At 31.1% G+C, this 72,089-nt stretch overlaps 3 protein-coding genes and 1 pseudogene across 6 annotated transcripts; 3 read left to right on the forward strand and 1 right to left on the reverse strand.

Moving 5' to 3' along the window:
* Nucleotides 1-40,582: 40,582 nt before the first annotated feature.
* Nucleotides 40,583-43,449, forward strand: LOC112802476 (replication protein A 70 kDa DNA-binding subunit C-like). 4 transcript variants are annotated; one of them, XM_072237729.1, is made up of 12 exons: nucleotides 40,806-40,885; nucleotides 41,009-41,040; nucleotides 41,108-41,275; nucleotides 41,347-41,446; nucleotides 41,538-41,662; nucleotides 41,760-41,844; nucleotides 41,939-42,074; nucleotides 42,145-42,308; nucleotides 42,387-42,501; nucleotides 42,597-42,782; nucleotides 42,860-42,963; nucleotides 43,048-43,449. In XM_072237729.1, exons 3-12 carry the CDS (start codon nucleotides 41,134-41,136, stop codon nucleotides 43,115-43,117), a joined length of 1,227 nt encoding a protein of 408 aa, XP_072093830.1. In that variant the 5' UTR covers nucleotides 40,806-40,885; nucleotides 41,009-41,040; nucleotides 41,108-41,133; the 3' UTR covers nucleotides 43,118-43,449. The 4 variants fall into 4 exon arrangements, with proteins under 4 accessions (XP_072093829.1, XP_072093828.1, XP_072093830.1 ...); XM_072237728.1 differs by having other exon boundaries at nucleotides 40,583-40,885; nucleotides 41,009-41,275; XM_072237727.1 differs by having other exon boundaries at nucleotides 40,583-40,885; nucleotides 41,009-41,275; nucleotides 42,883-42,963.
* A 4,930-nt stretch (nucleotides 43,450-48,379) lies between these two features.
* LOC140173266 (uncharacterized) lies at nucleotides 48,380-49,522 on the forward strand. Its single transcript, XM_072196091.1, has one exon. It carries the CDS (start codon nucleotides 48,380-48,382, stop codon nucleotides 49,520-49,522), a length of 1,143 nt encoding a protein of 380 aa, XP_072052192.1.
* Nucleotides 49,523-51,301: 1,779 nt separating this feature from the next.
* LOC140173267 (uncharacterized) lies at nucleotides 51,302-59,133 on the forward strand. The gene is made up of 10 exons (XM_072196092.1): nucleotides 51,302-51,509; nucleotides 51,594-51,674; nucleotides 51,940-52,125; nucleotides 52,212-52,292; nucleotides 52,454-52,561; nucleotides 55,291-55,350; nucleotides 55,457-55,514; nucleotides 56,013-56,935; nucleotides 57,055-58,134; nucleotides 58,664-59,133. The coding sequence occupies exons 1-10, from the start codon at nucleotides 51,302-51,304 to the stop codon at nucleotides 59,131-59,133; spliced, it is 3,255 nt and encodes a 1,084-aa protein (XP_072052193.1).
* Nucleotides 59,134-69,979: 10,846 nt separating this feature from the next.
* The window catches only part of LOC112802480 (branched-chain-amino-acid aminotransferase-like protein 2), a 2,213-nt pseudogene continuing 103 nt past the window's right edge, over nucleotides 69,980-72,089 (reverse strand).

Consider the following 72,089-nt stretch of genomic DNA (forward strand, 5'->3'; position numbering starts at 1 on the left):
GATAAGAAAGAGTGAAGAATTCTAATAAGTCAACTATAAATGACATGATAAGTTAATAATGTCTCAACCAGTTAACCATCAATAATGTGTAAAATTGATTATTTGTCTCTAATATTTGAATGGTTATTTTAGATATTATAGGGAGATATTCATGTTGTATAAATAGTCTATTGTATATATTGTACAAATAGTCCATTATTTTCCTAACGAGATATTTGGAGTAATGCTAGCCTAGTTAATTCAATTCAAACTCAATCATATCAATCATAAACAATGAAAGGATATAAATGCAATTAGAGTGAAGTTATTGTAATAAGTTAACCAACAATAATATGAAAAGTCTATTAGAGTTTCTTAATCAAATTAACAAAGTCATAACCAGTCGACCATCAATAACATAAAAAAATTAGTTAGAGTCATGTTAATTAATTTAATTCAACCACTTTAATTATTATTAATTAATATAATGGTAATTATATAACTTAAGATTATCCTAAGTCTTACTCCTAAGGTAAGCGAAAAATCTACTTCAAACTAACTAAAGGCATTTCATCAAATATTTTATGTCCACAATTAAAAATTACATTGCGATGATTAAAATCAAATCCTAAATTGATGAAAATGGCAAGAGTAAAAGCTACTCAAATAAACATAAATTCTGAATAATCAAAAGGAACCCAGAATGCAAACTCATGTGCCTCATTAATATGACATGTGAATTCTATGTTGCGTATCTGCATACCCGGCTAAACTTTGAACTGTCAAACTTGTTTTGTGCTTTGAATCTTTTTTCCTTGAAACATTTTTTTTTCCATTCTTTAGTTTACTCATGACTTAGTATAAGTTTCTGAAATACTAAAAAAAAATTTTCAAGGCATCACGTGGAATAAAAGTAGTCTCATACTTGAAAAAAATTAAACTAAAAAACATAGTTTACAATACAAATTAATTCAACTAAAAGAAGAATCTACAAAAGAACTCAACTACATGTAAAATTGTGTTGTATTATTGACAAAATCCTTGACTTTTAATCCAATTTTTACAAGATAATTTAGGTTATATCAAGAAAAAAAAGTATTTTAAAAGTTTTGGATAATATTTTAATAGAATTAATGAAATTTTAGTATTTATGTAGTTTGATCAACTAAAACTCATATTTATAAGTATAACATTAATTATATCTTTTTTGTAAGGTTTATCGGTATTTAGAATATTTATGTGTAAAAATAGTAGTTTATTTTTTAAATTTAATGGATAATTGATAAATCAAAGGATTCTACTGGTAGAAGTATCCTTTTAAAAAAAATAAAGAAAAGAATTGCAAGTCAAAAAAATAAATAAATAAAATAGAAGCTAAGTATGACTTAAGACTTAAAATAAACTTAAAAGTCGGTTGGTAATTGTACGGCATAGCTGCCTTTGTGGAAAACAAATATCATGAATGCACAAAGACATGTTCATCGTCCTAGTAGTCCAGTTTTGATATTTATTTCTTTTATTTGTTGACTTGTTCAGGTTCACTTATCTATTTTGGGCCGTGGCATTCATTTTATTACTCATATAAAGTGGAAAGTTTTTGAAGCTCTCTCTCTCTCTCTCTCTCTATTCCATTATGGAGTCAATAGAATATTTGTACAATGTATACAATAAACTATTTATTTGGTTCAATATGAGTTAGAAAAAATGAACATCCAGAATAAAAATACTATTAATTTTTCAAAAACAATACGCTCATACTATCCAAAATAACCATCCAGATACTAGGAGAAATAAACATCTGAGTATCCTAATGAATCGAACATCCCTATAACCCAATTGTACACATTGTATATATACTCCATTGACTCTCTATATTCTATATATATATATATATATATATATATATATATATATAATGTTTTTAAATACCTAAATGTCATTTTTTGGATAAAATTATTCTCCACTTTTATCGTTAAAGAGTATTACTCTTGTTTAAAAGTTATTTTCTATATTAGTTTGTACTAATACACAAAATTAATACATGTCTCAAGTGTCCATGAAAGTCAGATCCTTTAAATAGCAAGGAAGTAGGATTTTATTGAATGCCATGGTCCTCGAAGGAAAAGTCCACGACCCCTTTATTATAATATAATTTTCAAACAAATTGTTCGTATTTTGGAAGAGTTTGAGGGGCAAAATGGTAAAACGTTGCATACATTGGCTACAGATTATTTAGTCCCTTGAATTTTATATTCTAAACGTTGAATTTTTGGCAACGAAAACGATGCATTCTTTCATGTCTTTCATGACAGAGTTTTTCAGGTTGAAGACCCAGAATTTTGTTTTGATATTAGACAATCGCCAATCATGATTCATGCGCATAGTTTTTCATTTCTGTTAGCTATTTACGTGTAACACTTATAATATTTTTTCTGTCTTAATAACACACATAATTTTCGAGGCCGATTTTCTTGAATGTTTTAGTTGGGCTGATTGTGACACCGTTGTTTGATTCTTAGGAACGAAAGAAGCCAAAAAAAATCAATAATTTAATAATTTAACTTAATGCACGAATTATATAAAACATTTTACGCAATTATATAATTATATTTATTTTTTAATAATTATTTACACGATTAATATAAAAATTAATTATTTTTTGTAACATGACATTATATAATTATATGTATATTAAAAAATTATTTTATACTAATAATTTATTAAAATTAAATTCATAAAAAAACCTTAAAAAAATAATTTATAGATAACTTTATGTGATGAAATTTATGAGTGAATATTGTTACTTCACTTGTTAGTGAAGAGTATTTTTTTTTTTTTGTTAGATAGATTAAATAGTTTATAATTTTAGACATTACAATATCATAAACCCACTTCTATTACACACTCATATACATAACACTTAAAAATTTTCATTCCTTACTTGATTTTGCTAAGTTTCAAACCCAACAGTTGGGAATTTTAGAAGTAACTTTTTTTATTAATTTTTGACTTATAAAAAGTAATAGTATTAATGTTTGGTACAATTTTTAAAATTAAATTGTAACTTTTTAATAAGCTATTTAGGAGCTTATAGAAAAGTTAAAAAAATGACTTCTCTCATAATACTTCTACTTTTCATCACATTTCTATCAAATAAACACTTTTAGAGTTAAAAATTCAAATACAAAATAACTTATTTATAAGTTACTTTTAATAGAGTCATTTATTGTTTAAGTTATTTTATTAGGAGCTTAATTTATTGTTTAAGTTATTCATAAGTTACTTTTATCAGTGTGTTTGGCATCATTTTAAAAAAAAAATTTAACTTCTCGAAAAGTTAATTTGCAGCTTTTTGAAGAAGTAGAAATATATGACTTCTCTACTTCTCGATAAGTCATTCTACCACTTACTTAAAAAAAAATTAATTTCAAAACAAAAGAAATCTACTTTCCTTCTTGACTCTGTAAAAAATACTGATCCTTCACCACCATTTTCATGCAAGGTTTGCTAGAAGTACTGGCCTTCCACCGTCATTCTCACGCAATGTTCCAAACCTCACCATTTTCACGTAATGATTCATCTGATGGAAGTATTGATCATTCACCACCATTTTCAGGCATCTGAACAACCTACTGCATATTTTTCTTCTAAATATTTTTTTATCATTTTATCACTTTATTTTTTACTATTAAATTTATATTTAACTGTGGTATGAAATTTTAGTTTTAATTTTATTTTTTTATATGTGATTTTATAGCTTGTTATTATTTTCATAGTTAATTATGGCAAGTTATTGACCTCAATAAAGGAGAAGAGAGTTCTAATAGAAATAAAAAAATAAAAAATAACAATAAAATATACATTGACACATATTTTATATTTATTTTTTATTTTCACCTACCATATAATATACAATATTAGTGATTAGGTTATATAAAATCAACATTTAATATTGGAAAGTATTTGTTATCATTGTTATTTTAATATTCATTCTCTACTGTAAAAAAAAAATTATTTTTTGAGTTATTTATCCAAATGCTACAACTTTAAAATAAGTACTTTTATAACTAAAAATTCAAATACAAAATAATTTATTTACAAGCTCTATTAATAAAAGTCCTTATATTTTAAACTTTTTTTTTCAAAAAAACTTATTTAAATTATTTACACACTGCACCTAAATCCAATCCAACGTTGCTTATTTGTTAGTGGAGTGTATTGATTTGGGGGGAGCATGTAGATTTAGTAATCTAAGTTTTTATTTATATATGTTTGAGAGTTGAGTCCAAAATAAAAAAAATATATATCCAAAGGGGTTAGATGTACAAGGAAGCGGGGAGGGTACTGGGTAGGGCAGAGTTTCTCGGATCTGGGCCGTTTTTGGTATCGGGGCTTGGCAAAAAAAAAAATCAAACCTCACAAAGTTTGTATTCTAGCTACAATCTATCGTTGTTTATATTGATTCTATATGCATTTATGGCTCCGTGCTGGATCGCTCTTCTCTTCTTTTGACTTCCGAAGCAGGGTATTACGAAATTCTATAGATTAAGGGATAGAATGTTATTGTAAAAAATATTCTCTCTGCGTATTATTTAGCCAATAAATATGATAGTTATTAGTTTTTTTTTTTTTTTAGCAACGTAGTTGTTAGTTTTAAAAGTATGTAGAGTTGTTTTCTTTTGGTCACATGGATGTAGAGAAGTGTTTTTTTTTTTTCGGGTTAATGGATGTAGAATTGTTGAATTAATTGTTCTGTACCTTAAATGTGATGGACTAATAATAAATAGTAATAGACAAAAGCTTGAGGCCCATAATTTAATGGGGTATAGGCTAATAGTTGGTCAGTTATGAATTTTTTAACAAGTCTGTGTTCGATTCAGTGGAATTAATGTTTTTATGTTGGGCCTGTTGCCCATCATATACCAAAAAAAGTTTTTATGTTAACTTTAATACATTTTTTTTAAATTACATTGATAAACTAAAAGTAATGCTGGAATATTTATAAACTTTCATTTATATTTATATAATAAGAATATAAATTAATTATTTATCTTTGTATTTTATGTATTTATTTATAATTTTATATATTATTTTATAAAAGGATGAACCGGTAATTTGAAGGATTTGATGTTTCATTCAGTTTTTTCAGAATATTGATTATGGCATAGCAGGTAAGGTATATTATACGACATATGCACAAAAGATATAAATATATAAAAGAAAGGTATACATGTAACAACACTCCTATTCTAATAATATTGCTTACATCTTTTAGGAACCAAAATTGTGTAATATAATATGAATATATATATACTTTAATTCGTGGAGTTGTATCCATGGCATATTTTGAATATAATACTCATTTGATATTTATATATTTTTTTTTTATCTAATTGTGATCTAATAAATAATAATATTTTTTTTAAAACACATTTAAACACATTTAAATACGATAATGTATTAATATATCTAACATTATTTGTAGTCAATACACTTAAATTAAATTTAGAAATAATGCGTATTTTTATTTACTACTATAAAAATTATCTAAAATGCTTTCTTACAAGACATAAAAATCTTTAAAAATATTAGTTTTCATTTTTTTCAATAAAATATAAAGATATTATTATAATTTATATACAAAATATTTTATATTTTATAATTGGATCCCGCTGGGGAGACAATGGACTATTTGTACAATGGCTATTGAGTTATGAAATGAACATCCCCTATACTATTTAGAATAATCATTCGAGTACAAGGGATAATAAACATCTTCTCAAAAAAGAAATTTAATTTTTGGGTTCACTAAGAATCAAACTCTTGACTTTTGGAAGCTAGCGTTTTAATACCATATCATGATACCACTCATCTCAAAAGCTTCAGCTGATGAGAAAATGTAACACTAATGATTATATCTCTAATACTCCCTAAACCTCCATTGTATAAATATTTCATTGGCTCCTCATACTTTTCCTTTATAATTTATATAAATGTTGTATGCCCATACAAAAATAAGATTACTATATTCATGAGTCCTGTTGCGCTTCATGTCTGTTTCGTCTATTCATAAAAAACCTTATATGTATTTGCCTTTTGGAGCCGGAAAATATTGAATTAATGTTAAAAATCTTTTAAGAAATGGGATATTTATGTTTTTAAGGACTAAAACAAGATTTTTTTTTTTTGGAGTAAGAGCGTCGTCTTAAATTATTTCTTTTTCATCTATCATACATATTTCATAATAAAAAATTCTTAACATCCATCTATTACGAAAAGGAATTGGGAGAAATTTAATGTACAAAATTTTCTCTTTTAAAATATCCTTAATCGTCATATAAATTCATAAAAAATAACATTGTTGCTATTTTTAACACTTAAATTCAAAATCTCTTAATAGAGGAGTGTAAAATACTTATATATCATCTATAATAGTATCATATTTGTTATTATTATACACCTTTAAAAAATGAAAAGTATATTAATAGATAAGTTAGTGCATTTTAAGACACTTATAAAGTGAATCTACTATTCATTAATATCTATAAGGAAAATGCCCACTTTTGGTTTATAAAAAAAAATAATTGAAAGCAAACGGCCTTTTTTCTCTTTTTCCCCCTTAACATATGTTGTGATAATATGCTTTTTAAGTTAACATAAAACTCAATGCTTATTCCTTTATAAGTTAACATCAAACTACTGAAATAGTGAATGGAAATTCAAAGCGCATAAAGAATAATTATACTAAATTACCACTAACGATATTCTTAGTCTGATAATTTTGGTTACCACAAATAACTCGAAGTGGATGGTCCTCAACCATTTAATAGTGAGTGGTGATGGTGAAGAGTTCTTATAGCTAGTAGTACTACAAAGTGGAATAATAAGGTTGTCTTTCCTTTCATGAAAATTACGTATATTCTAATTTATTAGAAATGATCTTTTTCAAACATTGAACATTTTCAAAAAAACAAAATAGGGAGTCAGTTATTTTTTTGCCAACACTTAATCGATCATGTATTTTTATATGATTATACCTACATTTATTGTGTACTGAGATTTTAATAAGTATAAAAATCCCTCCCCCCAAAAAAATTTTTGACTAATATTTTATAATCAATATGTAACCAACAAATTTATTTTAACTAATTAATATTCTACTTTCCTTTTTTTTGTCATATCTTTCATTTTTTAAATATATATATATAAATATTAGTTATACGCTAAAAAAATGTATATGCCTAACAAAACTCTTCTAATTAATCATATATTACTAAAGAGTAAGTACTAAAGTCTAAATTTTAAAATTTGAAAATATAAAAAAAAATATTAATTAAATATTCATTAATGTTGACAAAAAATATTAGTCCCTTAATATTTCTCTTCCTAGAATAATAGTTTTTATTTTTGGGTGAGTACTAGAATAATAGTTATTTTAAACCATCTATCTGATAGTTGCGGACATTGCATGCGTCTCATTCCCTAAAACACACAAAGGTGGCGCCACCAACCCACAAACTTTTGTTTTTGTTTTTCCATCATGGTCTTAATTTTAGACCATATACTGAATAACAGTTGCCCACACTTCAAAAACATATCCAAAAAAAGGCAAAGTTTCTTGTTATGCGCAACTCTTGTACCCCATTAATCTCCCTATTTTATTTTATTTTATTTTAATCATTTTGATAAAATTGTGAAAGAATAGGAAAAGAATAGATGAAGAAATTTTATTAATTGTTGATTGATTAAATTGAATTGAATTGAATTATATTGTAAACTATGAGGGTAAAACTAAATATATATAAAACATTGTCTTATGAAAGATAAAAGCAAATAAAGATAAGATAAAAACAACTAACGATAAGATAAAGATAAAGATAATAAAGACTAAAATTGTAATGGAATTTATATATTCTGTTGGGTTAAATTTGTGGACCACAAGACTTCTTTATTGTTGTCATAGATTGATATAAAAAAATAGTTTAATACACCTCACAAAATCATCACTCTTCCATCTTTCTAAATGATGAACCTACCGTTAATCTCAAGTTATTGAAATGGATATTATTATCTCATTTTAGTAATGTCATTTTAATATATTCCATTGTAATTTTATCTGAATATGTACGCTCAGTGACTATGTATATAAATACCCACAATGTTTTGTCAACGTTTTAGTTTTTCCTTCAAACTTTAAAATATTTTAATTTTGTCGTAATATTTTTAAAGTGTTTGTATATTTAAATTATTAACAGTTAATTATTAGCCAAAAAGCATAATATATGGTTAGTATGGTTATATATATATATATATATATATATATATATATATTGCCTTGACAAACGAAAAGCCGACACGTGGAGAGAGAGTAGATTGTGTTGAAGTTGTTGACTGGCTTAGAGTTACGGGAACTAGGTTAATGAAGCATAGTAAATTTCATTGCATGAAGTGTTGCAATTACAATTTTGACTATGGGCCATCCAATAGTAAGAGATAAAAGGGTATTCTCCGGAAAAGAAAAGATAAATCAATAGATAATTCTTGCAACAAATCATAATAAGCAGCACCTTCGACATTAATTAGTAGTAGTATTAGAGCACTAATATATTTTATGATTTATAATTATTAATTAATTATTATTAATATATTTAATGATATAAAATTATATTTAATAATATATAATTACACCATTTTTTTAATAATTAAATTTTAATAAAAATACTGATGTTGAAATTTGTTGAATCTCCTCCAACATTATTCACCACCTCTACAGGACTCTTAGACGAAGATAAAATTACTCTTTTCACTCCTTTTGAGACATATAATACCAAAATAGAAAATACGACGGTTAAAAAGGCGATTTATCACCAAAAGATAATTAATCCATTATCGTTCAACTAAACAACAAACAACACTAACGTCACGTGTTGAGTCTCCATTTGACGATCAAAATATAATTATCTATAGACGGACCTAACATAAAATTTGGAGAGGGATCAAAATTTATTTTTTTAATATAAAGAAAAAGCTAAACCAAAATTTATATATAGTTTATAAAAAAAATGAAAGTTTAGGGGAGTCATTGCCCTTCTTACCACATGAGAGGTTCCGTCGTCCCTGCCTAAATTGTAGTTACTATAGAACTGACCTCTCTCTCTATATATACTTTTTCTATATTCCTAAATTATCATTTGTAAAGAGTGATATTAGGAAGATGAGAGTTAGAATATCTACTCTCGATTGTAGTCATCTATCAAAAGAAATTTTTTTTATTTTATTTTAGATTTTGGCAAGTTGAGAGTTAGAAAATTTGTGTATTGATGAGAGGATTAATAATAAGAAAAGTATAAGTAGATAATGAGAATATTAAATAATGTGAATAATAAATATGTGGGATGTTTAATTTATTAGGTGTGTGGATGGTTATTCTAATTTTAGAGTTTAGAAGATAATTTGGGAATTTAGTATTTTTTTAATTTTATTGGGTAATTTTAGAATCTATTATTTACATTGTTTACAAAAAATTATTGTCTACTTAGCAAAATTCTAATTTCTAGAAGAAAAATGAGATCTGAAAATTTCAATAAAAAAAATGATCACTTTTAAACTTTGATAAGTACTTTTAGTTAGAACGGATGAATTTGGGAATTTATTTTATCGCTTTAAGTGGAAACATTCCTCCCTAACTTCCATTCAACTTTTTCAAAAGCTAAAATACTAGTTGGGAAAAAAGATAATTCATAAAGCTCTAATCTCCAATACCATGCATCATTTGCTCTGCTAGCTTAGGAATGAAGGAATTAAATATTGAGAAAAAAAATGGGGGAATTTGATTTGTTCTTTTACACTATATTTGGATGTTGGATGGAAAATGAGAGGAAAGAAAATGAATGGAAAGAAAATAAAAGGAAAGAAAATAAGAGGAAAAGTAAATTTTTTGTATGTTGTTTGGATGAAGAGAAAATAAAAGGAAAGAAAATAAGAAGAAAATATGGATGAAGAAAAAATTACTTTATTACCCTTATATATATTAATTCCACATAATGAGTTAAGAATCTTGCTTTTTGTTGTCAGAAGGGTAAATATGAAATTAACATTCATTGGCCTTCTCTCTTCAGTTTTCTTCGCAATATTGAGAGGAAAACAATTATATGGGTCCCATGCCAACTTTTTGGTTTTCCACCCATTTTCCCTTTTGTTTCAAACAATGGAAAATGGACTTTTCCACCCATTTTCTTTTCTTTTATTTTCCTTCCTTTCAAAATCATTTAAACCAAACGATGTGTTAATATTATACTATTTGGTGAAAAGTATCATAGGGTTGGCCTTTATTACCAACTACGTCCCCTTTAATTTTTCGAATGAGCACAATTACAAATTAAAGATGTAATCCCATGCAGACTCCCAGGAAAGAAAAAAAAGAAGATAAAACGAGAGTCATTTACTCATTTCTGTTATGGCATATGTTCTAGGATATATAGAATCATAAAACGGATTTTCTTAAATAAATAAATAATTATATATTATTATTTTATACAAAAATATAATTATTTTATGTTTTAACTCTTATACTATTTTATTTTGGAGGCTATATTTTACATTAACTATTTTACATTAAAAGTCTCCATAAAATACTTTAAATGCTAATAAATTGAAAGATGATTTTTAATAAATTTAAAAAGTTATTAAGTATTTGTTTTACATTCATAATTTTGTAAAATCACAAATTTTTCAAAATTTAAACAAAACACAGTTTAAATTTAATTTGAATTTAAATAGAGATATTTTTAATTGAAATTTATTTTTAAAATGAATAGAGAGTAAAGAAATGAGATTTATATCAATTATTAGATGTTGAATTTGTGTTAAATATACGTGCATTAAAACGTTGGTTTAGGACAAAATATTTATGAGCAGTATGGATGTGCGTTAAAATTCAATTACATTATAAATAAGGTGTCGCCTGTGGTACGGTGGTTGATATATATTGATGGTTAAGGTGGTCATAATATGTGAATTAATGTGAAAAAAATATCTGTCATTTAAATATAAAGAGTGGATATTAGTGAAAGAAATAATTAATAGTCTGATATTTTAATTTTTTTTCTTCGTAATTATTTACGTATTTTAACTTACTAAATTTGAAGAAAACAAAAAAATATTTGTTGGAATCATAGATAGGGATAATTTCACTAACTCCCTTCCTTTCATCTCACTCGATCGTTTCTAATCCTAATCAAGATAACCAAGAACACTTGGCGCTCCCTCTACCAATAATGATGGCTACTGTTGAATGACGGAATAGAAGAGTAGAATGTTGGTGAGCTATTGAACACTGCTGGCATAGAAATGGATTATTCTTCGCCTGCACCAATACTTCCTTTCCCATTTTTCTCTGTTCATCTGAAAAGAGGAATGCTAGATTGTTTGCTCTGGATCTCACTGTTGGATAATTCTATCTTTGTTTAGTTTTCTGTTAAATGTTTCTGCTTAGAATTTTGTCGACAGTAGTATGTCTCTGCTTTTAATTGGTACCAAAACTTTTCTTATCAATTTCTATACACTCTTCATGAACTTAGACGCAATACTGGCCAGAGAAAAAAAAATTGTTTTCGTGTTTTTTCTTTTATTTTTATTTTTATTTTTAAGAGACATCTTATTTTGACATGATTTTTGTCTATACAATCTAAAACCCATATGAAATAATCAATTTTTCGGATTCAAAATGACTATACTGTCAGTGCGATAAAAATGAGCAAGTTATCGTACTTAGTTATAATTAATCTTTTTCAATGTTGACATTAAAAATTTTTATTGCTTAAATAGGTATGTCACATGTCATTCACCAATTTATCAGTCAAAATATAGTCACTTTTAACCATCACAATCTTAGTCACCATAAAACTCGCCTATAAACAATGGTTTTATGTTCTTCTTTTATTGTGTTATAAAATTTAAAAAAATATAGGTAGACAATAAAAATATTAAACAATGTGAATAATAAATATATCGGATATTTAATTTATTAGGTGCATAGATGATTATTCTAATATTAAAATCTAAGTAAATACTTTAAAATGTAGTATATTTTAAAATTCGTTATTTATGTTATTTAAAAAAATTATTAATTATTAATCCATAAAATTATACAAAGTCAACGGGCAACGGCGGTCACATATATAATAATGTAATATAGACCAGGACCACTGCCTCAGTAGAGAAGGGCCTACTAATACAGCTACACATATATGTTTATGCCTCCATGCCATGTACATAACCCAAAATCTATTTTCAACTAACTACAAATATTTCTAGAGTACTCATTTGAAAGGATATGCATGACAACAAACCTCAATTTAAACAAACTAAAAATAATAGTAATAATTTGCGCTTGTCACTTCTCAAACCGGAACAATGATAACTAGCTAGGTTTTAAGGTTTTAGTAGCTATATATCAAGGAGACATTATTAATGTGCTAGTTACCGTGTATAGTTAAATGATGGCATTTTGAATCTTATTTTAATACCCATAACCACATTAAACATTTCTTTTAATTTTTTCCTATCTATTCCTAGAAACACCAAAACCCACTATTAGACACATGATTTTGAATCTTATTGATAAATGTTGTTACCTAGGGAAAGGATGGTAAGCGTGGGCGGTAGTAAAATTCGAAGAGTGAAAAGATAGATCAGAAATAAGTGTTGAGTGTTTTGCAGAGAATGAAATTAGTGTTGGAAATAAGTGTGTAAGTTCAATAAAATATTATCATAAATTATTATTATTATTATTATTATAAGAATAAATTTTTATAATTTATGATAATATTCTTAATTAAAATTAGAAACGAATAATTGTGATAGAAATTGTAATAATGAGATATAAAGTTTTTGAGTACTTTTAATTTAAATTGTTCTTAATCGTAGAATCACTAAAATTGGAACATTCGTGATTCGAGTATATATATATATATATATATATATATATAGTTTTTATTGGATGAATATTAATAGATCTCATTTATTAAATTATATATATAAATAGTATATATAAAGATATGACTATTGAACTGACTCACCTTGAAAATTCCTAATGGTTATAATTACCGTATATTTGTCAATAAGATATTTTTATGATAAACATAATATTAGAATTTTTCTTTGACCTACGACTATCATAGTAATTGACAATGTATTTATTATACTTGGATTCAGGACACCTAATACCCTACAGTGGTAGTTGAATAGACATTGGGTATGATTTAAATACTTGTAAAATTAATGATTAGTCAATATGGAATCCATCAACTATGGTAATGAGTTTGAGTTCTACGATTATAATGAATGAAATAAACAATGCCTTGACCAAGGGGTTTGAATGAATTAAGAAATGAGTTTCTTAAATCATTCATAATTCATTATAATAATGGTAACAAGTTAGAGTTTGGCAATCAAACCGTATTCTAAAAGTTTGCCAAGAGCTGAAAAGATGGAAGGAGTTATATTTTTTGTTCATCTTGTATTCTTAGTAAAAATATGATTACTTCATACTTTTGGGTCGTCAAGGAGTGTTGCTAGACGCCAACCTTGATTAGTAAATTTAGTAAGACTAATTTACTACCCGTTTAGTATTGAACATATGGGGTCACACATTAACGAGTGTTCTGATCTCACAAGTCAAACGGGCAAAATCTAGTGATTACCCGCTGCTAGAGTTCACCTAAACCATCAAAATCATTCAATTTCTCAATACCAAAACCTAAGATTTTCGAAACTGAAAAGGGAAAGGCTGCGTGAGAAAATGTGATTTTCTTAACAATTTGTTCGGTGGATTTTGTAAAGAATTTTGAGATGAATGCCTGGCCGCTGACGACTCGTCAATCAGAACTCCAAATTGAAAGATAAGTGAAATTGAAATTGGAGCAAGGGTTTGAGTTCTTGGTCCCCCTCCCCTTTTCCAATTTCAGCATGACATGTGATGAATGAGGGGAAGAAGTGGTTGTGTTCTTAAGTTATATGCTGGGCCTTGGGCTCAATGTGAACCCGGTCCAATCAGTTTGGCTCTACAGCTTAAATTTTAGGCCAAAATTTTTAGAATTAATGTTAAAATTTATATTTTAATTATTTCTATCCATTAAACTATAAAGTTTAATTTTTTAATTTTTTTAAATAATAATTAATTTATTTGTTAATCACTTATTAATTTTGGAGTTTTACAACTAGGGTGTTTATTTATAATTTATTTATTATTTTATTATAAAACAGTTTTTTTCGATTAAACTATAGTTGAACTGGTTAGACCAATAAATCAATAAACCAATAACTAGAACGGTTTGATAATTGGTCCAATTTTCAGAACCTTACTCAACACTAATGTGCACAGAAACAATTTTCATATAGCCAAAAATTAAGATTCAAAATACAAAAATAGAAAAGAAAAACAGAGACAGAATCATTAGTACTTGCAGAACAATGAACAACGGTGATGAATACTAACAGAAGAACGCCGACAAATTAGAAGAGATTAGAGATGAACAACGAGCAATATTGATTGAACACGAGAATCTCAAACCTAAAAAAGCTTAAAGCGCGAGCATAAATGCGAGCACTGATAATCGAACATGGTGATGGCGATGAAATACCACCAAAAAACACTATAATAGCAACAATAACATTATTAAAATTAGGGTTTAAAATGTGAAAATGAAAAAAAAAGAAAGTGGTAGAATCATAGGTACCTGTAATGATGAACAAATACAAGTAGAGAGAATCGAAGCTTAAAACTGAAAGAAGTTCAAAATGCAAACAATGATGAACGAGCAGATAGGAATGCATGTTAATGAAGAAGCTCATCGAATTTGAGACATTTCAAATGGGTAGGGATTAAGGTTTGTGTTTGTGTTCCGAAAAAACAGAGGTTGGGGTTTTGTGTTTTAAATGGTGAATTGAATTTTATTCAGCAAATGGTTTTGTGTTTTGAATAAAGGTTGCGGTTTCGAGACATTTTGATGAAGGAAGGGTTGGGATTTTTTTTTCTAGTTAAGAAGAAAAACAATGATTTTTGTTAAAATATTTGGAGAAAAAATTATAATTAAAAAAAGATATTAATTTATTTTAGATAATATTTATAAGTTGATGTTTATTAAAAATTTAAAAGCACTGCAATTTTTATAAAATATAATATATAAATATAGTAAATGTTGATTATTTGATTTATTAAAGTAATATTTTTTTTGTTTTTAATCGACTAAAAAAATACTTATAACATATTAATTAAAAAAAGTTGCAACAATTTTATTTTCTTATAACAAATATTAAGAGTTGTTTTAATTATTTTAGACAATATTTTTTAAGCATTGTTTAGATTATATGTTGCCATAGGTAAAAATCGTTGTAGTGTTGATTTGTTGTCACTCATACATTCTTTCGATTCTCAATTCTCTCTTCTTTGCTTACTTCTTTGATTCAATCTCTATTTTGATTGACACATGATGGTTGCACATACATTCTGACTTTTAACAGAATATAAACTTATTATTGGATTAACCATCGAGTCATTGGATTAAGGGTTAAGTACGATTTTGATTCGTAAGGTAGGGGTTGAAAAATTTTTTTGTCTCCGACCTTTTTTTACCTATAAAAATGGTCTCTAAGATTTAACTTAATTTTAAAATCGTCCTTCAAACTAAAATACCATTTCTTTTTCCCTTCTCCTTCTCCTTCTTTCTTAAAATCAACCAGAAAAAAAGTAGAAGCAACAATGATACAGCAACAACTAAAAGCAGAAGAACAACAACAACACCAGCAGCAACAATAATAAAATCATAAGCAAAATTAATGTAATCAAAAATATAAATAGAATTAAAATCAGAATGAAACATAAGCATAAACAAAAACAGAAACACAAAGATCAAAGTTTAATAAACAAAAAGTATGGTAGCACAAAAGAATTCTCCATCAATTTACACACACGATATCAAACATTCAAAAAGATGGGCAAACATATGAAATGATGATGATGAATTACGGTCTTGACTAAAAAGGAATAATTCGGATGACTATCTGATGGTACACGGCAGTAAGAGCAGTTCCAATAAAAGGCCCAACACAAAAAATTAACTACAATGAAAAAAAGGACATATGAAATTTAGAAAGAAATGAGTAAGAAAAAAGCCAAAAACAAAGAAGACATACTTGATCATTCCATACATAGTGTCTGTTGAAGACGATGGCAGCACCAAGACTCCTAGCTGGGTTAATCCCAGTTCCAGTGATAGGAATGATTGTCAAGTGGACTAAGAAGACAACAAACCCGATCGGAAGCAGCGGCGACCGGCGAAGAGCAACGACGACCGGTGACCGAGCGAGGAGGAAAAGCAGAGACGGCAAGCGGCGAACGGCGCGCGACGTCCACTCTCGCGGATCTGCTGGCGTCGATGTCGAGGAGTAGCAATGAGGACCAAACGACAAGGAGTAGCGACGAGATCCAACGACTGAACAACGAAGAGTAGCGGCGTTGGCGAGGAGCAGCGGCGGCGGATTCCCTTCCCCACCTGCCCTTCCCCCTCTTCTTCCATGAAAATCCTACCTCGCCCCTGTGAGATTAACCCTTTCCCTATTCCCAGCCCTTTAACCCGTTTTTCTTTCTTTTTTTTTTATATTTTTTTAATCCGGGGTAATTTAGTAATAAAAATTAAAATTTTAGTAAAAAAAAAACGATTTTAAAATTAAGTTAAATCTTAAGAACAATTTTGTAGACAAAAAAAGGTTGAAGACAAAAAAAATTTTCAACTCCTACCTTAGGGAAGTTTTTAAATAAATAATGTTTTCTTATTAAAGATTTAAAGCGTTAAATGCAAATCTAATATCTTCACCGACTGAGTTTATTTCTAAATAGGTATATTGGTATATTCTTATTATTATTATTATTAATAAGTGGGTTTCTGTATAAACTTTCAAGTTAAGTTCAACTTTTAAGGATTCCAACCTAGCTAAGATATGTGCAGAAACATATCTATATATATTTAATAGCCGACGAGCTAATCTTTTTTATTTATTTATATATATATTTTATCATGTCTAAAACCTGTTTGCCCATATTTCACCATAATTTATGAACTCATAGACTAACAATATATGATATTTCGTCTAATGTTGTCTCCTCATTTCTAAGTCTTGGATCCATATCTTAGCTATTTTGCAGGGGGAAAAGGGAGGTTATAAGGTGGAGAATCAGGAACAATAATAATATTCTTAACAACATTTAGTATGTTACACATTATTATTAATGATCACATGTTTCTGGGTGGCATCAAGTAGTGTAGAAAAAGTAAGTGATGAATTGTTCCCTTGATTCCATTCATTATATGCTTAGAAGATGAGAATAAGGTAATTTTAAATTGAAGAAACTTGGTTATACCATCCCTGGCCTCCAAAGAAAGATTATCGAGTTATGTTATCTTGTGAGGATAAAGCAAAATTAATCCATTACTTTTTACGGGGACGAGTGGACTTTGTTTATTTAATTTTATTTAGAAAAAGTCTAGAAGGCCAGCAGTTTTATTGAATTTTGGCCAGCATGTAACCAGCAGAGGAAGGTGAGCCATTGGATGAAATCTCATATCAATCTCACACCATCAAATCATCATTGATGACTAGTTGATGGCTAACAATCACAAAAATTGCTGGCCCCCTAGCATTGCTCTTTTATTTATTTATTATTTATTGAATTTCAATTGAGTCGAGACCGATGTTCCCGGAGAGGGGCCCAATGGTTGGACGACTCAGCAAAACATGGAAGGAGGCCATAAAAATTTTCAAATATTCTTCGTCCAAAAATAATTTACAGTGTCATTTAATTTAAAAGTTTTGTTTATTCGTTTAATTTGGATAGAATCTAGTCACGTGCTTTGTCTTGAACTATAAAGTTCTTGCTTACTCATGATCATGCAAAATCATTTTCCAAATTTGTAGATAGCATGCATATATACATTTGATAAGTTTATTCCATTATATATAAAGGCATCTGTAATATTTTTGTTCCATGTCCATCATATTTTTGCATCTTGCACATGCCACGAAATTCCTTTTGCATGAACCTTCCAAATTAATTGACATATGAGTTGGTATAATTCAATAAAAACGACTGGTTTAATAGTTCAGGAATATTACATTATATTAACAGTAGTGCCTTAAGAAATTCAAAATACAAACTATTTTTTCTTAAGTGATGTTGTGAAGAGCAACCACGTGTCTTGTAATGAAATTGGCCTTTCTTGTGTCCGAAAGGAAATTAGAAGTCATGAGAAGGGGAGATTATGTGTAAGATGATTTGACATCTCAATTTTCCTAATGCATACTATATATGCTTGATGGGTCTATTTTTTTTTTTAAATATTGGATTGAGGTGAGATTTTTTCTGAAATGGCTCAATAATGGATGTGCAATCCACGTGTATGGAAAAAGATATTTTTTTCTTGGCCGAAATCGCAGGGTTTAAACTTTAAAGACTTTTCGGTAAAAGCGTTGATAAAATGGAGCGGGTGCCTTGTGAGATGGACGGTGCGAATTATAAATTTCTCGATGTAAAATTCAGATAAATAATAAATAATTATAGGAACAAAAGATTAAGAAATAAAAAATTTATAATTTGAGGACACCGATGAGAATTTAATTTAGAAAATAAAATTAAACGCAAAAATATAATTAATTGTAGACAAATGTGTAATAGTGTTAAAATTAATTGTACCGATTTAAATTTATTCGGTACTGCGTGTGAGAAAATCAAAACGATAAAAATGACAAGAAAAACATTTAGAACGAAAATTTGGACTGAGACCAAATTGAATCGGGGAGAGAGAGAGAGAGAGAGAGAGAGAGAGAGAGAGAGAGAGAGAGAGAGAGAGAGAGAGAGAGAGAGAGAGAGAGAGAGAGAGAGCCCTAAGTTTTACTATTTACTCATCACACTCAAATTCTTGTAACTTCCAAACCGTATCTCCGATCGAAAGCTCGTTTATGGCCACGCGACTACCTCGTCGTCCTCTTCGATTTTATACCATTTTTGTGGTGAGTACTTCCAAGAATCCTGAGTCATTTATGTTTCTGCCCTTCGTGTTTTGGTATGTTTGGTGTTGAAATTTTGTAATTTTGACGCAATAAAAAAGCTCTAACATGGATTATAGTTGAATTTCATCCAAATTTTAAATGGGATAAGACATGGTGACTTTTTTCTTCTTTAAACCTCCATTTTATATGAATCCTAGGTTGAGAATTTCGTGAGTTTGGATTTATTGGAGTAGCTTGGATTGCTTGGTTGATGTTGGTGTGGTTTTGGCAATTGGGTTACTTGTGGAGCACTTGGTGGAGGCTCGGTAGTGCAAATTGAATCCTGGGTCCTTTCAGAGTGATAATCAAAGAGTTGGAGAACTACCGTTATTAAAATACGGGTTCTGGTTTCGAGTAGACATTATATAAAGTGATGTGAAAACATAGGTTAAAGGCCCTAAGATAGTGTTGAATGGAAGTAATTGCTGTTCTAAATGATTAATTAGTTAGTGTGAACTTTGTGTTGAATGATGCGTTGAATAATGATATATGTGTATATTACATGATGGTTGGATGTATGAATTTGATATGAATTAGTATGAATTTGAGAAATTAGTATGATTGATTTCAATACAAAATTGTGGTTGATGTGATAATTTGGACTAGAGATCGTAATGAGATAAGTTATGGTAAGTTGGTGGCATTGCCATATTGTGATGTGTATATGTGTGATTGAATTGATGGATGTTGTGTTTGATTGCCTAAGACAGGCTATAGTATGAGGATTTAGGCCGGAGACCGTGATTGGGTGAGGTATCCCCTTCTTGGTAAATTATGAATCTTAATTGAGGTATTGAAAGATTTAATTGTATTAGGTTAATGATTGTGGATGCATAAGTGTGATGGACTATGAAATTGAATTGGAAATTATTGATTAATGCTAATAATGAGGAATGAAGTAGTTAATTGAGTTGGATTTGGTTGTTTGGGCTTCAAATGGCTAGGGCATGATTTGAAATTGATAATTGTGTAAAAAGGATACCTAGAATTGGGCTAGGTTGTTTTAAAACTGGCAAATTTGAAAATTGGTGAAATTGACAATTATACAGAAATTGGTAAAACCAGATTTTTGACTAATTTCGACAGGTCATAACTTGGCGCTCGAAACTTGAAATTTAATTAACTTTATCTCAAATTAAAGATGATGATGAGAGCTTTAAAACCATCTAAGAATGTAGGAAAATGAATTTTTGTAGCAAAAATTATGCCCATTTGAAAAACTACTGTAAAAAACTGAAATTGCAGAGTTTGCAAAAAATCAGCAAAATTGGTTGGTGTGCGCACGCATAGAAGCGTGCGTGCACACCACTCAGAGCTAATGATGCACCTTGTGCGTATGCACAAGAGATGCGTACGCACGAGTCAGGAAAAAGTTGCAACTTGTGTGTATACACAGGTGATGCGTACGCACGAACCCTATTTTTCTCAAAAACTATTTTTGACTGTTCTACCTTTCTAACGAGGTTATAACCCCCTCTAACCTCCGTATAGCGTTGAATAACTGATAATTAAGCCTTGAATACACTACGAAGTGATATGACAAATTAAATTGAACTATTCTCGGATAAACACTTAGTTAACAGGATGAAATATTACGGAGATGGTGGCTTTGTCCCATCCGCAGTGAAGACGGTGGTGTTATCCCGCTCACGAGAGAACAAAATTGAGTATTTGATAAAGAATTCAGTTAAGGGATCTAACAAGTTATAAAATTGATTAAAGTAAATGATTATGACTGATTGTGGTCTGAATGACTGATTTGGAAAGGACAGTGGTCTTATCCCGCTTGTGTGGTTGAGATTGAAAAAGATTATTGATAGGTAAGGTCAGAGGTTCATCCCGCTTGCGCATGTGGTTTGGCACTTGCACGAGGCAAGGGCGGAGGTTTCATCCTGCTTGTCTGTGGTTGTCGTGTGATGTAGGGACGATGGTCTCATCTTGCCTACACATTCTCTCTCTTGCAAGGTGTGATAGGGCACTCTCCCTGCGAGATATGTACAGGGTACCCTCCCTACAAGGTGTGTAGGGCACTCTCCCTGCTAGACTGGCTTGTGATAAGCTTAGATATATTTCCCTTTTAGGAATGCACAACAGAGAGACAATGTCTAGATTAGCTACTGGATGTGTCAGGTTCTGGCAGTTTAACCAACACATGAGCTCATGGCCAGTAGAATAGGCATGCATCAAGTGCATTTGTTTGTAATTATTTGGGTGTGCATAATCGTTTGGTTTGCCTACTTGTTCATCTTTTTGCTACTTGTGTTACTAGAATTAATTGCATTCTGTTGTGATTGACTTTGATGTTTTGTTTGTGTTTGATTCTATTGAGAACTTGAGACTAGAAATATGATATGGATGATGAGATGAGATTTATGACTTTGAATCGTGGCCAAGTTTGGTGAGTTGGTAAATGTTAGAGATTGAGATTATTAACGAATGGAAAAGATATTATGGCGGCATTGGTTTAATATCGATGAGTAGGTTGTTTGATTTAAAGTTCTTAGTCTGTAACTGTGAGAGAATTGGCATCACATTAAGAATTTCGTTAATAAAGTGACAAGTAAGCGGATTAACTGAATTATACCAAACTTAAAGTACCAATTATAGTTTTCCTTTAAATGGATCAGAGATAACTCTAGCGTTGAACTTGTGTGTTTGGAGACTAGGATTGCCTAGCGGGTTTATTAGTTTTACATAGTCTCTATTTGGAATTATTACCCTCCTGGGAACCTTCGGGTTCTCACCTGTTGTAAAAAATGTTAATTTTCAGATACAAGGCGTGACGCACCTCGCTGAGCTTGATGCATGAGCATCTTTAGTTCTTTTTTTTAGCATTTCTTAAGGAAAATCAATAACTTTTACTTGATAATTATGTGCTTTTGTGCTTTATTCAATTAGTACTTTGAGTGCTTTGATTTCTTGATAATTGTAGGAGAATGATAGAAAAAGAGAAGCAAAATATAAGCAAAGAAAATCATGAAGGAGAAACACTTCTTATGAGAAAAAATACTGGCATGACACACGCCGTCCATGACACCCCAACTCCAAACCAAGAAGTGGCATGCAGCACGTCATCAAGGTGGACGTGCCACATGCCTTCGATGGCCACATCCAAAGAAAACAAGAAGTTGGCGTGCCACATGCCAAGTTTGGACGTACAACACACCAAGAATGCACATTTTGAGTGGCCAATTTTTGTGGCATATCACACGCCAATAAACAAGGGCGTGCCATCTTTACAAGCCTTCAAAGGCTCCTCCAAGACATGAATGAAGAGCGTGCAACATGCTAATGCTTGGCATGCTACACACCCAAGGAAGATACTCCCAAGGGCTAGCTTCAGGGTGGCATGCAACATGCCAGTGGTGGGCATGCAACATGCCAAGCTTGAGCGTTCCACACGCCAGAGATGAACATTTCCAAGGACCAATTTTTGTGGCGTATCACACGCGAATTGTAAGGGGCGTGCCATTCCTACACGCTTTCGAAGATTCCTCCAAGTTAGAAGTTGGCGTGCCATACACCAAGGGTGGGCGTGCCACACGCCAAGGCTGCATGCTCCTAGGACTGAATTTTCGGTTGCTGCGACATGTGGCACGCCCAAGTCAACAAGCCCAATCACCAAGTTGACAAACTCATGATGCAGAAGAAGTGAAGCACCAAGCATTAAACTTGAATTACAAAGAGAGTTGAAGATTAATTAGGGAAGATTTGATTTGATTTTGTTTTAAGGAATTTTGAATTTGAATTTTAGGTTTTGTTTTAGGATTAAGTATAAAAGGTTCCTGGAGACACTTTCACGGTACCTTCAGCCTTTTTTCAATTATTGTTTTGATTTTCAAGTGCCTTATGAGTCAATAATCTCCTTGATGAGCAAAAAGTAAATCTCACGGATACTGGCAAGTGCATTGGATTGTTCAAGTAATACCACAGTGAGTGGATATCGTTCCCACGAGGATTAATAGACTGAGCACGCAAATAACGAATTTAACTACTAATTAGATTAATAGAACCTGAAATTGTTGAATGTTGGAACTTGCTGAAAACTTGAAAGGCTTGAATTTGAATTGCTTGAGGCAGTGAACACGTGAGATTGATTGAAGGAGAATTTATATGATAAGGAAGTCTAGGATTTCGACAATGTTTAAGTTCTTAAAAAACTCAAACTTTGTTTTCTCTGTTCTAAAGCAAGTAAAGATCATTTTACAATGAATCTTAATTAACCAATTTCTAATGTCTTGGCTCCTCGCTCTTCCATTAACCAACCGCCAATGTCTTTGTAAATTGATTAATCGAAGAGGTCAAGTGCAAAAGTCAATTTAGTTTCTCATAAGATTCAAAAGTAGTCCTTAGGTCGGATTATATGTCACTTATCCAAGCAAATCCTGTCCGATTGGATCTTATGAGAAAACACAATTTTCAAGAATTGTACTAATCCGAATTATATGTCACATATCCAAAACTAAGGTAATAAAAAATCATGTATTGTGTCACACAGTTTAAAAACGCTATGTCTAGTCAATTTGAAAAGCCATGTGAAAGAGTTTTCAAGCACAATTCAGATATAAGCTCTGTCGAGTCAGTAAATGAATTCAAAACGGGATTAGCACACCTATCGATGCCACTAATCCTTTAGGCATGAAAAACAAAACACTCAATCATAAAATAGATTAATACAATACTTTAAAGTAGAAAAAAACTTAGATTAATAATTTATGGAAATAGAAATAGAGCTCCTAACCCTTTGATTAGAGGATTAGTTACTTATGGAGAATTTGAAAAATAAAATAGAAAAATAGAAGAAGAAGAAGAAGGTGTGGAATTGGATCCGAAGATCCTCTTGGTCCAAAATTTACAATCCACAACTTACCGGCAAGTGCACCGAGTCGTCCCAAGTAATAAACTCAGGTGAGTGAGTATCGATCCCACGAGGATTAACGGATTAAGCAAACAATAGTCAATTGATTATTCTAGTCAGACAATCAAAATTTAGGATTTCAATAGCAAATAACATAAAAACAGAGAATTAAATAAAAGCAAACTAAAATTGGTTAAGAAAATAATATGATAAAGATAGTTAAGGTATCAGAGATATTTAAATTTTTGGATTAATATTTAATGTCAACTACCTTGATCATGCAAAGATTATGTTTGTGGCAAACTCCAAGTGAGTAATTTCTATTCCTAGGCAATCCAATCTCCTCTAATGCAACCAACCGTCAATCCCTTGATCACTCAATTGCATTAGAGGGTGAAGTTCAAATTCCGATTTATAAACCACATAACCCTAGGAATCCCAAAATATAATGCAGTTATATGTCACGTACCACACTAAGTCCAAATAATTAGGAACTGTGAGAAATTAGTTTCAAGCTATAATTCTAATGATATAACTTTTTCAATACTCAAATAGAATTCAAGTAGAATTAGTTATTTTCCAGTAATCACTAATCCCTAGGATGAAAAATGATAATTAATGCACAACTGATAAACAATAATCAAAGCATTAATCAAGAGTAGAAGAATAAATAATTATTAATCCATCAAAGTAAATATAGCTCCTAACCTTAACAATGGAGGATTAGTTGTCCATAGTGCAGAAAATTCCAAATTCTAATCTAATGTAAAACCTAAAACTAATGAAGAATGAAAGATGGAAGAAAGAATGGATATGAGGGGATGTGCATGTCTTTGGGGAGGAAGGAAATCCTTTTTTTATAGCAAAACCTTTAAGACTAAACCTAGAATTCAAATTCAAACTGAATCAAAATAAAATCAAATCTAATCAAATCAAATCTTTTCTTAATGATTCTTTGACTAACTAGTGATCTTTTTTGTAATTTAAGCTTAGTGTCTTCAAATTTTCATTAATTACAAAGATTTCTCAGGTCCAGAGATGTAGTAAGCATTCGGCGCCACTTTGGTGGCTTTTGGTGCCTCGTTTTACGCATTTCTGCACTTCCTTGCTGCCTGTCGGGTGCTAAATGCCAGAGGAGTAGCGTTTAGCACCGGGAGTCCCGAGAATAATTGCTGCTGGACGCGGTTTGGTGCTAAATGCCAATGTCATGGCGTTTAGTGCCGTGATGTCCGAGAAAAAGTATAGACTATTATATATTGTTGAAAATCTCTGGAAGTTGGCATTCTAATGCCGTTAAAACCATGTCAAGTGGGCCTCTATAGCTTAAGTTATGATCATTGGAGTTAGTAGGGATTTTGAAAATATCCACAACTGAGCCGGCAAGTGCACCGAGTCGTCTAAGTAATACCTCAAGTGAGTGAGGGTCGATCCCACGAAGACTGATGGACTGAGCAACAATGATTGACTGATTGGTTTAGTTAGGCAGACAGAAAAGTTGATTCTGTGATTTGAAATAGCATTAAACAGTAATTCAAGAATAAAGAAAGCAAATAAGAGAATTGGTGAGAAATTAATAAGAGAAAGCAGTTAAGGTATCAGAGATGTTTAGTTTTTCGGATTAAGTTTTCTTACCAACTATTTTAATCATGCAAGATTCATTTCATGGCAAATTGTAATTGACTAAACCCTAATTCCTTAGTGATTTAGTCTCCTCTAACCTTCATCAACCGCCAATCCCATGGTCACTTGATTCTGATTAGAGGGTTAAGTTCAAATCTAGTTTATGGCCACAAAAATCCTAGTTACACAAAGCTAAACAGATTATATGTCACGTATCCAAATTAGTTCAAGTAATTAGCAATTTAGGAGGAATTTACTTTTAAGCTATATTCAGGTGAGGGACCTCTTCCAAGGATCACAAGAACGCATCTAGAATAAAGGTCATACTCCCATTCCATCCAAATTAATAAAATTAAGAACGAAAGTAATCCTTGAAACTACATCAGTACATTAATCAAAATAGAAAAAGCAATAGTCTTAATCCATAAAAATAAACAGAGCTCCTAACCTTAACCAAGGAGGTTTAATGGCTCATGACTTATAGAGAAAACAAGGGTTCTGAAAAGGTGTAATGTGCGAAAGTGAAAAGATCCCCCTGAAGGGTGAATTTTTTTCCTTTTATATCTAACCTAATTTGATTTTAAAATAAAATAAAATAATAAATCCTAAAACTAAAAAGATAAGATAACTAATAAAAGCTAAATCCACTAAAGATGCTCCAAAAGTATGGGCTTGGCTCGGATTGCCTGGCGCATCCAAAGAGGCAGAGACATCCCTTTTGTTTGCTGGTTGCTAGCGCTAAACGCGCCAAGCTGGCGTCTAACGCCCAAGAGGGTTTCTTCAAGTATTCTCCTTTTTACTCAAAATTCTGCCAAATTGTTTCGAATTTCAACTGAAATAAATAAAAACACTAAAACACTCAAAGTAGCATCCAAAGAAGATTTTGGCACTAAAATAGTATAAAACCCAATAAATTCTAACTAAAAATGACTAGAAAACCAATGGAAAATAGGTACAAGATGTTCGCGCATCAGGAGTATAAAGAGGTCAGGGTTGACAGCATCTACAAATTCTCTTTGCACTTGTCTTTAATTCTTGGTTCCTCATTGTTCTTTTGCTTCTCTTTTTCTAACATTTTCCTACAAGAATCATGAAATAAAGAAAATTAAAGTACTAATAGAAAATTCTTGAAAATCATATAATTATTAAGCAAAAGTCACAACTTTTCTATATGAAATGCTAATGAAAAGTGCTTAAGATGCTCATGCATCACAACACCAAACTTAAGTTCTTCCTTGTCCTCAAGCATGCAAAGAATCATGTGTTAGTCATCAAGCTTTTCAACCTTAAAATACAAAGGTGAATGGTTGCAATTCAAATGAGTTTAGTTAGCCGTTTCACTTATGCACAATGCAACACAATTAGTTATAATCTTTCAAGACTTCTGTCCGGATTAGATTATAGAATCCTTCTTTGAATCATCACCTTGAAGCAAGCTTATTTACTTTCTTTCCATAGTTTATTTTCTTTCGTTTCTTTGCACCTTGAGCCTAGTCGTGGCTCTAAATGTTTTATCTCAAGCTTTGCTCGACACAGAAACACCACAAGCACATAATTGGAGAGCTCTTTGAGCTTACCATGTCTTTTTAACATTCTCCATCATTGGTGCTCAAAACCTTTAGCTTTCTCCTTTTTTTGGGGGGTGCTTTGCACCTTGAGTCTAGCCATGACTCTAAATGTTTTATTTTCAAGTTTTTTTTGCTTGATACATAAGCACCACAAGCACTTGACTAGGATGTTCTTTCAACTTATTTTTCTTTCAAGATCCTTAGTCAATGGTACTCAGAGCCTTCGACTTCTCTTCCAACCCATTTTCTTTGTTTTCATTACATGTTGCTCCTTCAAGGCTTTGTCAAGTATAAAGATCCCATAATAGTCCTCTAGACTAAGGCCTCAAGCAATTTGACTCAGCTCGTATTGAACATTCTTAGTTAGTTTAGCATTCTAAACTTACATTGTCATGTTCTTTATTATCAATCCTTTTTTTTTGTTCTTTCCTGGTACATGATTCTTGTCCACATGTAAGAGCAAGCACAATTATAATTGTGGGTTGTGATGGACAAGTAATGATATGCACTTGACTAATAGGAATTCTAAATGCATTATATAAGATAGAACAAGATAACATATTCATATAGTTAAAAAGGAAAGAAGCGATTAGAAGTCAACAACCTTAGTTCTCATTGCCATCCACTTCATCATTTTCCTCTTCATTATCCTTTTAGGTTATGTAGAGTATAACCTCCAACACCAAACCTAGAATGGTTATTTGTCCTCAGGCAACAAAAAAAAATAGTGATAATGGAAATAAGAATAATCATGATTGTCTAGTGAAAATAAGAAAGCAAGGCGGAAGTTCATTCAAATAAAACAAAAAAATTGAAAACAAAACCAATAGTAAAGGCAAAATAAACATGTTACTAATATAATCATGGGGGGAGTGGACCTTGCATGGGTGAAGTGTGGCAACACCAAACTTGGTGTGAGAATACCAAACTTAGTTTGACACAATCAATGAAAGGCTGGGCCAAGTACCCAGTAAAATGCAAGCATCATGTTAGTGTAGCAACACCTAACTTAATCCATTAAATAATATGCAACATGAAGCAAAGCAAAAAGAAAAATGAAAAGAAATTACCTAACGTTGGGCTGTCTCCCAACAAGCGCTTTTTTAACGTCACTAACTTGATGGCTAGTTCTTAAATTTTCTTCCTCTTCTTCCAGTTGGTTAGGAGAAATGACTTCAGTAAACATGAGGAAAAAAAGGATACTCACCAAAAAATAACCCCGTACAACTCTCTGATTCACTAGGACCAAAGAAAGCATATTCAAGTGTTGGAGGAGAAGACTTTAGTTTAAATGTGGGTGGTGCATTCAATTTTTTCTTCCTGAAAGCTTGTATGCATGGAGTTGAAAGGACTTGTATGATTTCCTCCTTAATTATTGGAATTTGCAAGTATGGAGTGTTCATGGCTTCTTCTGTTTGTGCATCTTCCTCTTCTTCCATATGTGAGGGTGGAGAGTTCTCTAATTCACTAGAGTATGAACTCCTTTGATTAATGTTCTCTCTTTCTTCCATAGGATCTTGCATTGTATCTCTTGGGAAGGAATTTGCTTGTTTCTCTGTTAGGTGCTTGGTAATCAACTCCACATATTTCTCTATATTTTTTACACTCATTTTTATATCATGTATACAACTTTGAGTAGTGTTCTCTAATTCTTTCATGGCAAGCTCAAGAGTTTATGGTTCTTGGTATGAATAGAGAGATGGTGATTCTTGATAGATAGAATATGGAGCACTGTAGTTTTCTTGGTCTTGACTTTTTCAACCAAAATTCAGATAGTTTCTCCATCCACAGTAATATGAATCATCCCTTGAGTGTGAGTTGTAACTCATATGATCTCTCTATATTATTTTTTTTAGCACAAAACACAAAATCGAATCAAACGCATCATGTAGTAAAAATAGGGAAAAAGAAGAAAGAATAGAAAGAAATAATTTTTATGTATTTATTTATTTTTAATTTTTTTTATGAAGAGAAAATAGAAAACAAAGAAAAATTGTCAAATCTAGGTAATCAATTAATTGATAGTTTGTTAATCACAATTAATCTCCAACAACGACGCCAATAACTTGATGTAGAATTTACAATCCACAAATTACCGGCAAGTGCACTGGGATCATACCAAGTAATAAACTCAGATAAGTGAGTATCGATCCCACAAGAATCACCGGATTAAACAAACAATAGTCAATTAAAGAATATCTTTATAATTTAGGTTTAAAAATAGTCAATTTATGTTTATAATTTAGGATTAGCGGATTAGCTAATTTTAATATTTAGGTTTAAAAATATATTATTTATAATTTATAATTTAAGATAAACAAAATATCTTTAAAAAGTTTAGTTAATATTTACTAAAAAAATTAATTTTCTAACATTACTCATGTGTGCCATTCCATTTTTTATCCAATACCAAAAATTTAAAGAACCTACTAATATCAAGATAGGGAAAAATCTACGAGGTGGCACTACCGGCGGCGATTGGAGGTTTCAAAGAGATGATGATTTTGCACTAGTGGTGCAAGAGATGCATGGTTATTGAGATGAAACACGGGAAAAGCGAATTCAATTAATTGTCCACTTTTATTCTTCATCTAAGAGTCGAGTTAGGTGGCGAAAAACGACGACACATCGTCGGAGGATGCTTGGGTAGAAAGAACACTCTTTGTGGTGCTTGTGATCTCTTTATGGAGATGTAGCTAGGAGTGGTGGGAAAGGAAAAGTTGTTGATTATGGTATATATGTTGATAATAACTATAAAGTTGTTAAACATATGCAATTTTCTAAAAGTATGAGGAAAGAATAACATAAAAGCTTTTGTATGTGGGCCGTGGTTATACATTAATATATTTGAACATTTTGAAAATGTTAATCACATTTTATAATTGAAAAAGTATAACGAACTAATTTTAGTTAGTTAATATTAGTCAATATTTTTTTTAGTTTCAAAAGTTTTTATTTTTTAAAGATTTAAAATTTATAATTTAAAATTAAAAATTAAAAATTTATAATTTAATATATAAATTGAGAATAAATAAAATAATTAAAAAATTAATGTATATTAATAAAAAAATTAATTCTCTATCATTACCCTTTATAATTTTGTAATCCTCAATGTGTAGCATTATTTGAAGGTGGCTATAGTTAGCTATCTAGCTAGGTTTCTAAGAGGAAAAAAGATTTGGTTGGAGAGCAAAGGAAACGAGAAAAAGGAGAGAGTAGGGTTGGGAGAGGAGTATAATGTTGGAACAAGTGGTGGTATTGTTTTTTAAAAGGAAAAAGAAAATTTATTACAAGAGCCGACAAAAAATGATAATGATAGGAAATTAAATTAAACAGATCTAAGTTTACAATCCAAAAACAAAAGTCTTAGTTACTAATTAACACACGCATGCATCCTGATGGTATATATAGTGATTCATACCAAAAGTTTTGAAAATGTCTAGATTACAATCGAAAAAGAAATATAAAATTAGGACCAAAAAACAAAAGTCACAGATACTAATGTCATAAACAAAAGCTATAACGTAGGAAGAGTAATATTGTAGTTTTCAACCAGCTATGATCATCACTTATTACCGGCCGGAGATAGACTAATAATAAGGATTACAAAAAAATAAGGATAACCAAAATTGAAACTCTCTAGTTTTATATGGATAAATATACATATTTAAGCCTTATTTTTATTGTTAAATATTTGTATTCTTTTTAAAAGAATGCAGTTGATATAATTAATGCCACATATCATTACATCTTAATATTCATTAAAAAAAATTATGTTACCAAATTTCTTATTTTTTAAACATAATTATCTTTTCCATTTTGGTAATTCAATAGACCCAAGCATGCTTATATTTTTATGTTTACAGATAGAGGCAAAAACAACTTAAAATCATCCAACTCCGCTACTAGAAAACTAACAAGGGATGCAGCTAATAATTCATTAGCTATTTTTTTTAAAAGAATGTGAATTCAAATTATTATAAAAAATATCTAAAAAATAATAAAAAAATATATCTGAAATTAAATAATAATAAATATAAAAAATATTATAATCATTTTAAAAATTCTAAAATTTATTTAAAAAATGTTAGGTCTTAGGTGGTGTGTATGCGCAGTCCCACTATCTCTAAATACGTTTGCGTTTGCGGCTTCGTGTGTGGATGCGTTGTGGACGACGGCGGTGCAAGGTTGGCCGACAACAACTGTGGTGGGAGCGACGGACACGCGCTTTGCAGATTCACGGCTGTCGGTGTTATGGAGAGAGGGAGAGAGATAAGGGTTCAGTTGATTTTTTTTTTTAAAAAAAATTGTGAAGGAAAGAAAAATTGTAATTAGAGTAATTTTTTTAGGTGCTATTTTTTTAACCTTAATTGACTGCAGTTAGCTACACCACTAATCAATCTCCTAGACTTTTGTCAAAATCATCTATCTATAACTAATATAATAACTAAACACTCTCACGATCTTCTTGGAAAAACAACTTGCTTGCATGCATATTATATTGGTTTTATGACCATAATCAAACTAGTTATAAGTCAATAATCATGCTTTTTAAGTTAGGAGAAGATTCTACTCTTAACTTGTTTGCCGCGTCTATCTCTTAATTATAGCCATTTATTAGTATATATTTTAATTAATTTAGATTATTGTAATAAGTTCACCAAAAATATTAGGTAGTTAAATATTGTGTAACCAAATCTAATTAAATATTGAAAAACAAAAATTTATTCGCATGCTTTTCCCTCGTTATCTTTCTTGCTTTTCTCTTTTTTTATTTTTTTTTCTACATCTCTTTGTTTTTTTTTATTCTTTTTTTCTTTATTGTTGTCATCATTATTTTCCTCCTCCTTTTTCTTCTTTTATTTGATTTTTTCTACTTCTTTTTCTTTTTTCTTTTTGTTATTATCATTATTGTGTGTATCAAAACTATTGAACACAGAAATTTTGGTGCAAAGCATAGACTCTAGAACAATAGCAAAAAAAATAATTTTTGAATTGTGCAACAAAACTATTAAGCACAAAAATTTTGATGCACAACATAGAATTTAGAAGAAGTAATTTTTAAGTTGTGCAGCAAAATTTTTTTAACTATACACAAAAAAATCGATGTACTATATCAATCAATTTTTTATATGCTATGTATAGAAATATCTGTAATATACAAAAATTTTTATATTATATTGACAAATTTATATGTTATATATAAAACTTTTTGTATCGAGTGCAAAACTTTTTATACTATATCAATAAATTTCTGTATTTTCTAATAAAAATTTCTATGTTATACCAATAAAAAGAAGTGCGGAAAAAAAAAGAAACATATTATGCACATGCACATTAGCTTTTGCTGATTTCAATTTAATTGAATTTAATTATAAAAACGGTTGCACTTGTAGCATCACCGTAAATTCACATTCCAATATATTGTAATATATAACTCATGGAAGAGAATGCCATTCAACTCCTCCAAGAAAGAATATATAGCATATCCCCATTTCCTTGGTCAAATCCATAACCTAATTTACTATGGAATCTTGTATATGATCCATCCATATTTCATCCAATATGGGTCCTAGATTTCCCTTTGAAATTTCATGAGTATTTTATATTATGATATTTAGGTGTTCATAACCTGGTTGATTGCATGCTCAATGATCCAGTAATTGACATGGAGATAATAGCTAATATTTTTCAATATATTATGTGCCATTATTATTCCATATTCGGAACCGAGAAATGATCTTAAACAACACACATATATGATCTTCCACTGATTCTACGCTTGTTCGATAATCCTCGATGTCCAGATATGTTAGCTTAGATCTTTGGTTGATTAGAGAAGGAGCTAAAGAAGACATGGTTATAAAATATTAGTTAAGTAGATAAGATATCCAACAATACAATATTCTTTAGTCAAACCAATTTCTAAAAGAAAGTACTGGAACCAGTACTTTTCAATCAATAAAGTAATCAAGAATCGATTATTAAAAAGAAATAGTTAAAATTAAAAAATCTAAAATTCAAATCAAATGAATCTAAAATTTAAAATTTAAGACATAAAATTTAGTATTTGAAATTTCAGTAAAAAGAGACTAATCAAAATTAATATAAGAAGATCACTCTCTTCTAACAAAGATTCAATACTTAGAATGCGAAATCAAACAAGAGCATACAAGATGAAATCACATCACGTTCAATTCAAAACTTTAAAGTAATAATTTAGTGGATCTCTCATATTATAAACTCTTTACTTTTTCTTATTTTCTTTTATGTAAAACTAACTTTAAAACTTCTCACACTTGAAGCACTACAAGCACCTTCAAGCAGTCTATGTGGAGCGACTCTTCTAACATATGTCGAGGAATGGCGATTGCAGCAGAAGCAAACGTTAAGATGAAGATCTAGTCATAAATCCTCCTCCCAAATACTCTCCAGCCTCCAACGCAATGTTAACGATGCTCACAAGGAATTTCTCCACACGGATCATTTGTGATGTTTATGTTATTATTATTTTATGACTATGTATTAACTTAATTTTTTGTTTACATTATATGTTGTCAGTAACAAATAATACAAATTTATTCATTTTTATAATGTGAATCGATAAAGCATGTTAAAATTAGTGTTATCGACATTTGGGTTGTCTATAATATCAAAATAAAAATCGCTTTTCATCTTTACAGAAGACAAAGGCATGTAAATACAAAATATTATGTTAATATTAACAAGGCTAGTCCATTGATAAAATTTGTATACTTTTTTAATTTTTACAATTATATCTTTGTCTGTTACCTATTCTTTAATATTACTAACGGTCATAGTGCCTAGGAGGGTAAAAAAATACCAGTCGGTCTGTAGGACAAGCAGTCTTATCTGTGTTTAGTTTAATCTGACCTAGTTTGTTATATAATAGATATAGATTTAAATTTTTATAAAAAATTTAATATTTTAAAAAATTAAGTCCAAACTTATTAATTAATTTTATTGGTCTATTAGACCTATTTAGACTTATTAACATATAATTAAATATATAAATAATTTTTTATTATTAATAAAATTATAAGATATTTTAAATTTATTTTATTTTATTATAAATATTTTTGTATATTTTAAATATTTTAAAAATTTAAAATTTTTTTAAATATTAAATATGATATATTACATAGAAATATTTTTATTAAAAAATAATTTTTTAAATAATATTTTTATTTTTTAAAAAAGATTATCAAAATTTTTAATAAATTTTAGACCAAATTAAACTGAATAATAAACTTGACTTAGTATTTAAAAAAAATATAATAAATTATAAATTAAATTTAAACTAATTAATTATATAACAAATCAAATATATTAAGAATAAAGTCTAACTTAATCTATTTTTATTTCTAATGGCATATCAATAAAATACTAAAATTAATTAAATTTTATGAACGAGGAGATTCACCCAGATAGACTATTACAATCAGGCTGTCCTTCTGTAAAATTAGTTACCAATAGTTAACATGTCTATAATGATTAATATTTAAATGTTTTCATACACACACATTAACTAAAGAAGCATATGTGTTTTATTGAGCCGCCATGTTCACGTGTTGAATATTTCACAAACATTGATATTAAACACGTAAACATAATTACGTTTACGTGCTGGTGCGTCCAATTTCATCTTGACTAATAAAAAATTGGAAAACAAAATACGAAAACAATTAGAGGGATAATCAGAAATGAGTTGGATTGGGCTCAAAATGTTTCAGAAATTACTGGCCACGAATTGTCTTTAGTGAGTCACGTGCAGTTTCTCACGTGTACGCGTGGATCATGCGTACGCGTACTTAAATGTCTGGCAACTATGACAAATTTTATACCATTTTGAAGCTCCAGATGTTAGCTTTTCAACCCAACTGGAACTGCCTCATTTGGATCTCTGTAGCTCAAGTTATGATCGATTAAGCGCGAAGAGGTCAGAATCGACAGCTTTGCGATTCCTTCATTTCTTCATGAGTTCTCCATTTTTACATGTTTTTCCTTCGTTCCCTCAATTCAATCTTTGCCTTCTAAACCTGAAATTACTTAACAAACATATCAAGGCATATAATGGAATCAAAGTGAATTAAATTTAGCTATTTTAAGATCTAAAAAACATGTTTTCACACTTAAGCAGGAGAATTTGCAAAACTATGCTATTTCATTGAATAAATCTGAGAAAAATTGATAAAATCCCCTAAATTAAGCACAAGATAAACCACTAAATTGGGGTTTATCAATCTCCATGTGATGAGTGCGTCATAAAATCATCATATCTCTTGTTGTTACTATACCAAGTCATGTGATGGGTCAAACTCATCGATGCATATAATCGTTTTAGCCTAAAGATTAAGGGCAAGTAGTGCATCTATTTGTTTGGAATTCTCTTTAATTTTTCTTTACCAATCCATTCTCTCTCAACTTGAAATTCCGGTGCATCACAAAATCTACAAGCAGTTAGATCTACATCCCCTTGTAATACAGCATACAACCATTCAAACAACAATCGATTTTCACCGAATTTAGACCCAATTTCAAACTAACTTTTTTGCTTCGTAGTGGCTCCGAGGGATGCCACTAGTTCCAACAGGTACTAATTTGTTGTAAAGGGTGGCTCAATTATCAAAATATTCTTAGATATGATTTGACTCAAACTTAATGCTCATCATTCTAACACAAGGGTTTTGCGACAGATTCTGACAGATGATAAAAGCTCTTTGCCTCCGGGTTAAGCTCTTGTTCAGCATCAATCTTCCGTATCAGTAACACCTATTGTATGAAACACCATCTCATTGTATCTCTCTTGGTTACCTTCCCATTCATGTTTAGTTTTCTAACCACCCAAATCCTCGTTGATTGACCCCAGACATATTGAAATTTGAAGCAGACTTGTTAATTTCCTACCCATCCACTTCTCTGTATTCTATCCACATTCAATACCCATCCTTGAACCTATTATGGTAGAGGTGAAGTGTTATATCTAAAAGTCCTAACCATTTAGTCAACCGACACTTATAACACAGACACCTGGATACCTCTTGAGACCTAAACGGTTTCACGTTGAAGACATGCAATAAACGCGTCAACCTCCTCAAAGAATTCAGGTTTTAACCCCCTTCCTCGGTCCACTGTTGTCCTATCACACATCTACAGATGATGACTTGGAATAATCTTGCAATAAACACCCTAGAATTCATCCAATAACACAACTTATTAAAATTTTTAGAAAATTCATCAGGGTGTCTCCTATAATAATTAGGATCTCTAACCAAATTCGATTATCATTTTCTCACAAACCAAACATGTTTTAAACTATTTAAACAAAATTTTGGCTGAACTTTTTCTTAATTCAGACATATCCACCAAATAAATTTAACAGTTTTTACAAAGAAAACAACCGCAGGCATAAATTAAAACAAACACAAATTCAATAACACATCAAATTCTAACTATTCTAGTGCGCAACCCCTTATAACTCCACAATTTTTCAGCAAACAAGGGTTTTAAGAAGGTGCCTCTACGTGACCTTCTCCTTCTTCTGTCCTAAAATGCTATCCTGAAAAAAGTAAGCCCGACATAAAATTTAAACAATTGATTATATTTAGAGATAGAAAACCTACCTGAAATACGGATGCATAGAATACGAAAGAAGTGAACTCCAATTGATATCAGAGAAATAACACCATCCTAATAAAAAAGACAACTTATTAAATTCACACGGTGAAACTATTTCAACAAACTAAACAAAGTCTTCCAATAGCTTGAGCACTCTTAATCTCACCCTACTTAACCTACCTTAACTTAATTTAATTTCTTTTTACATTAAATTAACATAAAAAATCCTACTCACAAACTTCATTACACTAATTTAATCAATAATTTAATAAAATACCTAACAAAACTCTAAACTCACAAAAAAATATGAAAAAAAAACATTACACTAATTTAATCAATAAATTGATAAAATACTTCACAAAATTTTAAACTCACAACAAATTCTGAAAAAGAAAAACTATACCAAATCCTAATTACAAACTTCATTACACTAATTTAATCAATAATTTGATAAATTACCTAACAAAATCCTAAACTTAGAAAAACTGGAAAAAAATTAAAAAGCTATACCAAAATTACCTCTGATGGTGGCTGCAGGATGATAGGAGCGTGGTGGTGACAAGAGGCGGTAATGATGGCAATAATGTGACAACCACCGATGGCCACGAACACAAACAGCGGCGGCATTCCAGACAATTCTGGCAGTGATCGATAGCTCCAGCGGTGACAACGTGTAGCGGTGGCAAAGGAAACTCCAGGTGGTGGTGGTGACGGCGGCAGCTTCAACGCCGCAGAAAGAAGACAAGAAGAGAGAGAGAAGAGAGAGTGTGAGTTTGCATAAGTGAGAAGGAGGAATTTCGCATTTGAATTTCATTCCAATTTTACCCTCGAATTTACTGGTGAAAATTTTTACCGGTAAATTGTCTAAATACAACATTTTACTAAACTGATATACCAGCGATCAAATTCGATGAAAGATCCATGGATAAAGCTAGCGCTATTGAAATAAGATTTTGCGCAATGATTATGTTGAGCCTAGTTTGATTTTGGATTATATTATGATGACAAACATTGTTTTGGGTTAAAAGTCCAATATTGTTTAATGAGAGTGTTAGTGATACAGGCTCAAAGTATCCAAGTTCACATTGCTTCAGTCCAAGTCCAACAAGTGCTTCAGCAAAGAGCCAAAGCTCATCCTCATAGCAACGTCCATTATGTTATATGTTTTACTAAAAGCTAAAGGAAGACAGCTGGAAAGGGAAAAGGACAAGTGTTGGTATAATAAAGCAACAAGGACAGCTGGTACACTCTCATCACTCCAAGGACACAAGGGAACAACCACTAATCCGAGGACAATAGCAGAGCAACATTTTGTTGGTGGTTGAGCAAAACACAAATATGCAGAAACAATGAGCAGCTCCTCGTATGGCAGAGATCATGGAGCAGGATGCAAAAGAAGAGCATGCCAAGGAAGAAAGAAACTCCAAGGACAACAGAGGTGGTAGACGAACTTCTCCAGCAGCAGGAGTAGTGGAGCAGGATAAAGAAGGACAGCTTGCTAGCTGTGCCAGCTCCAACGGGCAGCAAGGACAAGCAAAAGGAAGAAGCTACAATGAAGTCAAGATGAAGATATATATAGCAAGCTTCACTCCAACATTGGAGGTCAAGAAAGAGAGCACACAAATTCAGAGCACCATCTCTAACATAGAGCTGGAATCTCTTTCTTCTACTCAAGCTTAATTCTGATTTTAAGTTATGGCTGTCTTGCGTTATTTTCTGTTTTGAAAAAGACAATTGTGTGAGAATCAAAAGCCAAGAGAGAAAAGGCAAGAGTGATGCAAAATAGCCACTGATTTCTGATGTATTTTGGGTTTATGAACTAGGATTAGTTCCCCTTTCAAGTTGGGTTAGCACTTGGGAAATTGAATCTGGTTGATTCTCCTTCCTAGTTGGGTCAGCACTATGAGAAGCTAAGCTTTTGGTGGTAAAAGTTTAGGGGGTAGATACTAGTTGAATTTGGGTGAAATTCAATAGTATTGGTGTATGTAATCTGTGAATAATTAGTGAAAATTCCACCATGATTTGTGGTAGAGACTGGATGTAGGATTCATTGCACGAAAAAATCCAAACCAGGATATATGCTGGTCTTCATCTTCTCTTCCCTACTCTTTACTGTTCTGAATATGAGACTATTTCAAATAATCTCCTGCAACTCAAGCTTCCACTACAACAGAATTTGTAACTCTAAATTTTAAACCAACTTGATTCAACCCCCTCCTTCTCAAGTTCAACCAGAACCATCAGATTACTATCAGATTCAATGATGGAACATAAAATCTAACAATAACTAATTATGGAAACTAAATCTTGTTTATATTTGACGCAAAATACGCTGCTAAATTCGTCGATAATGGCTACTGCTAATATTAATGATATTCAGCGTATTTCTTGTAATGTAAACTTCTTTTGGGCATGCATTCATACACTAAAAGATTAGTCTTATAGTTTGAACAAAAGTCTAGTAATAACCTAACAATGTGCTTGTGACAGATTCGCCCCAACGTATGGTAGATCCGCAATTTTTTTTTTTTCTAGATGTTGCATGCGTGGTGGTATGGTGATGGGTTTGAGAAGAACTGAGGGGAGTCACAGAGTTAACGAATTGAAATGATATTGTTTTAGGTTTTATTCATGACATGACATTAAAAATTGTAGTGATTGAGAGATGAAAATTGAGTTACGATTTCAAAATTGGAAGGACAAATTGAAAATTAAGAGATCAGATTAAATTATAAAATTAAATTTAAAAGACCATTTTAAGTGAATTAAACTTTTAAGAGACTTAATTAAGCTATGCATGAAATTGGAACGAAGAACGAAATTAGTTCCTTACTCTTTCAAGTGCTTCATATATTTAAAATGGACATAAAAAATATCAAAAGTCATTAGTGTGTAGTTTAATATCAACAAAAAGATTAAAATATTATTATAAACTATTTATATATACTATACTACTATTTGGTATTAGCGTGTCCATATGTGGCAACATCGAGGATTTATAAAAATTACTATATTTATACTAAAATTTAGCCATAAATTCAGTTATTATATATGTATATAAATACATAATATGTTAATTAATTTTTAATATATATTATATTTTAATATGTATTTTTGTCATGAAATTTTTTTTTAAATTTAACTTAATAAAAATGGATACATAATAAATAATTATATTTTTAATTTAACTAAGAGTTTTTGGTTTTATGTTTGCTTAAAAATTTTTGTATAATTTTTTTTTTAATTTGCCTATGCTATTTTTTTTTGAGAATAACAAGGATTGAACTAAAAATCTTTTGATTATATAAATTTTGATATTATATCATAAAAAAATTTTTATCAACTTAAATTTTTAAAAAAATTACTATCATGATATTTTATATTAGTAATTGATTTGATAATTAATCTTATATATATAGCCGGGGTTTAATAGGTACCCATAGCTCATTAGGAAAATGATATAACTTTAACTAGCTAGTTAAAAAAATTTCGTGAAAATTTTGGTGTAAAACCAACAGCTAGCTAGGTGATGATACAAAATTGATTGTCCTAAACAAGTAATGTTGATCAGAATCTGATGCCATTTAAATGTACTGTATTTACATATTATATATCTATCTATATATTATAGGAGAGTAGTGGCTGATTGTTCAATCGACAAGTGGTGCGCTGAGTGATTGACACGTGGACAACACCCAAAATTGTAATGTCATATCTATTGAACCTGAAATGAAGAATAAAAAATAATAGTTATTAAATTATCGAATCTCGAAATGAATAAAAAATAATTGTTATTACGATGACAGAAACAGACATTTTATGTCTTTGAGATACAGACTTCACTATAAAAAGGAGCATGCATCTAATGTTCATACCTCTATCTTTCTACACATCACTTCTTCCAGTTTGAAAAAAGTGTCAAAGGCTAGCTGATTGTAGTGTTTCTCCTTTATCAAGCTAACCATGGCTGAATCGTTTGATTTGTTGATGGATGTCAGTCCGAAAAAGCTTGCATGGAACTTTTTGGTCCATGTTGTTCGTTTATGGAAAGCTCCTTGCCGGTACAATCCTAAGGAGATCAATAGTATTGAAATGGTTCTTCAAGATAGTCAGGCAAGTAATATTAATTGAATATAAACTACATGATCTTATACATTCACACATGCATTCCAAACTGAGCTGTATTTACTATCTTACACATGCATTCCAAACTGAGCTGTATTTACTATCTTACAGGGAGGGAGGATCCAAGCTTCGGTCCCTAAGGCGTTGGTACGTAGATGGAATGATAACATTGATGAGTTCAAGATGTATAAAATGTCAAATTTCATTGTTGTAGACAAGAGAGAAAAAACCAAGACATCTATGAATCGGTGGACCTTAAATTTCTCTCACCGAACTGTGGTGCTCTTGGTGGAGAATCCAACTTTCCCACTTCAAGCGTTTCGATTAACGCAAATTTCAGAGTTGTTGAATGCTGACAGGATCAATGACTCTCAATTAATAGGTGAGGCGAATACATTTACACTTCCTTAGTGTATAACTCATAACTACCTAACAATAAGATGGAAATCGCAGATATTATGGGTGAAGTGGTTGGAAAGGAAGATCCAAAGGAACTCATCACAAGCAAAGGGAAGGAAACGAAGCGTCTAGCTATTTTGGTTGAAGATCTTGAGTAAGTTGTGTTCGTGAATTATAGTGACATAATATAGGTTGTGTTATAATGATAATAAGGGTTAAACCTGTTTAATCACACTGATTTGCAGTAATTATCGTATTGGGTGTGTGTTGTTTGGGGACATGGTTGATCAAATACTACCATACCTAGATGATGGAAGAGTTGAACCATTGATAGTGGTCTTGCAGTTCTTCCGACCGAGTAGATGGAATGGTATGAATCTAAACCCTTTATCCTATACTATATAAATACAATGTACACATTAAGTGATGTCAGAAGTTTTCTCACTATCAGCTTTATAAATAAACAGAGAAAACCTCAGTACAGAGTCATTTCGACATTTCTAAGCTACGCATCAATCCCGATCTCGAGGAGGTTCGCGACTTTCGTGACAGGTTTGATCCACATTTCAATTTCTATAGATTCAAATTTTTTTTAACGGTCAGATGTAGCCAAGCATTAAAAAAATACTTTCGTTGTACCGCGTAGGAGGCTTGCCGCTATACCCTCAAATTTGGTCAGAATTAGTCAAGTCAACACAAACAACTCACATTCTGGGGCAGATGAACTTAAGCGGGGTGATGTGACGGTGAACACAATAGAGGAAGCACTAAACTCAACACAGGTCATACCATCACCTATTTAAATCCACGTTACATGATATGGCATTTACATAAACCCTCATGTATTTGCAGGAAGGCCCTTTGTGGATTGCTGGAACAATTGTGGCAATCAATTCTGGCAAGGATGATTGGTTTTACAAATCATGTAGAAAGTGTCCGAAGAAGGTTGAAACACCAATTGGAAATAGATACGAGTGTGGAAAGTGTGGCCACACTCACGGAAGTGCATCGTTAAGGTTTGTGTTCAGATTTACAATATGTTTTGGATGGACTATGTTATTGCAATTTACTAAGTTGTGCAATTTATATAATAGGTTTAAGGTTGAGGTGATGGCCTATGATGGCACTGGTAGCATAACACTGCTTCTATGGGATCGAGAAACGGTTCAACTATGTGGTAGACAAGCAGAACAGATCAAGGATGAGGAGGTTCATAGTAAATTATAACAAGTATTATGTCATGTACTTTATATAAATGTCAATGAAATAAACTATAACTTTAGACTTTTGTGATTTAATTTCAGGAACTTTATGCTGAAGGATACCCTGCAGCTCTTGAGAGCCTGTTAGAAAGAAAACTTCTTTTTAAGGTGAATGTCAAATCCTCCAACATCAAGCTCTATGACCAGGTGTATACAGTGATGAAGGTCTGCGAGGATGATACAATTTTTGAAATGCATCTCCCAAATAAAACGTTCTCCACTGTAACTGTATGTGCTAAAAGTTTGTAGGTTCCTTGATTATATTGAGACTTTGAGCAGTTTATTTGGCTATAATATCTAAGTAGGAATATCTCCAATATGGTTGTAGGATACCGGGTGCAGTAACTCGGTGGATTTGTCAGCAGCTATGGTTGATATCAACAATCTTAGTGATTCTCAATATTCTGTGGTAACTCTTGTGCTATATACTTTATAGAACTGGTTATTTTGTGTTAAATCTGCAGGAAATTGACAGTTTTTTTTCATGGGACAGGATGTTGTGGAGGATAGTGTTACAAGCCTCAAGTGCAAAACTCCAGCCAAAACAGCTACCATGGTTTTAAAGCAACAAATTCCCATCAACATTGAGAATGAAGAAGAACTGGGGTTTTCAACCAACAAACTTACCCGCAATCGTGGAAAAAGACAGAAGATGCAACTTCATGATAGCAATGAATGAGCTTTATGAAATACTTATTTCAGAGATATCTATAAACTGTTTTTTGCTTAGCTATTATTGTCTTCATGTTTTGATAATGTTCTTATTAGGGTTATTTATATGTAACTAAAATTAGTAATGAGGATTTAGAGTCTTAACAATAGAGATATTGATTAAGATGGATTCTATATGTTTTAATAGTATTGAATGACAACTCAGGCACTGGATTTTTCTTCACGTGGCTGTAATAGTGATTTCATATATTTGTTTTGTGTTAAGTTACATAATAAAATGACTAGCTAAGTAATAGAAAAAAAAAGTCTTATTATATGAATAATAATGGATACTTTATACAATAGCAATGGCTATCGCTAAGTCATGCTAGAATCAGACACTATTTTCCATAGGGAAAGGGTCAATACTTGATTAAAGCTAAAGTTTTAATTGAATCATAAACCTCTTTAAGTACATTATCAAACAAGTTTCATTAATAGTCAATGCCAATCATTCTAAATTTGACAAACCAACAAGCTAGATAACAATAACTATCCACATATGAGTATTAAACATTACACATAATTGATGTGATCATAGTTTTGTAGTTGCCAAAAAACCATTAAGCAAAGAATTAGGGAGAATTTGATAGGTATCTAATTATAAGAGAGTGTGTACATATATGCAGAGGTATTAGTGCTAAACTAATCAATTTAGCATTAGCCTATCTTGCAAATTTTGTAAAATATAACCATGATATATGTAACTAATAAAGTGGCATTACAAACACTGTTGCATTTTTTATAAGTGTATACTTATAAGAGAGTGTGACACTTTTATGCAAGGGTGAGAATTTGAGAATCAACTTATCATTTTAATATCTTATGATTGATGTCATTAGTGAAAATATATGACAAAAAGAATTAGTCCATGTTATTGAAGTATTGTAATCAAATAGACGCGAGACATTTTTATATTCACATGAATGCAAAATCAGCAAGTATGCTGGATTTAAACAGATGTAGTGCTAACAATTTTAGCTAAGTTTACAAACCAGAATCTCGATCCTTAATGTAGTGCCAGTTCTAGGTTCAGACTACTAATGCCCACAAAGACCAAAGGAAAAATGTGTCATATACGTCATTTACACATCTAACTATATTAAATTATGTGGAAAGGTCAACTTACATAGGGAGTGAGAAATTATAATTGATGAGATGGATAAAAAAGAAACTTTTTCCATAAAAGTGTTCTATACCAAGCTGTTAAAACCTTATCAGAACTATATAAAGCAGATAAATTGCATCACAAGATCTTTAACATATCTACATTGAGTTGTGTGGCACAAGTTTCCAAGAGGTTTTTAAATGTGACTTTATTTTGGAAACGATGAAGAAATATGTGAACTATTCGGTGAAGTTTATTCATAGTGAAGGAAGAAACAAAATCTTTATCCACACCATAAAATTAAAACAAGTAAACCTTTATTGTCTTTCTTGAGGAAGGGGATAATGTAAGCCAAATTCATGCAAAGTCATAGTGTGAAACACGATGTACAATTTGATCAAAGAAAAACATAACATGGTGTGAAATACGATGTGTATTACGATGTGCAACTGTAAAGGACTTCATTAGGGTTACAATGTGCAACCTTTGTTCTACATATTTTGGAAAAGCGAAAAATTTTAGATTTAGGGTTAACCAGCAAAAACGCTATCAAATTCTTCAAAGGTTGAAAAAATTGTACCCAAATTTTATTATGGACAAAAATGTCTTTTAATAATTTAAAAATACAAAAACAATACCAACAGTAAATATATATTTTCAAAATATGTCTTTGAGATTGAATTTTGATGTAGATTTTCACCAGCATAATTAAAAAAATGAGATATTAGTATTCTTAAGATTTGATAATTTCTTTCTAATTATATAATTTTATGTGATTTATTAAAAGAATTATTAGTTGTTAACCAAAAAATTACAAAAAAATATATACTCAACGAAAAATCACCAATTTTTATGTATAATAATATCTTATTTTTATAATTACGCTTAAAAAAAATTATATCAAATTCAATCTCCAAGGTATTTTTTTAAAATATACATTTACTGTTGGGTATTGTTATTGTGTTTTTAAATTATTTGAACGCATTTTTATTAATAGTATAATTTGAGTATATTTTTGTCAACATTTAATAATAATAATAAATATAATATTAATCAAGACCACCAATATGTTAACTTTTAACGAGAAAATTTTTAGACGAGTCTTCCGAATGGTATTTACTATTTATACGCTTTTTATGAATTTTATATGATGAAAACTGCAATGTAATTATTTAAAATAAGACCATCAACCCCTTCATAAGGTATTATATATTTTATAGTCTATCTAATCATTATTCAACTATTTAAATAAAAAAATAAGCTTGATATTTAATAACATTGTTACTGGCAACAACCACTATCAAATTTGTTAGTTAAACAGATACATATGTACATGGATAGAAATACACAATTCTTTGTATTTTTAAAGAGTGTTAACTAAATTAAAAACGTTATATATTATGAGCCCAAAGAGTTTTTTTTTTTACAAGTTAATATTATAGTTTAGTAGAAAAAATAATCACCAATATAATCTTAAACCGAAAAAATTTTCTAACTGAATGGTATCCTAATATTATATAATTTTTGGCAGAACTTATTTATTTATCTATATATATATATATATATATATATATATATATATATATATATATATATATATATATATATCTAAAATTTTGTTATTTGGTGATACTAAATTTTATAATTTTCTTTCACACATGAGTTAATTAAATCGTTTCATTATTTTAACTTGGGGTCAAATCTAATTTTTTTATGGGGGTATATATATGCACACATTTACTGTCTAACATTTTTTAAGAATGATAGTATGGGCACTTGATCCCACAAAAATTCACATAGATGCATAATTAATTTTAATATATCTTTAAATTGTATCCCAAGTAAAGGTTGTTTCTTAAAAAAAGTGATAATACCATGAATGGTTAACCGATTTAGACCACTTATCTGTAAATTCGAAAGTGGACAACAGTTGGATTCAATTAGATTTATATGTGGTAGCAGGTAAAGCAAAATCTCTATCACACATATAGGAGAAAATATGCATACAATGATAAAAATGTCACCCGTCTACAACTATCAAAGGACGTGATTAAAGCTGCCTTAATGTTTTAGTGAAATGCAGGACTTTGTTCAAAGTCGGTTTCTTTGGGAAACGATTAAAGAAAGCCTGGACTATCCTGAGAGTTTAAATGATGGTTAAGGTAATAGTAGATAGGGTGGCTCATTTTGACACACATCAAGAGCCTCACCATTTTAAATCAACGCTGATCAGATACGCTGCACTTAAATCTGAGGTATCAACTTGACACATCATAAGATATTTCAAAGTGACTAAAGCTCAAAATGGTGAAGTAGGATTGAAATGAAGCATTTTTTTTCTGAAAGATTTCAATTAAATAAACGAGTTGAATGCAGTGAGTTGGCATAGTCTGAATTGGACAAAATGGCACACATTCTTATAATATAACATGATAAATAAAGATGAATACTTCATCGTAAATCTGTCAAATTTAAGCAATTATCTGTATATTTATCCCCATCTTTGTTTACATGGGGTTCTGTTCAAACAAGACTGCTATTACCTTTTTTGAAAAGAGACTTTGTCCAAGCCAAAATTATGCAAACTAATGATGTGAAACACAATTAGTGCATTGACCCAGTAAAACCATAAGGACCATCGAAAAAAATGCAATGTTGATATGTTCCCAGGATTTGCATTAATTCACTAACAAGGAGAAGGCAAAAATGCATTTTATCGGGAATATAGCAGCAGGCAATATTTAAATAAATATAAAAAAAACTCAACATAAAGTAGGACATTGCAACATAAGATAATGTAGCACCTTATGAATCATACCTGTTGAGGTATGTAGTCAAATAAGTTATCATTTCTATTTGTGCAACTGTAAAAGAATAAAGAGGTGTGTGATCTCTATTTTTGTATTTAGATACTTTTAAGAGATAAATATAAATTGTGGATCATGATTAACAAGGCATACAATACAGTCGGGCTTTCAGTTACATGAGAAGACTTAACATTATAAAACATATTCCACTAAAAAATTATTTCTCATACCAAGTTATAAAACCAGTAATGGTGAACCTTATCTAGCAAATGCCAATAATATCCAATGGTCATTCAATTATGATGCAATAACATATAATACACAATGGGTATGACACATACATAGGCTAATGACACATAGAATGAAAAACAGGTCACCAATCTATTGAAAGAACTTGATTAAAGATTTCGTGATTGATTAACCAAATATAAGACTCATTGGAGAACTTATTCACAATCATAGGTTCTAAGGTGCTGCTTCCAATACACTCTTAGCAGTTTCTAATAGAAGGAGTTTAGGTGCCGAAAGAGTGCCCAAGAGAGAAGACTTATAGTTAAATACTTTAATTAGCTAATGTCCCTAATATCCAATGGTCATTAAATTATGATGCAGTAACATGTAATGCAAAATGATTATCACACATGCATAGGGTAACGACACATATAGAGAATGATAAAAATCTCATCAATATAAAGAACTTTTTTAAAGTTTTCTTGATGGATTAATTAAATGCAAGACTCATGGCACAAGTCATACACAAAATTAGGTACTACTCTGTTGCTTCCAATACATCCTTAGCAGTTTCTAAAAGAAGTATATGAGGTGCCCCAAATAGTGCACAAATGACAAAAAGTGTAGATAAATACTTTTACCCATTAATGTTACTAATATCCAATGGTCATTAGATTTGCATGGATGATAAAGCAATTGGCCTGTGTTTATTAAGGTAATCACAAAGCAATGTCTATTCATGCATAGAGTCAATATAATCTTATTTAAATATTTAATATAAATATCTTATTTTGCAGTTTGTTGTCTTACCCATTGCATGACACCTTCTAGATGTCAATATAAGCTATTGATATTCTCATTCAAAACATATATATGTCATGAGTTGTGAGAAAGGTTACAAGAACCATAATTTCTACTCAAAAACACTAAGAGCCATTAGCGGCTCCGTAATAAACTGTATATCTAGAATGAGTGACACTCCACCCAATATGAAAAAACTTCCACACCTTAGTGAGGATCTTATCTGGAAGATCATGGTGAAGGCAGATCCTAAGACAGTTGGACAGTGCAGAACGCTAAGCAAGGGTTGGAATTTCAGGCTGTGTACTAATTTGTTCGTGAAGGCAAACTATAAGGAAAACAAAGATCGAAGCAAGAGTGTGATCGTAGGCATTGGCTATCCCCCAGGTGATTACAACTCGATTTGGTTCGTTCGAGCGTATCTTCATTCGGGTCGCCAGGTTCAGTTCAATGTCCCAATGGATGCTAACCAATATGGCTTATATTCAGTCATTGGGTCTGAGAACGGAATCATATGCATAAAGATCTCATTGGGTGGCCTTAATTCTCGGCTTCTTGTATGGAATCCAGTATCGGATAAGAGGCGGTACGTAACCGATGAAGCAAGCAAGCATTCCGCTCATGCCGTTTCTCTATATGCGTTTGGTTTTTTGGAGGACGAAATCGAGTACCGTATTGTGCATGTCTACAAGCGTGCATTTAGACAAAGAAATATGTCATGGTCTCTTTACACTTCATTTGAACGAGAATGGACTCATTCCGGTATGTTTAAGAGTGATGTCCAGAAACTTGGGCCCAAATATATAGTGCACAATGGGATAGTCTATTGGATTGGGTGGCAGGGAGCTAATTTCTTTGAGCCAGCATCCATAGTCACGTTCAACCTCCGCATCCAGATGTTCCATGAGGCAAAGATCCCCCCAGACGTGCCATCTGATTACAACTCACTAACTTACTTCAACGATGGTGTCGGGTATATTTCATACCGTAATCTTGCATTCAGCAGGCAAGTCCTGGTCTGGCAAATGAAAAGAAATGGTGATCACAGCATCCATTGGGAGAGGATGATTAGAGTTTCTGGTCTTGGAATCCCATACACTCCTTCATTGTTCTTAGGCAATGACATAATAACAGTCATGGAGTGCAGAGACGGGTCAGGAAGTGCAAATGATGCCGTGCGAACAGACTTCCTGATTTCGAGGCTAAAATATATGGAATCAAGAAGGGAGCATTTGGTTCAACGCACATGGCAGGAACATGTTAACGTGAAGACAATTACAATGCATTCAGATGGGCTATACATGGTTTAGAGTTCTATGATCAATTTAGATGATCTTCCTGAGTTTTAAATGCAATTTATTTTGTTTAGTTTGCTTATTTAGACAATAGGGTAGAATATATGTAGTTAGATCCCTTGTGTTTCAATATAACCATCTATTGGGTTCGTTTTGATTTTGAAAGAGTTATCAATGTTAGTTTGTTAATCAATGTTATGCACTCTTCTAAATTTTGTAACAACTTAAAGGTTTAGGGTTTACAGGTTTCTTTATCATTTTATTTTTGATATTAAAGTAGTAGTATTAGTTGTAGCAGGTAATATATATGGTTAACTTCCTATATATACCCATTTGTATATACTTAATTTTTACATATTTATCTGTAAATTTATTAAGACATGCCACCTTAATTTAATATCCCTAATACTAAGTTGATAATGGTTATCTATTATCAATAATAAATACATTACCTAGATCTAACTAAACAGAATTGATTGATTACACTAATATCATTTTAACATAAAAAGTATATTCGGCTCATAAACAAGTTATCATATACTGGACTTTATAAATTTTGTATATGACATATTCACACCCAAGGCTAAGAACGACTTTAAACTACGGTTTGTAGACATGTACAATAACTAGGCCTTATAAGTACGATACTTGGGTTTTATAGAAAGAAATCATTGGCTGTGGATGATTTGAAAAACAGATAATATATTATGGATCATCTTTAAAAAGAAAGTTAGGATGCCTTGTGGAGGTGTGTTTAGTAATAGGTTGCTAAAATTAGTCTGACTTAATGACTATAAAAAAGATACTACATAATTCATAATATATACCAATGATAGCTATTACTAGGGTAGTAAAAAAATGATTTATAATTATATATCATATGAATTTAGTCTTACAGCATGGTATTTAACCGGTTTATATCAATAAAGGTTTAATATCATGATAGATGTGGAATAAAGTAGTAACAATGAGGCCAATCAATGAACAATATAGTATTTTAAATTTTCACATAGGTTTGTAAGACCAACTTAACCGTATTAAAATTACCTGGCACACCCACACAACCATTATTACCAGTTAATTGTTACAGATACCAAAGCATAGCATGTGAAGAGAAAGAGAGATAAAAAAAAACTAGACACAAGTGGAGCCTTCCACGGCAAAAGTCCTCAACAGTTAAAGCTGGGGAAGAAAACCTAACGCAATACAATCATCACAAGGACTAAATGCAGATATAGTTATGAGCGGAAGGCTACTAAAAGATATCCCACTGAACTCAAGGTCAAAAGGTATAAGTAAATGTAGATTTATTTTTCATAATGAGTTTTAGAATAGAAAGTCAAAATATCTTGGTTCCATTTAGGTTAGTACGAATGGAACAAAGTTTAGTGTATACAGATCGAAGTATAATGATTTCTAACATAAATAAGACATGGTTTCTAGCATACATGTTTCTTTTGCTTATATTCTCTATGTTTGGAATATTAACAATCCTGTTTAATCTGAAATGTGCAGAGATGGAGGAAAGAAACACGCTTAAAAATAAGAGAAAGGTTGATCAATTTTGTATGAATGAATGGTCAAGCAACAGTGAAATTCAAGGTACGAAATATGGATAACATGCTTTCATTTAACATAATATAAACGAACTTATTTTCATCACAGTTGGAAAATAGCTTATCCACAATAAGGTAAATTTCAGTTATAGTGTGTATACCACTACAAGAGTACCTTGAATATCTCTAAATAGTTGTATAAAATGGTGTTATAAGTGAGAAAGGTAACAAAGGTATCATGGCAGGGACTTTGTCATCAACATTATTATCGGTTGACTGGAGTCAGCCAGTTGATGATATGCAATGCAACAAAGGGGTTCAGATTAGCTCTAGCAGTACCATTGGCAACTTTAGGTATTTCACCGAGAATAACAATCTACAAAACGATGAGATCCGGGAAAGCTTGGCAACAAAACCATATGTTCTAGCAGATATAACTAACACAGGTAATCTTATATTTTAGCAAAATAGAAATCAAAATCTTACTTAGATTATGGATAGGTAAACTAGAAAAGATCTTTATATGACAGATACTGCAAGACATGCTAGGATGGAACGAGCTAACAAGCTAGCCAAGAAAAAACAACGTGCAATAGAACATATACCTCAAGGTAAAGCCTGAATAAATAATGCTTTATTTCAGCTCTTGCTGCTATCCAATTATTAATGTGCAAATTGTGATCTAATTGTAAATCTGTGTGAATGGTGTGGGAAGGGATCTAACTGAAAACAGTTTCTGAAAAAATTATATGTATAGACCCAACTTGAGTTACATAACTATATACAAAGTGCAATAATAATTAATTTAATTTGTTCTTAAATCACTATAAGGTAATTATTGTTCACTTATGCCAAGTGTATTTTACTATTGCTTAGCGGCAAATTCAGCTATAGATTGTGTCATCACAGGGAATGTAACAGCTACTCTAGCAGATTGCACACTCTATCCAAGTATTGTTATGCAAACCATGAAGAGGGATGAATACAGTAACTTACAAAACAACCAAAAATGGATATTGTTGCCATCAAATCTAACAACACAAGACAATTTAAGAAGTATAGGTAATGGACTAATAGTAACAAACTACACATCCGACTAATTTATGCATTCTAAATATAGTAATTTAGCAAACATCTTTCATTGACAGACAATGCTAGGCATGCTAGGATGGAACGAGCGAACAAGCTAGCAAAGAAAAGACAATATATGGGAACGTCTTCCCCACAAGGTAGGAATTATAGAAAGTATGTTGTAGAATAACTTGCTTATTCCACTTGAGTTATAATAGGTACAGTTCAGAGTTACTATATATGAATCTGTGTCGCAACTTAGTCTGAGTTATCTTTTTTGTATTAATTTATATGTTTTCTAACATGATAAAATTTGTAGTTGAGTTGGTTAACATTCAGAAGCAAAGGTTGATTGTGAATAAGGAAAACAACATATGTTCAAATGAAAATCAAGTGAATTGTGCTCCCAGAAATGGCCCATTTAAAGGTCAGTTTTATTTAATTATGGTCTATATATATAGGCTTGATACACAAATGGTAATCGAATTAGCTAATGAATCATACCAACTAACAAGTACTGTAAGATAAATGCAAATCAAAGTTATATAACTTATCAAATTTGTATGTAAACGAAGGTACTAACCTTGGTCTCCATCCTTGGCCGATCATTCTTTCTCTCAATTTCCCCTTTCACCTATGCCTCCCACAGAGACACTGACTTTGTGCCTTCCAACTCTTCCCAATTTGCCATTTTTTACCACTCTGCTCAATCTTACCGCATTAGCATATGTCTATATGTTAGAAAATAATTAGACTTGATGTCCAAATACATACCACGGAAATCCTTGAATATTTAGGAAATAGCTTCCAATTAAATAGCTTGATCCACCTTCCCATAGTTATCATTTGTAGTGTATTATAAGATTTGTGGCAGTGTACCCAACTGGATCAAAATATCATAATTAGGGAGCACCCAAAATACATGTTATATTCAGTAAAATAGAAGACATGATTATTCAACAAATACTAAGCTAAAGTTATAAATCAGTCGTGCTTAAATTAAAAAAAAAAAACTTATGGAACCCACACAAACATTCAATTCAAATGCCAACATAGTTGAAAGATTTTGTTCAAAGTGATAGTTTTCATACTAGATAATATCAAATAAGACTAGATAAGATCAAAATATTATTCTACTACATTAATCAGCAGCCATGGGTTGCAACACTACTAAACGCAAAGAAATTCCACAATAGATAAGCTGCACATACTGTGAAAATTCATGAACAATTAGGAAATAGCTTCCAACCAAGCACAGAATCCATGCTAATGCTAAAATATACAAATCATACAAAGAGTATATGAATCTGTATAACAGTAAAAACTTACAGTAACCTATTTTACTTCATCAACCGAAAAAATTGTTCTATAGCACAAGTTTTCTGTCATAAAAGTAGGTGGGATCTGTGAATGGGTGAGTATCTTGAATAAAATTAGTACCCACTTTTATGTACTCATTTAAGAATCCGTCTATCATCTACTCTAGAGAGGTCAATCCCTTCAATTCATGAATCAATATATGATTCAGATTCACAGAGTCAGTGAGTGTTATCCTGTATTCATTTTGTACCAACTTTAAAGATGATATTTATTGAAGTCAAACATTTATACTAAGATGATATATATAAGTCAAACATTTATACTAAGGTTCACAACAACCCAAGATTAGATAATTGTAAGAAATATTTTAAATATAACAGTGTAGCAAATAAGTTATTTTTTTAAGTGTTTTTACTCCTCCCTTATATAAATTAATTCTATCCTCCCTTAACAGAAACCCGGGAATATTTAACCGACACCTTCGAAAAAGAGAAAAAAAATTGGCAGGACTGAAGTAATTAATCTCCAACACTTTGAAGCATCCATTGAAAGTTGAAACTTTTACTAAGTTTTCTAGATTCATAAAGTCATAGCATTAACCTGAAGGATGGTATCAGTTCCATATTCTTTTCTCCACCTTAACATGTCTTCCCACATTTGAATAGTCTTCTCAATGTCAAAGTCCTTTGCTTTCAGAAACCTACCACAGCCATAGTTAGCAATTTTTACATTCAGCTTGATCCACTGTTCCATAGTTAGCAGTTGTAGTTTATTACAAGATTTGATTGAGTATACCCAATTGGATCAAAACATGATAATCAAGGAGCACCTAAATACATGTGAATATATGTATAATAATAAATAAATGATGAACTAAGTTAAAGTTATAAACCAATTAAGCTTAAATTCAAGTATATATATTCTTATGGAACCCGCAGAAACAACCAATTCAAATGCCATCATGGTTGGGAGATTGTATTCGAAGTTATAGTTATCATACTAGCTAATATCAAAGAAGACTAGATAAGAAAAAAATGTAATCCTTAACACAGACATAGTTACTGTCGATGTGTTTGTATGCTTAAATGGTCTTATTCATTAATTAGGAATTATATCTAATAGCAAACTACCATGAAGTTTCCAGCTAGAAATATATGCTTAAATGGTCAATCTTACCGCATTAGCATATGTCTATATGTAAATCTCGAAGCCCTTGGAGATATTAACTCTGTGCCCTTTAACTCTACCCAAGTTGCCAGCTTCAACGACTCCGCTCAATATGTCCGATCTGCATTTGCCTACATTAATATGCGAAACTATAAGGCCTACGCCTTAATCTTTGTTTGTGGAATAAAACTTCAAAATCATGAAAACTACTAAATTCATATATGAGGTTTAAAAGTTACAACCAGAGAATTTAAACCCCCTAAATACTAAATAGATATAGAATATATGACACTTAAGCATTGATGTATGGTCCTAAACTCAATATCAACCAAGATTAGTTTATTATATGTGTTAGATATTTTTGTCATATCCGTTTATAAATAATGAAGAACCGCTTTTTGCCCCATTGTAAAATGGATGCAGAGCAGTCAAGGACTCGCAAAATAGGAATCACTGTCATACATCGACAAGAAAATAACAAAGGTACGATATTAAATGGCTATGAATTTCACTATCCAAAAACTGAATAGTTTACAAGTTCACTTAACTACAAAATTTAAGCCATTCTTAGCAATATACATCAGAATTAGGGAAAGATATTTAATAATATATATTAAATTTTGTCAAAGCCGTTCTAATAATGAAATGATCTTCCAATGCATGACATAGGTGGAAGGGCTTCAACAAGGGATGCTAGAGTTGCCAGTTGTAAGGAGCAGGCAAGCAAGGGTATGTTGAGAGATATTCAAAGGATCAATTTATTATTAAAACTGCAAATTATATTTATGCATGTAATTAATGGATTTTTCCGTTCATGTTAATATTGAAATTTTAGAGTATTTGCACATGGGAGATGCAATGTATATATGCGAACACTGCTTTGCCCTTTTTTGGTACGATGAAAGGATAAACAAAAGTTATAACACAGACCAACCAAAATTTACGATGTGTTGTAAAGGAGGTCAAGTCCAACTGCCACACCTACCAGAAGCACCAAAAGTTTTGTATGAGTTGTTGTTCAATAATAACCCCAAGAGCAAGCATTTTCGTGATAACATCAGGTCATATAATAGCATGTTTCAATTCACTTCAATGGGTGCCAAAATAGACCGCGGTATAAATACTTCTAGAGGTCCACCTACATTCATTCTTTGTGGCGAAAACTACCATCTAATAGGTAGCCTAATTCCACCAGAAGGGAATAATGCGAAATTTGCCCATTATACATAGTTGATTCACAAAATGAGGTGCACAACCGGATGTCAGCTATCAGGCAAGTATCTATAACCTTTTTATTTTACTTAAAATATTTTCAAGGGTTTAGATCAAACTAATTAACCTTATATAATTGAGCGTTGTTTAAAAAACTTGACATTATTTAAAACATGCAGGGGTGAAGATAACAAAAACATAGATGAAGACATTGTAAGAGATCTTAAGAAGATGCTGGATGAAAAGAATGTGTTGGTGAAGGCATTCCGCATGGTTAGGGATTCAATGGGCAAAGAATCAAATTCAACAATTAAACTTAGACTATTGGGAAAAAGGGGAAAGGATGGTAGAAGATATAACTTACCATCAACAGATGAGGTTGCTGCATTGATTGTCGGTGATTTTGACATTGACAAGACAGACAGAGACATTGTTGTGGAGACACAGAGCGGAAGATTACAAAGGATTAATCAACTCAATCCAGCATATCTGGGATTACAATATCCCCTGCTATTTCCTTATGGCGAGGATGGATACAAGGAAGATATACCGCTAAACAAAAGACACCATAACCGTGGTAAAGGACGACAGGAGGTGTCGATGAGAGAATTTTTTGCTTTTCGTATACAAGAAAGACTAGCCGACGGATCTCCACTGTTATACTCAAGAAGACTCTTTCAACAGTTTTTGGTTGATGGGTACTCCATGATTGAGTCATCAAGGCTAAACTACATACGCGGTGACCAAGAGAAATTAAGGTGTGAGATGTACAAGGGAGTAAAGGAAGCAGTACTGAATGGAGAAACAACGCCGTCATCATGTGGCAAGCGTATAATATTGCCTTCGTCATTCACAGGTGGACCAAGATACATGATACAAAACTATCAGGATGCAATGGCAATATGTAAGGTTGTTGGTTATCCAGACCTCTTCATAACCTTCACGTGCAATCCGAAGTGGCCTGAGGTTGAAGACTTTTTGAACAATAGAGAGCTGAATCCACAAGATCGACCCGACATTATTTGTAGGGTTTTCAAGGCAAAATTAGATACACTAATTAAAGATGTACGAGCAAACAAAGTTTTTGGTAGAGTTGCTGCAGGTATGTCCAATCAAAACCAATTATGTCATGGTTCAAGTTTCCAATAGCAATAGCTGTAATGTTTTATGTATGATAGTCTATTTGTCATGGATTTGAATTTTTCATTATGAATCTTGCAGTGGTATACACAATCGAATTCCAGAAACGTGGGTTACCACATGCACACATTCTACTATTCTTACACAAGGATGACAAATTTCCCACTGCCGAAGATATTGATAAGATTATATCAGCTGAGATACCCGATAAAAAGATAGACCCGGAATACTTTGATGCAGTCGAAAAGCACATGATGCACGGTCCATGTGGAGTGGCAAGGAAAGATTCACCATGTATGGAAAATTCTAAATGCATTCGACACTTCCCTAAGAAGTTTGTTGAGAATACTACTATCGACGATGATGGGTACCCGGTATACCGACGAAGAGAAGATGGAAAGACTATCAACAAATCAGGAGTCGATCTTGACAATCGTTATGTTGTACCACACAATAGGTTTCTACTCATGAGATATGGTGCCCATATTAATGTTGAGTGGTGTAACCAGTCAAGATCTATTAAGTATTTGTTCAAATATGTGAACAAAGGTCATGACCGTGTAACGGCTTCATTTTATAAAAGTGCTGCAGACAAAGAGAACATGGATGACTATGATGAAGTCAGTATGTACTATGATTGCAGGTATATTTCTCCGTGTGAAGCTGCTTGGAGGATCTTTGGTTACAACATACACTACAGGGATCCCTCGGTTGTTCGTCTAGGATTTCACTTACCCGATGAACAAAACTTGATCTTTAAAGATAATGAAAAGCTCGATGATGTGATCCGAGAAGCATCTGTTAAGGAGTCTATGTTTCTCGGTTGGTTTCAAGCCAACAAGATCTACTCAGAAGCAAGGTCGCTCACTTTTGCAGAATTTCCTACACATTTTGTGTGGAAGGCAAAGGAAAGGGTGTGGTTGCCTCGGAAGAGCCATGCTGTAATTGGAAGAATCTTCTTTGTGCCTCCTGGATCTGGTGAGAGATATTACCTAAGGCTACTACTCAATTGCGTTAGGGGACCAACTTGCTATGAAGACATTCGAACTATAGACGGTGTTGTATACTCATCATTCAAAGATGCATGTTATGCACGTGGTCTTTTAGATGATGATAAGGAATATGTTGAAGCAATAGTGGAAGCAAGTTATTGGGGCTCAGGTACATACTTGAGGAATCTTTTTGCTACATTGTTATTTTCCAATTCAATGGACAGACCCGAACATGTATGGGAAGAAACATGGACTTTATTATGTGATGACATACTTCATAGACAGAGGAGACTACTCGATAATCAAGGTATATATAAACTTTGTGGCATTATAAGAATAGTGTGATTAATTATGACATAAGAATTAACAGCTACATATTTATTGGTAGAAATTTTAAAATACAAGTGTATATCAATTTATGTACAACTAGCTATGGCTTGCTTAAACATATAACTTCATAATTAATAATAAATAGTATGAATAAAGAGGATATGAAAATAAGATTTAATAGACATGGTATTAGATTTATTAGTGATTTGGACTCATTTTATTAGATTCACTTTATTAAAGAAAATAAAATTTCAAAAAATTTGACCAATTGTTTGAAGCAAGGTTTTGCAAGTGTTTACGATTTGAGTTAACAATTTTTTCTTAATCATATACATGATTTGACATATATGTTGCTATTATGTACACAGAGTTAATCCTCACAGAGGCCGAGATCAAAGATTTGACCCTAATGGAGATTGAGAATATACTTAACAAATACAACAAAAGTCTGAAAGATTTTCCACCAATGCCAATGCCAGATACAAACCAATGTAACAATTTATTGTATCCCAATGGCATGAATAGGTTAATTTGCGATGAACTCAGATATGATCGGCAAAAACTAGCTGCAGAGCATGTAACCTACTTAGGACTATTAACTGATGAACAAAAAGAAGTATATAACAAAGTCATCACTGCAGTTCAAACCGGCAAAGGTGGAGTATTTTTCCTTTATGGGTACGGTGGGACAGGAAAAACATTTGTTTGGAAGACACTAGCTTCTGCATTGAGGTCTAGATCACATATTGTTCTAACAGTTGCATCTAGCGGGATAGCATCACTTTGTTGCCTGGAGGCAGGACAGCTCACTCACGTTTCGCAATACCGCTTAACATAGATGAATTCTCAACATGCAATATTAAGCAAGGGAGTGCACTAGCTGAGCTTTTGATTAAGACAAAGTTGATAATTTGGGATGAGGCACCTATGGTAAATAGATTCTGTATTGAAGCTCTTGATAGGACCATGCGTGACATATTAAGGTTCAATAACAAAGATAGCTTGGAGCAGCCATTTGGAGGCAAGACAATTGTTTTTGGGGGAGATTTTCGCCAAATACTTCCAGTCATCCCGAAAGGGTCTAGGCAAGAAATAGTCAATGCCACTATCAACTCATCATACTTGTGGGATGACTGCAAGCTTTTGACACTTTCAAAGAACATGCGCTTAAAATCAAGTGATTTAAATTCAAGGTCATCTGAGTTGAAAGAATTTGCTGATTGGATACTCAGTATTGGTGATGGCAGCCAAGGGTCACGATCGAATACAGGTGAAAAGGTTGTCATTCCCGATGACATATTGGTTTCCGATTGGGTAGACCCAATTGAAGCAATATGTAGAGTAACTTATCCTGAAAGCTTTTCAGGAAGAAATATTGACCAACAGATTGAAGATCGAGCTATCCTTGCACCAACACTACAGTTAGTTGATGAGATCAACAACTACATGATGAGTTTAAATCCGGCTAAGCGCAAACATATTTGAGCTCTGATAAGGCATGTCCCACAGAGCCTAATAACGATTTATTGGCTTCAATACACACTCCTGAACTCCTAAACACAATCAAGTGCTCAGGTGTCCCTAACCATGAGTTAACACTAAAAGTTGGAACACCAATTATGCTGTTAAGAAACATTGACCACTCCGCAGGATTGTGCAATGGAACACGATTGGTTGTTACTAAACTTGGAAAACACATAATTGAAGCACGAACGTGTGCGGGCAAGAATAAGGGGCAGAAAGTGTTTATACCAAGGATGACACTAAGTCCTTCTGACCATCGAATACCATTCAAATTCCAACGGAGACAATTTCCTATTATGGTTTCATACGCGATGACTATAAACAAGAGCCAAGGTCAGTCATTATCAAAGGTTGGGTTAATATTGAAGAAACCCGTATTCACACATGGCCAGCTCTATGTTGCTATCTCCAGGGTGACAAATAAGGAAGGACTCAAGATTTTGTTGTGTCATGATGATGATCAAAAGAAAGAAACAGAGAATGTCGTTTTCAAAGAAGTATTCAGAAACATATGTTGAACATTACAAGTATTCCAGGAAAAGATCCAGCAGTCATTGGTTACACAAACGAGGTACTTGCTCCTACCAACTAAGTTGTTGTTTCATGTTACAATTTTCTTAAAAAGCCATTTTAGGTGTAGAGAACTAAACCAGTATACAATCAGTGCCTTTGGCAGGATTTAACCAAAGTAAAACTATTCTGAAAAATATGTTTTGCATTATAGGAACTATATTACCTTTATTGTCCAGCTAGAAGGTTTATTGGGGTGATATGCAATCTGATGTCCTCATTATAGCCCCACCCTAAAGTCAAACAAATGAGTAGTGTTACAAATAATGCCCATCGAGACCCTGTATAACTCTCAGTTAGCTACCGACACAATTTCAGTATAACAAACTAATGACAGTTGGATCTGTGCAATCTAATTTATATACCTCTATAGAACAAATTTAATTTCATTGTACCATCCCTTTGATTAGGAAAATAATTAGACTTGATGTCCAAATACATACCACGGAAATCCTTGAATATTTAGGAAATAGCTTCCAATTAAATAGCTTGATCCACCTTCCCATAGTTATCATTTGTAGTGTATTATAAGATTTGTGGCAGTGTACCCAATTGGATCAAAATATCATAATTAGGGAGCACCCAAAATACATGTTATATTCAGTAAAATAGAAGACATGATTATTCAACAAATACTAAGCTAAAGTTATAAATCAGTCGTGCTTAAATTTAAAAAAAAAACTTATGGAACCCACACAAACATTCATTCAAATGCCAACATAGTTGAAAGATTTTGTTCAAAGTGATAGTTTTCATACTAGATAATATCAAATAAGACTAGATAAGAGCAAAATATTATTCTACTACATTAATCAGCAGCCATGGGTTGCAACACTACTAAATGCAAAGGAATTCCATAATAGATAAGCTGCACATACTGTGAAAATTCATGAACAATTAGGAAATAGCTTCCAACCAAGCACAGAATCCATGCTAATGCTAAAATATACAAATCATACAAAGAGTATATGAATCTGTATAACAGTAAAAACTTACAGTAACCTATTTTACTTCATCAACCGAAAAATTGTTCTATAGCACAAGTTTTCTGTCATAAAAGTAGGTGGGATCTGTGAATGGGTGAGTATCTTGAATAAAATTAGTACCCACTTTTATGTACTCATTTAAGAATCCGTCTATCATCTACTCTAGAGAGGTCAATCCCTTCAATTCATGAATCAATATATGATTCAGATTCACAGATTCAGTGAGTGTTATCCTGTATTCATTTTGTACCAACTATAAAGATGATATTTATTGAAGTCAAACATTTATACTAAGATGATATATATAAGTCAAACATTTATACTAAGGTTCACAACAACCCAAGATTAGATAATTGTAAGAAATATTTTAAATATAACAGTGTAGCAAATAAGTTATTTTTTAAGTGTTTTTACTCTTCCCTTATATAAATTAATTCTATCCTCCCTTAACAGAAACCCGGGAATATTTAACCGACACCTTCGAAAAAGAGAAAAAAAATTGGCAGGACTGAAGTAATTAATCTCCAACACTTTGAAGCATCCATTGAAAGTTGAAACTTTTACTAAGTTTTTTAGATTCATAAAGTCATAGCATTAACCTGAAGGATGGTATCAGTTCCATATTCTTTTCTCCACCTTAACATGTCTTCCCACATTTGAATAGTCTTCTCAATGTCAAAGTCCTTTGCTTTCAGAAACCTACCACAGCCATAGTTAGCAATTTTTACATTCAGCTTGATCCACTGTTCCATAGTTAGCAGTTGTAGTTTATTACAAGATTTGATTGAGTATACCCAATTGGATAAAAACATGATAATCAAGGAGCACCTAAATACATGTCAATATATGAATAATAACAGACAAATGATGAACTAAGTTAAAGTTATAAACCAATTAAGCTTGAATTCAAGTATATATATTCTTATGGAACCCGCAGAAACAACCAATTCAAATGCCATCATGGTTGGGAGATTGTATTCGAAGTTATAGTTATCATACTAGCTAATATCAAAGAAGACTAGATAAGAAAAAAATGTAATCCTTAACACAGACATAGTTACTTTGATGTGTCTGTATGCTTAAATGGTCTTATTCATTAATTAGGAATTATATCTAATAGCAAACTACCATGAAGTTTCCAGCTAGAAATATATGATTTAACTACTAGCAAAATTACATGTACTATATGTATCAGATGGCCGTGGTATACTTACATACATCTCGAACCAAATCTTTTTGAATCGGATTCTACCCATTTCGGCGACCTTTGCCCCAAAGAGCGGATGGAGCGAGCTTCTCTTGGAAATTAAAGTCCCTACCCATTCGGCTACCTTCCACCAACCTTCTCAAAGCGCGGTCATCCCACATGGAAACGCTAACGCAGGAGATTGCAATTCTTGATGCATAAAAAAGTAACAAAGCTTCTGATTTTCTTAAACACTGTCACCGCACCAAGAAATGTCAGCTATCAACGCCAAATACAATCCATTATGTATTTCATATAAGAAATTATTTAAATGTATTCAGTTGTAGTAGATTTAAAATCAGCAGTTAAACAATCGAAAATTATATTTCTAATATTTAATATGTTTATACTTGAAGACATAGTACCTGATCCCGATCTAGACGTTTCACGAAGACTGGAGCAGTAATGGATTCGACGGAAGGATTCAATCATATTCCAACAGCCATAGAAATCGTCATCTATAGATTAACTAGATCCTAAAAAATTTGTGCCCCCAATATTAACTGTGTGAAGCAACAGTGAGTTAAGCTACAACACCAGACAAATTGAACCTGGCAGCCAGAAGCAAGTGGTGCCAGTACCATTTTTCCCTTGCTTTTGGTTTTCTGATGCCCATGGTTTTTTTTTTTTTTAAGATTATTAGATTGATATGTTTGTGAATATTTGGAGAAGAAGACTGTTGTAGTTGGTGGGGGCGGGCGGGTTGCAATAAATTCAAATTTAATGAATAGATAAGAATTCAAATGTCTCACTCTATGTGAAGTGGGCAACTATTTAATGAGATCACATAATTATAATTATAGGATAGATAACGGGTATATTATTTTTAATATAAATCATCTTTAACGCCTTTCCATTTCTTTCTAAATGGTAATGTAATATATAATACTTATATTATATAAATCCACCGAGCATAATCAAGTTTAAAAAATTTTTACATTTTAGTCATACAGATCAAATTAATGTAGTGGAACTTTTTTATATAAATAGACACTATTGTATATATACTTTTTTATGTAGACATTTGTTTTAACAAGGTACAAATTGTAAAAGTATTTCTAATGCGCTTATTAAATAGTACAAATTTAACCTGTTTTAAAATAAAACACAATCTGTTAAAGTACATGATAGTATCAATTTTTTGAAAAATAAATATATGCTTAAAATATTTATTTATGACTCAAAATGATAACATCTGTTATTCAAATTATACTTAAAAATTATAAAACATTATTCGTATACGCGTTTAGTTAATTATTAATTTAATTTGTTAAAGTATACTCTAAAAATTACCATTTAAGAAAATTTATCATTCAAACATATAAGTTGCATTTTTTATTTTTTCTATTGTTTATTTATCCATAACTATTTGTAATTGAACCTAATATATTTTTTAAGATTAATATAACATATTCATGTTTACACAATGAAAAAACCCTATATATCTAACAATAATTTTATTTATAAAACATAAATTTATATTCTATAAATGAGATGCGACATAGAGAATTATAAATAATTATTTCACGTTATAATTACAATTGTTTAATTGAATATTGCTAAATATTTGATAAGTATTTAGATAACTACGTTTCATAAAAATCTGTCTCACAATTTAATTTAACATAAAAAATATATATAATTTTGGGAATATATTTTACTCATGTACGATTATACTTTATTTATTTTACATATTTAACTAGACATGATAACCTTTATTCTTTTATATATATCTCATTAAAATTATTATGGTGTCTAATTCTCTTCAAAAATTAAAAAAACGTTAATGAAACATTAGACAGCAGGAACATATTATTGTGAATGGTTTTTTAATCTAAGCAATTTTTAATAAATGCCTTTTATGTATATATTTTTTTTTAAACAAGGCACGAATCGTAAAAGTGATTCTAACGTCGTATTAAAGAATGCTAATAAAAATTGTTTTAAAGGTTACCTTTTAAATATTTTTATTAACCGAATTATATATCAATATATCAAAAAAGTTTAATCACTTAATTTTTTTTTGATATTATGATCGTGCAATTTGTTTCCATTAAAATATATGAATCTCTTTTTTAGATAAACTTTAGATAAATACCATTAAAAGTATTAAACACACCAACCGCGAGTAATTTAGACTATACAATAGGATCTATTAATATAAAAAAAAGTTTCACTACATTAATTTTGTCTGTTTGACTAAAATGTAAAAAAAAAATTCAGTTTTTAATTATTTACTCTGTACAAACAAAAATAAAACAATCTTATATATTGTATAAATAATTCTGATATACTATAAATAAATACCTTTTAATTTCAGTTTTTACATAAACTTTAGATAAATACCTATAAAGCTATTTATTATAGTCTATATAAGCGATAATAAAACAGTCTTATAAATTGTACAAATAATTATTATATTAAAAACTTTAAATCTTACGAAAGTATAATTCTTAGTATCAACATATAAGTAAAACTAAATTTTTGTAATAGATTAATATTTAGTCCGGGCGTAGCCCGGGTATTCCACTAGTTGATTGGTATAGGTAGGTAGGTAGCTGATGAAGGTGCAATGTTGTAACTCTTAGAAGATTCCAACTCTTACACAAGTTTGTTTTTATCTTCTTGTAATCATCTGAAGAACATGGCTTTCATAGATCCACCAGCAGTAGCATACCACCCTTAATAATCTCTCTCTCTCTCTTCTTATTATTTGAAGTTGGATTTGCGAGAAATAAGGAGAATGCAGCATAAATGTCGTCAAATGTTGTTTTTCAATAACATTTGCGTGGTAACTAAAATAATAGAGAGTTCACGCATCAATAATTTAATTTATACTGATGAATATTTTTAGTCAATATTGTATGTATATTAGCATTTTTTTAGTACTTTTGGACTTTCTTTTGACATTAATTATTGATTAAAAATAATAATTATAAAGATACAATAGCAGTGTTGTTAAAATGAAATGAGATGGGTGAGACTGTTCAAACTTAAATTATAAAAAATTAAAATTTATTTCAAACGTCAAAGGAATAAATTAAAATTGATACAAATTGAATATTAAAGATATTTAAAAATATTTTAAAAAAATAAAAGATATAAGGAGTATTTAATTATTCTAAAATATAAGAATGAATATTATTAATACATAATTTATACTAGCTTTCTAAAATTTAAAATCAAATGAAATAATTAAAGTTGAACAAGTTGAAGACTATGTATGGCAAGACAGAGATATAAAGATATGGGTTGGATTGGAGTTGTTATAAAGATAGATTGATTAGAAAGCATACAAAAAGAGGAGCTACAAATCTAAAACAAGAGTCACTCGAATCACACACAATTTATAGTTGAAAGGCAAAAAAAGTGATAAAGAAGATAGAAGTATATGATGCATGGAGACTGGAGAGGTTGATCAAATAGAATAAAAGCAGAAAGATAAAGTGGGTTTATAAAATCAATGGAAATCAGACCAAAAGAGGAAAATGATATGCAAAAGCATTAAAAGGGACACTAATAATTGAAGAAACAAAGTGAATGTGAATATACTCTATGTTGGTCCACATGAGACACTGTCCACTAGCTTTTTCATATTCATATTAATGTCCTTCAATTCAATTCATCATGCTCTATATTGAATAATAATCATGATATACTTGTTTCTTCAATAAAAAGACACGTCCTTCTCTTAATATTTGATATCGGTATATACAACGGAAATAGTGTACATCATAGTTGTCAAAAATCGAATTGGTGATCGATTCGGTCAAGTTACTGATTCATTGGTTTAATTAATTTAATCGATAAATTATTAGTTAAACCGGATAAAACTGGTCTTATGTAAATATAAAATATAAAATAATTAAAATTTAAAATTAAAATTTAAAATACATATCTTCACTAAAATTTTATGAAGAATCAAGTCTCAAACTTCTAAAAATAACTAATATAAAAAATTATAAAATTTTAATACTAGTATACTACAATAGTATTTGAATTTGACACAACAAAAAGATAATTAATTCACAAAGTCTACCATGTAACTATAATATCAGTAGATTTTAATACTAATATCAAAACAAATAACCTTAATCACAATACTAGCAATAAAATAGATCAAGTAAATTAATAAATTTTAGTAAAATTTATATTTATATTAATAATGGTATATAATTAAATATAATTATTTTAAAAATAGAAAAAAATTAAATTAAATTAAGATATTTATGTATACTATATAATTAGTATTTGTCAAATAAAATAATTAGAAGTACAATGATTGAGTGTCCAAAAAATAAACCGAATCAAACTAAGTTTCGATTCATTAATTTTTCGGTCAAACTGATCGGTCTAATTTGATTTTTATAACTATGGTATACATTTATTATTTCCAAGTTTTTTCTTATTGATGTAGACGGAATTTATATATAAATTTTTTATGCACTTTCAATATAACAAATTTTATACATACAATTAATTTGGGTATTGTTATGTCAATAAAATTAATTAATTTTTGAATTTATTATTATTTAAAAATTATCTAAATATATGACCGTATAAAATATTTACATGTTAATACATTAAAATTATATTTTTTATATATATATTTGTATTTGTCAGGACAATGGATTTATTTTCTTATATTTTTTATTTCTAACAGTATTATTATGAATTTAAGTTCTATTTAAGTATTTATTATTAGTTAATAAATTATTGTAGATATAAGACGAGATTCAAATTTTCATACTTATTTAAACAGACTATTAATTATTTCAAATTGATTATAATAAATTTATTTTAGAGTATATACCCATTTTGTTTCTCAAAGAATTTTAGACTGGACACTTTAGTCCCCAACTAAAATTAATTACTCGATTGGTCCCTAACAATTAATTCCGTCAGTCACTTAAGTCCTTTACTCCGTTAACTCTAACGGAGGACAAAATAGTCCCTGACAACTCTAACAGTAGACAAAATGGTCCTGATCTCCTTTGTTCACAAACGACACTGTTCTCTCCCAATTTCCATTATATCTCGCATACACTAGCAGTTTAACACTATAACTTCAAACTAACACAATGCACACTCTATAAATTAATGTTCACAAGAAAAAAAATCCTCAGCTTGTTCTAAAAAAATTCATACTCAGAAACTAATGCCTATATCTCTCAACTAGTTATCGTTTTTCGATGGATCCTCTGAATCTAGACAGCAAGTCTGGTTTGTTAAGACCCGTCATCGTCATTGCCATCTCCCTTCTCCTCTATCCTATCATCTCCATTACCACATTGTCCACCACTACGATCGCTTCCTTCAACTTCTTCTCCGAACCAATGTTTAGGAATCACTTCAGGTTTTCATATGAGTGGCACGGTGACATTGCTCATTGTACTGATAGCTTGGATGTGAGGTCAAAACTATCTGCCAACTTGGACTCTGGAAAAGAAGGAATGAAGCACTCAATGTCTATTTCAAATGAGAATTTGCATATGATGCGAAGGAGAATCTTCTCATGATGTTCTAATGCCCAACATCTATATTGGCTTGTCAGAGAGCGGAGAAGGCGTACCCTTGGAGTAGTTGTGGAAGTTGGTCTTGAAGATGTCGTGGACGTGTTGGGGTTGGAGGTGATGTTATCAAGACGTAGAAGTGGATGCTTTTGGTGGGTGAAGTGCAGAGGAGGTGGATGTACCAGTTACAAAGATTTAGGAAGTGTGTGGTCCATGACATGTTGAGGTAGGTGCGACACGTGTGACAATTACACCATGACTTAATCTTGGAGTTAAAGAGGAGGAAGAAAGATGGAAAAGAAAATGTGAAGGTGAAGAAGGAGAGTATGAATGTTAGGGTTATGCAAGATATGATAAAAACTGGGGAAGAACAGTGTCGTTTTCGAATAAAGGGTAAGAGATCATTTTGTCCCTGTTAGAGTTGTCAGGGACTATTTTGTCCCCTGTTAGAGTTGTCAGGGACTATTTTGTCTTCGTTAGAGTTAACGGAATAAAAGACCTAATGACTGATGGAATAAATTGTTAGAGACCAATCGAATATTAATTTTTTGGAACTAAGTGTCCGTATGAAATTCTTTGAGGACCAAATTGGTATATACTCTTTATTTTAATGCTAAACGAATGAGAAGCTCATCTTATGTTTTTGGCTTGGAAGTTCATTTAAAGTTTAAACTGACGCTTAATTTTTGCATGGTAATTGTTAAGACAACCCATTTAAATAAAAACAGAAGCCCATGAAAAACAAATTTTGAGACCCATTATTGGGCCACGGATTGGTATTTAAAGGAGGAAAACACCTTTACAGAGCAAAGAAGAAATACGCAAATGATATTATTTATGAATTATGAGTGGTTCAAATGAGGCATTTTTTGTTTTGTATGTTGAATTGATAATAATTTTTTTGAATTATGAAATTGCTAATCTCAAATGTGGTACTATTTTTTTTGGATACAAAAATTGAATCTCCAATTTTTGAGAGTTCTAGAATACAAAAATCAGATCTTCCGATTTTTGAATTAGACTTTTTGATTTCTACTTAAAAAGAATTAAAAATTTTGAGGTATAAAAATCAGATCCAATTAATTTCTGTATCTTCCACAGTTTAAAAAATATTCAAAATCACCAATGTTAAAATATTCATCTAATTTCACATAAAAAAAAAAAACAAAACAAACAAAAATGAGCCTTCCAAATGAAACTAACAAAAAACCGAACCTAAGTAGTAGAAGTTTGAATTCCCACCATTTTTTGCAGCTGCAATACACGGTGGAAATAATAAGGACTATGTTAACAAATCACAAATAAACAAGTTTACTATATAATTAATATTCATACCTTGGTTCCAATTTGCAAGGTAAGTTGGTATAGGAAACACCTGATTGTTGTGTCAAATTTTTATAAGCATCTTGAATCTTTATGACAGCCCTATTTCTCCCATCACCATTCTGGTCCATCCCTTTCACCACCTACTCATTTATTCAATATTATGCGCACTAGATATCAAACCAACTTGTTAGTAAATTTTGAATGAATATCACATTCATAATAAACACTTACTGGGCTTAGTTCTCCATGGTTCCTGATGTCCACTCTCGGTTATTTGAACTCAATATTTGTTAGTAACGTTCATATTAATTAGAGAAAAAGTACTAACTGACGAATCGAATGTGAATCGAGTCAATCAAACGAACCTCGTCTCAGTGACTTCTGATAAGCTAATCTTCGCTCCTCTAAGATAAGTCCTCCTTCACCACCAGACATTATTACATATATAACCAAATAGTAACTAACTATTAAGACGAAGATATATTTGACTAAACTGTTTAATATTTTTCATGGTGAAGACTCGCATACATGACCGTTAGATATTTTGACAGGTTTGATTAGACTATAATTTAACAGTTTTTAATTATTAACTTTATACGAAGACAATAGAAAGATATTATGTTATGGTAAAAACTCCTGTACAGTTTAGGTGAAGTTGATAATTAAGAGTCATTAGATGACAATTTAGTCAAACATGTCAAATCATCTAAGGACACTTAGTTACCAACTTCACGTGAAGACAACTACACGTAAGTTTTCACCTTATGTTATACTATACCGTAGCGCGAGTAATCCCAGGAAGACAATAATCGGCATGAGGAGTGCTAACGCGTCCTTCTTACTATGAACTGCACCATAGAAAAAAAAAAAAAAGAAAAAACACAAATGAGTTCAAGTGTTCCAAATAATTGAAAAGGTGCACATAGGATATAGGAGGATGATGACATACAATGTTAGTTGCATTGGTTTCAGATACATAACCATCTTTGTCTAGCATAATTGCATCATCTACTTTTGCGTTATTGCCTTCAATCTGCGCCAATATATCATCATAATAATAATTTGAATCCACCAGAAAAACAGAAATTAAAATACAATACAATATAATACATTACCTTTGCAAGTATATTATTGAGGAGGTTATTGTGATGAATCTTTGAATCCAAACTCTGGTGGTTAGGAAAACAGAGAAAAGAATAATGATTTAGAGAACAGAGTCTGTTATATAATAAAGGAGCATGCAAATCAAGGAACATACATTAGGTGAATTACGGCGGGTTGAAGCAGTTACAAGAACGATACCACGTGTATTATCATATACTGGGGGCTTCCATTCAGCAGCACTGCATATTCTCCCATAATAAATCTAATTATACACGTATTTAACACATGAAATAACTCCTCTAACATCTTATTTGAATATAAAGTATCATGTTTGAATTAAACTTTAGATAACTTATGGTAAAAACTCAAGTACAGTTGTCTTCATGTGAAGTTGATAGTTGAGAGCCGTAAATGACAATTTAGTTAAATCTGTTAAATCATCTAACAACACTCAATTATTAACTTCACATGAAGTTATATACACACGTGAGTTTCTACCTTAACCCTTAACTTAGGTGAAAACTCACGTACATTTGTCTTCATGTGAAATTAATAGTTGAGAGTCGTAAATGACAATTTAGTCATATCTGTCAAATCATCTAACGACTCTCAACTATCAAATTCACATGAAGTTAACTGCACGTGACGACTCTCATCCGACTATAAAGTTTGTAAAAAAATTATGTAATCCTATAATATATTTAATGCATGTTTCAAAAGCTTATTTCAACGGAAGCTTCAACTATGTTTTGGATTGGTTAACTGTATGATTATTTAATACATCAACAGTGTGCGAAATTCCCTAATCATTTTAGTTATAGGATGAAATTACCAATTAATGTGCATCCATATAGATTGAATGCTGGACTCATCCCTGAAGTGACCTACACAGAAAAGCAAATCAATATTCTTTCACTGTCATGTCACTTTAAATAGAGATTAGAGAGTAAAACAAACCTTCTTCCCTCTTGTTAGAGATAGTCTAATGTGTGAATTGTCAAACATGCCATTCCTAATCAAGGTTTTGAAATTGCATCTTAATCTGTAAATTTGAACCATGCTCATTAGTCGCCATGTATTTCCAGTTATGTATGCTAGTCAGGGGTGCTAAATTGAAATCAAAACACACCTCATCTCTAGTTGGAACATTTTCAAAAGCCAAAGCTTTTGCTGAATCAAACATCCTAATTTAAAGCAACAAATATCAACATTAACTCTAAGTGTTTTATATAAGATAAACAGTAAATTGAAAGTATAGAATACATGATTTAAAAATTTTGTTACATTAATACCTGTCTAGATGTTCTTCAAGCTTGAATATTTTGCCATTATACACTCTAAGACCCCCCAAACCGAGTCGCCACCTTGGACAACCGAATCAAAAACAGATACCTGATAGATCATAAGGTAAAAATTTCTATCACCCTGCCAATGTGTGAATCAACCACATGAATACAAATGTTAATTCCATTCAAAAAGTTATTAAGTACCTTTGCGCTATCACGCGGCACAATCTCATCACCAA

The sequence above is a fragment of the Arachis hypogaea genome, chromosome 5 (genome assembly GCF_003086295.3).
Source record: "Arachis hypogaea cultivar Tifrunner chromosome 5, arahy.Tifrunner.gnm2.J5K5, whole genome shotgun sequence".
NCBI lineage: Eukaryota > Viridiplantae > Streptophyta > Magnoliopsida > Fabales > Fabaceae > Arachis > Arachis hypogaea.

Excerpts from the sequence above, each read along its gene's own strand:
- LOC140173266 (XM_072196091.1), top strand. The coding sequence starts at position 48,380 with ATGAGTGACACTCCACCCAATATGAAAAAACTTCCACACCTTAGTGAG.
- LOC112802476 (XM_072237727.1), top strand. The coding sequence starts at position 40,732 with ATGGCTGAATCGTTTGATTTGTTGATGGATGTCAGTCCGAAAAAGCTT. Across the intron at positions 40,886-41,008 it reads TCTTCAAGATAGTCAGGCAA|GGAGGATCCAAGCTTCGGTC; the intron begins GTAATATTAATT and ends TCTTACAGGGAG. Across the intron at positions 42,502-42,596 it reads AACAGATCAAGGATGAGGAG|GAACTTTATGCTGAAGGATA; the intron begins GTTCATAGTAAA and ends ATTTAATTTCAG.
- LOC140173267 (XM_072196092.1), top strand. The coding sequence starts at position 51,302 with ATGGCAGGGACTTTGTCATCAACATTATTATCGGTTGACTGGAGTCAG. Across the intron at positions 52,293-52,453 it reads GGGAACGTCTTCCCCACAAG|TTGAGTTGGTTAACATTCAG; the intron begins GTAGGAATTATA and ends TAAAATTTGTAG. Across the intron at positions 58,135-58,663 it reads AGCAAGTTATTGGGGCTCAG|AGTTAATCCTCACAGAGGCC; the intron begins GTACATACTTGA and ends TTATGTACACAG.